The sequence below is a fragment of the Solanum dulcamara genome, chromosome 11, assembly GCF_947179165.1.
Source record: "Solanum dulcamara chromosome 11, daSolDulc1.2, whole genome shotgun sequence".
Taxonomy (NCBI): Eukaryota; Viridiplantae; Streptophyta; class Magnoliopsida; order Solanales; family Solanaceae; genus Solanum; species Solanum dulcamara.
In genome coordinates this window covers 44,840,425-44,912,513 of record NC_077247.1, presented here as the reverse complement: position 1 = coordinate 44,912,513, position 72,089 = coordinate 44,840,425, and the positions used below count along the sequence as shown (strand labels likewise).

The window sequence follows — 72,089 nt, the reverse complement described above, 5'->3', positions numbered from 1 at the left end:
ATGAGTGGATGCACTTACGGTTTCAAGATTTTAAAACCGTAATTGAGTATAATTCTGTTGTATTTAGAATAACTTCCCAATTAAAATTATGTGCGGAAAATATAAATGATGAGGACATGTTAGAAAAGACACTAACTACTTTTCATGCCTCTAATGTAATATTACAGCAGCAATACCGTGAAAAAGGTTTTAAAAAATACTCTGAATTGATATCATGCCTTCTGGTGGCTGAACAACATAATGCCCTTTTAATGAAAAATCATGAAGCCCGTCCCACTGGAACTGCTCCGTTACCGGAGGCAAATATGGTAAAAGCACATGGCCAGTCTGAAAGAAGACATAATAAATATCAAGGTCACAATAATGTGCGTGGGCGTGGCAATGGCAGAGGACGATATAATAATCGTCGTGGTGGTGGTCAACATAAAAGGGAGAACAATATCAGTTCTCAAAATGGCCCTTCAAAAAGTAACTGTCATCGTTACGGTTTCAAGATTTTAAAACCGTAATTGAGTATAATTCTGTTGTATTTAGAATAACTTCCCAATTAAAATTATGTGCGGAAAATATAAATGATGAGGACATGTTAGAAAAGACACTAACTACTTTTCATGCCTCTAATGTAATATTACAGCAGCAATACCGTGAAAAAGATTTTAAAAAATACTCTGAATTGATATCATGCCTTCTGGTGGCTGAACAACATAATGCCTTTTTAATGAAAAATCATGAAGCCCGTCCCACTGGAACTGCTCCGTTACCGGAGGCAAATATGGTAAAAGCACATGGCCAGTCTGAAAGAAGACATAATAAATATCAAGGTCACAATAATGTGCGTGGGCGTGGCAATGGCAGAGGACGATATAATAATCGTCGTGGTGGTGGTCAACATAAAAGGGAGAACAATATCAGTTCTCAAAATGGCCCTTCAAAAAGTAACTGTCATCGTTGTGGCATGAAAGGCCACTGGAAAAATGAATGTCGGACGCCTGAGCATTTTGTAAGACTTTATCAAAATTCTTTTAAAAGAAAGGCAAATAGAGGTGGTGCCTCTTCTTCTAATGCTCGGATAGAGTCACACTTGGCGTTCGAAAATAATGTTGAGGCAAGGCCTTTGAATAATGATAATATTGAAACAAATCTGGCCTTAAGGGATGATGATTTTAATGACCTCAATGATATTACTCATTTGGAGGTTGAAGATTTTTTTAAGGATCTTAATTGATGTTTAATTTCATGTTTTTCAATATGTTATCATGTACTTTGAATTATTGTGTTTTTACGTTTATGTATTTGAAGAAAAAAAAATAATAATCAAGGTCACATTTTTATGATAATTGTATATTGTTTATTAAATTGTGCTATTTTACAATGTTGTAATTAATTATTATTAGTGTGCTATTATTTAATCTTAATATCATATTGTTACTAAAAAATAATATTCGCCTTATTTAATGTCATTATACTAACTGTTTATTCTTGTTAATGTTTTAGACATTAATAATATATAATGATTGTATTATTTTTGTCAATAAATAAATTATCTATACATGATGAATAATATTATATTAATGTTTTATAATATATTTATTTTTAATACTTGTGTATAATATTTATTTAAGGTTAATAAGTATATAATTCCATAAACTAAATTATTGTAACATTCATCATAATTGAATCATATAATTTTTTAAATTCTAAATTACCATAATTTAACTTAAAAAAAAGGGGACTTATGTTTTTCTAGCAAAATTGTTACTTATTTTATTTCTTACAATGCATTTTTATTTTATGAAGATAAATAAATTTATCAGTCTTCAATTGGATTCAAGATGAATAATGGAGATATGTGCATTTTGGATAGTGCCACAACTCATACGATATTAAAAGAAAAGAAATATTTTTGTCATTTGATTATGAAAAAGGACTATGTCAATACAATATCTGGTAGTACAAAATTAATTGAAGGCTCTGAAAAAGCAACCTTATTACTACTGTAATATCCCCTAAAAACGTTGTATACGATGTTTCAATTTTTGCCTAAACATGATACATCCTCTGTATTTTGGTCATAACTTTTCATAGAAATATCCAAATTGACTGATTCAAATTTCTGAGTAACCACAAGATCATTACCTACAACTTTTATGAAGAACATATTTTAAGATTCGGAGGCTAAGTAGGTCAAATAAATTAATCTTTGTAAGGTAGGATGCTGTTACGGAAATGAGTGTTTATAGAAGAAAAATCATATCTCACTGTAGGTTTATCCGAATTGGTTGATTCTTGAACGATATGAAACTAGACTTCCATATCTACAATTCTTATGAAGACACTAAATCATAATAAGGAATTTATCTTATTCAAACGCAGCTCCCAAAAAGAGTATTCTGTCAAAGATAACTCATTTCACCTACCATAGAAAGATCTAGATACATTTGACATCACTCATGACATAAATTGTCCTCCATTTAACATCATCCATGACATCAATATATTCCACTAAATTTTCAGATTTTTATTTATAATTATTTTATTTATTGTTAGGTCATCTTTCCCACCTATAAATACCCACCTTATTTCCTCATTTTATTCATCAAGCTTTCTCAAGCAAATCTTCTCTCTATACACATTCTCAAATATAGTTTTAGTTCTTAGTAGTGAAGAAATACTATTCCGGTGATTCATATATTCTGGGTAGTACACAAAACGTTCCGGCAAGGAGAGAAGCTAGGACTCAAGAGTGTTCATTAAGTCTTCCGGTACCAACTAAAGCTTCGGTTTCCAGGTATGTAAGGTTTCAATGAGAGTATTCCTTCCACTCTCATGTCTAAATTATTTTGATTATATGATAAATTATATTTATTTTCTTTAAGCTTTACTCTAAGTTATGTGGTGTTTATCCATGGGTTCTTCCACCCATGTAGTCCAAAAACTCTTTCAATTAAGTCTCTTGATTTCAAGTAATATTTTCTTATGGTAATTCTTAATTTTACTTAATAGTATGAATCATGGTTAAACTAATGATTATTACTCTATTTTGATGCAACATAATTTCATATATATGAATTGATGATTTACAAGTAATTTCTCTATTTATCTATTTAAAGGCTCTTGAAATTCATGGTGGGTTGTTTAAAGCATGATTTTTAATTAATGGATTTCAAAGTATTTATGAATATTTATTTACATACATATTTGCAAGTTGAAATGATTTGAACCCACCTAGTTTTACTATGTTTTTAATAAAGTTTGACTTGAAAGCTTTGACTCCAAATAAATGTTTATGAAAGCAATATCTATGATAAAAAAAAGAGTCTTATGAAATGAAAGAATGATGAAATGATATGAATGATGGATTCTTTATGCAATAAGGACAATTCTTGCATATTTGAATTATCAAATGTTTTAATGAGCTATTCTACCGAATATGATGTTTGAATTCTCAAGTCATATGCTATGAATATTTTGAAGTATTAAACTATTCCGTGGGATTGACTTAGCACCGAATGAGGCATTGAGGTGGATTCGGTAAGGGAATCCTAGTAGCAACCCCTTGTCTCATTAACTATGTGCCAACATAGGAGCCCTTGTAGGCTTAGGCTAATGGATCCATAAATAGCCCTTAAAGTTAAAGTTAAAGAAATGAATGAAGTTGACGGAGTTCTACCTGGCAAGTAGTCTCCCCGGCCAACGTAGGGGGTTATGTTGGATTCCATGTAATAGCTCGCATGGTCTTAAATGTCGGTTATGGTTAGCTTCCCACAAAATAAATGTTTTAAAGGATATCCATATGAATTATTATGCATGTATTACATTATGTTCCATATTACATAAATGTTATAATATTTTCTCAATGTTCATGCATCCTTACATACTTAGTACATTCAAAGTACTAATGCATACTCTTTTGCCTACATGATATCACCATGTAGGGATCGGTGCTCCTCCTCGTTCTCCTCCACGTGGCTAGTTGATATTCCATTGAAGACTACTTTTGGTGAGTTCCCATGTTCCGGGAACAATACTCCTTTGTCTTTCTAGCTTATGATATGTTAAGATATTTTATTATGTCATTTCTTCTATTATGATTGAGGGTGAGCTAGGAACTTGTCTTAGTCCCATTAAATCTAATAGTTAGAGGTATTGTTGGACATATGTAAGTTGAAGATTTATTATTATGATTTCCGTTTGTCTATTTATCATCATTACCTATGAAAGGCTAAAAGAATGCTAAGAGGCTTGTTTGAGGTACTTTCGGGTTCCTTATTCGCCATGTCACATCTAGGCCCTAGGCTTGGGTCGTGACAACTACCTGGAGGAACGATATTGGTAATTGATAATGCATTATATTGTAGTAAGTCTCAAAGAAACTTGTTAAGTTTCGAGGTTATTCGCCAAAATGGCTATCATATTGAGACTGCAAATGAAGGAAAGGTTGAATACCTTTATATTACTACAATAAATATGGAGAAGAAAATTGTGCACGAAAAATTACTTGCACTTTCTTCTGGGTTGTACCATACAAATATTGGTACTGTTGAATCACATGCCATTGTAAACAAAAGGTTTACTGATTCTGATGATTTTATCATTTGGTATGACCGGTTGGGCCATCCCGGTTATAATATGATGCGCAGAATTATTGAGAATTCACATGGACACACTTTGAAGAAACAGAAAATTCTTCAATCTAAGGAATTCTCTTGTGTTGCTTGTTCCCAAGGAAAACTGATTATCAAACCATCAGCAACTAAGGTTGGGATTGAATCCCCTGCGTTTCTGGAACGTACACAGGGTGATATATGTGGGCCAATTCACCCTTCATGTGGACCTTTTAAATATTATATGGTCTTGATAGATGCATCTACAAGATGGTCACATGTGTGCTTATTATCAACTCGCAACATGGCTTTTGCGAGATTGTTAGCTCAAATTATAAGGTTAAGAGCACAATTTCCAGATTATGCAATAAAGACAATTCGTCTTGATAATGCTGGTGAGTTCACATCTCAATCATTTAATGATTATTGTATGTCGATTGGAATAAAAGTTGAGCATCCGGTCGCTCATGTACATACACAAAATGGTCTAGCGGAATCATTGATTAAACGCCTCCAATGGATAGCTAGACCATTGCTAATGAGGACAAAACTTCCTATTTCAGTATGGGGGCATGCTATTTTGCATGCAGCAGCACTTGTGCGCGTAAGGCCAACAAATTATCATGAATTTTCCCCATTACAGTTGGCGTTTGGAAGGGAGCCAAATATATCCAATCTTAGAATATTTGGGTGTGCGGTATATGTCCCAATTGCTCCACCGCATCGCACAAAGATGGGTCCCCAAAGAAGGTTGGGAATATATGTTGGGTATGAATCTCCTTCTATTATAAAATATCTAGAACCTATGACTGGAGATTTATTTACGGCAAGATTTGCTGATTGTCATTTTGATGAATCAGTATACCCAACATTAGGGGGAGAACATAAGCAGATGAAAAATGAGATAGATTGGAATTCATTGTCACTATCTCATTTAGATCCTCGAACAAATCAATGTGAGCAAGAAGTTCAAAAGATGATTTATTTGCAGAATATTGCAAATCAACTGCCGGATGCATTTACTAACCTTCCACGGGTTACTAAATTGCATATCCCAGCTGCTAATGCTCAAGTTCGAGTTGATGTCCCGGTAGGACAACTTATTCAGGCAAATGAATCTAGACCACGCTTAAAACGTGGAAGACCATTTGGTTCCAAAGATAAAAATCCTCGAAAAAGGAAAGGAATGAATGATCAAGATGATCATAATTTGGAGGCGAGTGCTCAAGAAGAGCCCAGAGACACAACAAATGGTGATACCACCGAGGAGGTCCAAGTACCTGAAAATAATGAGAATGAAGAAATCTCAATAAGTTATGTCTCGACAGGAAAACGGTGGAACCGAAATAATATTGTGGTCGATAATATTTTTGCTTATAATGTTGCCATTGAAATAATGCAACAAGATAAGGATCTTGAACCAAAATCTGTCGATGAATGCAGACAGAGAAATGATTGGCCAAGATGGAAGGATGCAATTCAAGCAGAGTTAACTTCACTTGAAAAACGTGAAGTTTTCGGATCAATAGTTCGAACACCTGAAGGTGTCAAGCCAGTAGGGCACAAATGGGTTTTTGTGCGTAAACGAAATGAAAAGGGTGAAGTCGTAAGATATAAAGCACGACTTGTAGCCCAAGGTTTTTCGCAAAGACCTGGCATTGACTATATGGAAATATATTCTCCTGTGGTGGATGCAATTACTTTCAGGTATCTAATGAATTTGGCAGTTCATGAAAAGCTTGAAATGCACTTAATGGACGTGGTCACTGCCTATTTATATGGCTTATTGGACCACGACATTTTTATAAATATTCCCGAAGGGTTCAAAGTGCCTGAAGCATACAAGGATTCTCGAGAAAATTACTCAATAAAACTTCAAAAATCCTTGTACGGGTTGAAACAATCAGGGCGAATGTGGTACAATCGTCTTAGCGAATATTTGCTAAAAGAAGGATATAAAAATGATCCAATTTGCCCTTGTGTCTTTATGAGAAGGTCTGGATCTGAATTTGTCATAATAGCAGTATATGTTGATGATTTAAATATTATTGGAACTCCAGAAGAACTTTCAAAGGCAGTAAAATGCCTGAAAAAGGAGTTTGAAATGAAAGATCTTGGAAAGATAAAATTTTGTCTTGGTCTACAAATTGAACATTTTACAAATGGGATATTTGTCCATCAGTCAACATATACTGAAAATATTTTAAAAAGATTTTATATGGATAAAGCACACCCATTGAGTACTCCAATGGTTGTGAGATCTCTTGATATTAATACAGATCCGTTTCGGCCTTATGAAAATGATGAAGAACTTATTGGTGCTGAAATACCATACCTTAGTGCAATTGGTGCATTAATGTATCTTGCCAACAATTCTAGACCAGATATAGATTTCTCAGTAAACTTGTTAGCAAGATTTAGTTCTTCACCAACACGCAGACACTGGAATGGAATTAAGCATATATTCAGATACCTTCGAGGTACCATTGATATGGGATTGTTTTACTCAAATGATTCCATGTCACAATTGATCGGTTATGCAGATGCGGGATATTTATCTGATCCCCATAAAGGTCGATCGCAAACAGGCTATTTATTTACATGTGGTGGTACAGCTATATCATGGCGTTCAACAAAGCAAACTATGGTTGCCACTTCCTCAAATCATGCAGAGATAATAGCAATTCATGAAGCAAGTCGAGAATGTGTTTGGTTAAGATCAATAACTGAACACATTCAAGAAACATGTGGTCTTTCTTTGACAAAAGACGCTCCAACAATATTGTATGAAGACAATGCTGCATGTATAGCTCGACTGAAGGGAGGATACATCAAAGGAGACAGAACAAAACATATTTCACCAAAATTCTTTTTCACTCATGATCTTCAAAAGAAGGGTGAAATAGATGTCCAACAAATTCGTTCAAGTGACAATTTGGCGGATATGTTCACCAAAGCATTGCCAACTTCAACCTTTGAGAAAATGAGATACAAAATTGGAATGCGTCGTCTTCGAGATATTAAGTGATATTTTCATCAGGGGGAGCAAAATACGCGCTGTACTCTTTTTCCCTTAGTCAAGGTTTTGTCCCACTGGGTTTTCCTGATAAGGTTTTTAATGAGGCAGCACTCAAGGCGTATTATCAGATATGTGTACTCTTTTTCCTTCATTAGGTTTTTTCCCACTGGGTTTTTCCTAATAAGGTTTTAACGAGGCACATTTCTCGTGGACATCCAAGGGGGAGTATTATCAACCAAGTAATATCAACCAAGTAAAATGGTTGTCCACTTAAAATGGTGGATAGTCCGTTTACTTTTTAAGTGGGTAAAATGCCCATTAATATTTTCCTCCACTTGTAAATATGGCTATAAATATAGCCTTAAACTTCAATGTAAAACACACAAACACATAAAAGAAAGAATTACTATTACTCTCTCTATATTACTACTCTCTCTATTAATACTTTCTATATACATATTCTCTTGTTCTTCTTCCTTTATAAAATTGTCAAGTTAGTTAATTCATAACAATAATAAGGTTAATGCAATGCATATAAGCCATTAATCACCATGATTAATCCATACTTAATTTGCTCTATGAGCACAAATAAAGCAATGAACTTTGTTAGGTGGGTTTAAGGAACTGTTTAAGGGCATTTTCTTGTGTTTCCACTTTGAGTGAAGCATTTAACAACCTTAGCTTATTTTGTCTAAGGCATAAAATGACAAATTGGGATAGTGAAGATATCTAGGAGATTGATTGAAACATATGAACAATATTCTTAAAGGACTCCAGACAATTTGGAAGCAAGCAAATTTATGATATACGTTTCTCTTATGTTTAGTCTGACAAGGCCCAAAATTTTCAACATGTCTATCTGCAGCTATAGAACTATTGTGAAAGAATAATATTGAAAGACTAAATTAATTTCAGACATTTATGCATGAAATTCAAGCATATAAATTACACTATCTTGGGTGCGGGGGGAGGGGGGAATTCCTATTACCTCCTTACCTATTCTTAAGTGGAGTTAATTCTCCCTTAAATGTTAATATGGCTTAGACACTACTTTTTCTATTTCATATTAATTGAATTTTTGACGTTGTTTTAATTGCTCAAAATAATTGAATTGTTCAAAGTTTATGATGGATGTTTGAATTATTTTTATATATATTTGTCATTTTGTTTAATGAAGTTTCATTTTTTTTCTAGAATATTAATTGCACTACTTATAAAGTTATATTTATGATATCATAAAGGATAATAGTAAAAAATAATGGTTTAAACTATGTCCTTGAATATTTTTTCTAATATGTGTTGCCTCACAGTTAATATAGAATAGAGAAATTATATTTCATTCTGTTATGTAGAGTGAAAAACAACAAAAATATTAGAAGTTGTTTTTATAATGTATTTTTAATTTAATATAATTTTCTATAATGCATTTTCTTTTTATTGTTTCTCTCTCTTATTTCCTTATACATTAGGAGTTTCTCACGATTCAAGTTAGGTTTTAGGCGTGACATGGCGATCGAAATTTCGAGAGACTCCAACCAAGCCTCTTAGCATATATCGCATACGTAAGGTAAGTAAAACATCAATGAGATAATAAGCGAAAGATAAGTCTCAAAGTAAAACATCATATAAGGAAGAAACTAACGCAATATGTTCGAATAGTCAGAACCACACACCCATAATAATCTAAACATGTCTCTACTAATTTAGACGGGGGCATATACAAGTCCTAGCTCACCCAAAGAAAGAAGGATAACGTCATAATGAAAGAAAGTAAACTCATATTAGTTGTACCCTCGAAACATGAGGACTCACCAATCAGGTAGTGATAGCAATAAACCAACTCTAGCCACGAGCGGGGGGATGAGCATGATGATCGTCATACCCTATATTATGATACAATGTATGAAAAAATATATGTCAGTATATGAAATGTACTGAGTATGAGAGGAATATGCATAATATAGACATGATAATATGATGAGCATAAAACATGTGATGCAAGACCAATAACCATTTAAAAGCATGAGAGTAGAAATCATAAGTCAAGACATGTGGTCAACGCATCATTTGAGATCATCATAAGGGCTCATAAGAAGAAAACTTAGTTCATTTATGGGATATAGCCTTTAACCGACACTCAAGACCATGCGACTTATAACATGAAATCTGATATAACTCTCACATCGAGAAGAGAAAGGCTACTTGCCAAGGTAGACTCCATGAGAACATCTTTAACTTTGAGCTTTTTGTGGATCCACTAGCTAGACCATAAAGGCAAATCTATAGGGGCAACGTAGTTTGGTACTAGAGGTTGCTACTAGAATTTTCGTGGCCGTTTCTTGAGCTTTCGGACTAAACCCCACCTCAAAGTTCTTTCAATGATTAATCAATATCCCAATGGAAAGTCATAAATCATATTCATTAATATCAGTAGGAAAGGTAATAATAACTATCAATCCACGTCATAAAATAATCATAAGAGTAGCCCCTTAACATGGTGATTCATACAAGAATGAGAAAACCTTTCATCTTTTTGATTCAATGAGTCGGTGAGAAAATATTTCACCTCTTTCATGAATGTGTGAGAAAAACTTTTACAACCTTTATACCTGCTTGAGAATCATCATCATAACTTTTCATAATTACTTCATCAATTCATACTTGAAAATAACATAATGCATGGGTCCATCAAAATTCAATTAAAAACATACAATTTAACTTGAAACATGCATAATTGAATCATTAACATTGAAATAAATCATAATTGAATTGACCTAATATTTGCATCCTCGTGAAAACCCTAAAATAATTAAATTGAAATCAATTGAAAAAGAGAAAAAACATTTGGGCTCCATAGATGGAAATGATCCATAGATTAATTTTTGACATACCTTGACTAAATCAAAGCCCTAAATGCACTTGAATTTGACTTTGAAAAATCCTTAACTTGAACCTTGAATGGGGACTTAAGAGGATCCTTTTAGAGAGAGAATTATTATGATTAGTGATTGGAGAGGAAATGAGGAGATTTCAAAGGGTTTGGGTAGTTATAAGTTTAGATGTAAGCTTAAACATCATAGCTTAGGGATTAACTAGATAAGGAAAGACAGAAATAATTTTAAAATTTTACTGACGGAGACAGTTGGGCAAGATTGGTTGTGCTCGCCAACCCAGTCGGTAAGTCATCAAGCTTCTGTGCTTCCTCGCCTAATCTCCCTTAGTTTTGAGGGAATTTCTCTGAACCTTTTGGTGATTTCAACTTAATCGCTGACCATATCGGCGAGTCGCCAAGCTTGTCCTCCCCCTCGCTCACCTCTTCTTTTTTCCTACCAACTTCTCTGAGAATTTCTACGAGATCAATTAGCTCGTCGTTCCTTTCGGAGAGTCATTGAGCTACACATTTGCTCGCATAATTTCCCTCTTTCTGAGGAAATTTTCTCTGACCTTCTTTGCGAAGACTCACAGCTCGCGAAGCAGATTTGGCGAGTCAACAAATCCTCATTCTTCTCGTCAACTTTCCTTGATCCTTTTTAGCTAAGTTTTCATCCCATTAAGTGAGCTCTTGAACAATTTGGCGAGTCGTCCAAACAGTTTGACAAGCATCAGACTCAATTTTTCACTATTTTGCTTTTCAACTTTAATTTTCTGACTTTGCAACTTTTGGGATCTCACAGAGCTACATGGGTGTCTGCTATAAAAAATTCATCAGGAATTAGTTTTATTTTAAAATAGTTCAAGGGTGATAAAATTTCCGCAATAATAAAGTGTGGTTGAACAAATGATAATAGATTGAGGAGGGAGGGTCATAAGCACGCCCTTCATTCCTAAATTTTTGTCATTTTAAGAAAAACATTAAGAGCCCATTTGGATTGGCTTTAAGTTGGTTTTGACCAACTTAAAGCCCCTTTTCAGCTTTTGGACGTGTTTGCCTAATGCTAACTTTAAGCCAAAAAGTTTTTAAAGTCAGTCAAAAATGAAAAGTTAGGATTCCTAACTTTTTTCTAAGTGCTTAAAGTCATTTTCTTTGACCATAGAAATTACTTTTATATCCTTTATATTTTAACTAAATTCCAAACTACCCTTTTTATTCTTTTAACCATAAAATTCACATAATTTTCCTCATTTAAGCACTTTTATCCAAACACTCAACTGCTTATTTATAAAAATAACTTTCAGCACTTTAAAGTTCTAAAAGTACTTCATACATAAAAGTTATTTTTTTAAGCCCATCCAAACGGGCTCTAAGTAAAGGTATTTAATTAAATTATTCTTATTTAATTTATTATTTCTAATAGTTTAATATATTTTTTACAACATATTTATATCTCTCCATATTTAAAATTAAAGATAAAGATAAAAACAAATGACTTATTATCTCTTGATTTTTTAAAATAATAAATATTATGAAGCATTTATTTTTAATAAGAATGGCAAATATTTGGAAAGTGAGTATGAATTATGCGGCCATGAGCATTTTGGTAGCATTTACAAAATTCAAGTTCTAAAATGAGTGCCTTATTGAATACTTTGATAAGCATGTTTCAAGTTTCAAGTTTCAACTATGACTTAATCTTTTCATTTTAATTTAATTATTTTATTTTGATCTGACATAAAATTTTAAAAAATTGTGATTTAAAACTAAAAGTACGTAGATGTGTCAAAATATTCTTTAAACTTATGGTTTTAAACATATCATGTATAAAGTTGAAATTATAGAAATGTCAAAAAAAAAGAAATACTTTTTTAAACAGAATGAAAAGCAAATTAAGACAAACTAATTAAAATGAATGAAGTATATATTTTCAAATGAGAAAATGACAAAAACAGTCCTTATGTTTGAATATAATTTCAAAATAGTCTTTTAAAAATGCATTGAACATATTTGACCCTTTGAATTTGTCAAAAAGATGACACAAATGGTACTAATGTTTGCGGATGGGTTCAAAACATACTAGTTCTTTAAGTGTGTATCAAACAATTTTGGGCCTTTAAATTTGTAAATAGATAACACTTCTAGAGCGCGTTTGAAAACCAACTTAAAGGCCCTTATTAGTTTTTAGACGTGTTTGTCTAATGCTAAATTTAAGCCATAAAGTTCTTAAAGTCAGTCAAAAATAAAAAGTTAGGATTCCTAACTTTTTTTTCTAAGTGCTTAAAACCATTTTCTTTGACCATGAAAATTACTTTTATATCCCTTATATTTTAACTAAATTCCCCAACTACCATTTTTATTCTTTTAACCCTAAAATTCACATCATTTTCCTCATTTAAGCACTTTTATCCAAACACTCAACTACTTATTTATAAAAATAACTTTCACCACTTCAAAGTTCTAAAATCACTTCATACATAAAAAATGCTTTTTTAATCCATCCAAACGGGCTCCTAGTCTTCATCAAATATTTTTCGAATTATGTCTATTAGAAAATGACAAAGAGCCCATTTGGATTGGCTTTTAAGTTGGTCAAAACCAACTTAAAGCCCCTTTTTAGCTTTTAGACGTGTTTGCCTAATGCTGACTTTAAGCCATAAAGTTCTTAAAGTCAGTCAAAAATGAAAAATTAGGATTCCTAACTTTTTTTTCCAAAGTGCTTAAAGTCATTTTCTTTGACCATGAAAATTACTTTTATATCCCTTATATTTTAACTAAATTCCTAAACTACATTTTTTTATTCTTTTAACCCTAAAATTCACATCATAAGCACTTTTATCCAAACACTCAACTGCTTATTTATAAAAATAACTTTCAGCACTTCAAAGTTCTTAAAGCACTTTATACATAAAAGTTACTTTTTTAAATCCATCCAAACGAGCTCTTAGTGGATCCGCGTTTACAACAGAAGTAAAATTACACTTGGGCCATGGGCATTCAATAATGCAAAATGATGTTCATGGCATCATTAATTAATAGTGATATGACATTTCTAGTCGTTTTATTTGATTTATTTCTCTTCTATATTTTCTTTTCCTATTATATTATTTTCTTTCGTTTTCCCCAATACTAGTGCTAAAATTTCCCTTTTACCGTTAAGATTATCGATATTAAATAAAATTTGGGCTACTACTCTGAAAGAATTTACTATAGAGAAAAATACCGATGATCAATTTGCCTACAACGATTTCCATAGGTACTCACATCATTATAGGATTCTTTTTTAGTGGTGATATATGATATTCACTTTTTTCTCTGTCTCATTCTTTATTTTTTTTCACAAGTTCATTTATCATCTTTTCTATTTTACTAAAAACAATTATCCATATTTGGCTTTTAAAGAACTTGAAAAAGAAAATATTTTTGCATGCTTAATGTAGAAAAGTTAAATATTGTTTTGTATGTTATTAACTGTTAGCATATTGTTTTTGAGTTGTGAATTTATCAGAAATCACATATCTACCTCTGAACTAAGAAATAGGGATATTATAGATATATTTTCCTCTCAATTAAAATTTACTCACAATTTAATTTTTGTATCTTAATTAACCCAATAAACTCAAAAAATTAAAATTTCAATACCCAAACCTACTACTTCTTTTTCATAATATCAATTTATTTTTATTATTGTAATAAAATATTGTTATACCCCATTTTAACTCGAGGTCAAACGGTGTACAACATATTGATGATTCCTAAATTATTTAATTTTAAGGAGTCGCCACCTAATTATTTTAAGGTAAATTAGAATACCTAAATAATTAACTTATTTAATGCTAAAAAATGATCTCCGATTAGTGGTCTACTTAGCTTATGAGATTCTAGATAAGGGTTCTAGTTATCCTAAAGGGAAGGGGTTAGGCATCCTTCAAGATTCGTTAAAAACGATTACCGGCCAAACTTAGGTTTAGATTAAAACTATAAAAACGTTGTTCAAATAACAACAACAATAATAATGAATACAACAATGATAATAATAATAATAATAATAATAATAATAATATGATAAATAATAATAATAATGATAGTAAATAACAACAACAACAACAATAAATACGATAATGATGATAATAATAATAACGATGATAATAATAATAATAATAATAAAAAAAATAATAATAATAATAATAATGATTATAACAATAATACCATAAAAATAAAAACAACAATAATAATAGTTGCCATAAAAATAACAATGATAATAATAACAATAATAATAAAATATAATAATCACAATAATAATAGAAATAAAATATACTAATAATATTAATAATAAAATAGTAAAATAAAAATATATATGCTACTACTACTACTACTACTAATAATAATGATAATAAAGTATACTAATAATAATGATGATGATAATAATAATAATAATAATAATAATAATAATAATAACAGTAAAAAATAAAAATATAATTATAACTACTAATAATATTAATAACGAAAATAACAATACTAATAATAACACAATAATAATAATAGTAATATTAATAATAATAGCAGTAAACAAAATGTACTAATAATAATGATAATAATAATTATGAAAATATTAATAATAGTAATAATAAGAATAATAATAATAATAATGCTAACAGTAAATAAAATACTACTACTAATAATAATAATAATAAAAACGGTAATAATAAAAATATATACTACTACTACTACTACTAATAATAATAATAAAAACGGTAATAATAAAAATATATACTACTACTAATAATAATAATAATAATAATAACAAAAATAATAATAACAATAATAATATTAATAATAATAATAGTAATACTAACAGAAAAATAAACATACTACTACTTCTCTTAATAATATTAATAATGAAAACAATAATGTTAATATGAATAACAAAAATAATAATAATAATAATAATAGTAATACTAACAGAAAAATAAACATACTACTACTTCTATTAATCATATTGACAGTGAAAATAATAATAATAATAGTAATAATAGAAAATAAAATATACTACTAATAATAATAGCAATAATAATTAAAATAACAATAATAACGACATTAAATAAAAAGACACTGATAATAAGAATAATAATAACAATAATAATAAATGCTGAAAAATATAAGCAGCCCGGATTGAAACTGAATATGGCAATCTTGTTCGTTTGCTATTTTAAAAGATCTAAGATATCGATTCCATGTGAGGGTAGGATGATTATATCGAGTCTCAGATCAAGATTCCATTTTTGCTCCAGGAATGTTCATGCAAACAAGAAAATAATGACGAAATTAGCAAGATAATAATTTAGGATAACCTTTTATGATAATAACAATGAAAAAATAAAAGAAGAACGGAGTAAATATTATCTATTGCTGGGGAGTGAACGGAAATGCTTTGGTCACAAATATACCCTCGTTTTTCAAGTAAAATCAAGTTCAAATTGAGAGAAAATTCAAAAATTCTTTTACAAGAAGATACTTAAAATAAGAGTGTAAGATTTATTTATTTTTGTTCTTCCTTATTCTGTCTGTCCGTAAAACCCCCCTTGTCCCGTCTAATCCCTCTATTTATAGAGAGATAGAAATTAAATAAAAATAAAAATAATAACGAATGATTAAAATAATGCGGAGTGGACGAAAATATAAAATAATGCGGAACGGCGGAAAAATAATAATTAATACGAAATGAGAGGAATATTTAAATAATACGGAATGGGCGGATTATTAAAATAATACGGAATGACGGAAAATAATAATTAATACGAAATGGGCGGAATATTTAAATAATGCAAAATGAGCAGAATATTAAAATATTGCGGAATGAATATTATAAAAATGCGAAATGAATATATATATATATATATGTTTTTTTCGGAATGAATATATATGGGATGTGAATATATATATTTTGGAAAAGAGATATAATATTAATATGGGAAGCGTGGAATAAAAAATGGTATAGGGATATGAGAAGGGGACAAAGCATGTGTATAATAATATATATATTTTATTTATATTTTTTATTTTAAAAAATCGGATGAATTATTTATTATATATATGTTTTTATTTTTATTTTTTCTAAAAAAATATTTGGATGAAAGAATGCATATTTTTTATTTTTAATACATATTTTTTTTTAAATAGGAATTCGGTTGAATATATATATATATATATATATTTAAAATGGACAAAGAATGATGGGCGGGGCACGCGTGGATTAAAATAATATTAATGTTTTAATTTTTATTAAAAAAGATAAATAAAAAAAATAAAAAATATAAAATATAAAAAAAAAATCGGATGAATATAATATATATATATATATAAATGGTACAAAAGTGCGGCGGAAAATATATATATATATTATTATATTCATTTTTAAAAATTATTTGGATGAAAAGAAAACAATTATATATTTTATTATTATTTAATGTTTATTATTTATTTTTTAAATAGGGGACAACGGGTGATGGGCATTATTAATATAAGTATGGGTAGGGCACGCGTGGATTAAAATAAATATTTTTTAATTTTTATTAAAAAAGATAAAATAAATAAAATAAAATAAAATCGGATGAATATATATATATATTTGGATATGCAAAATTGTTTGTTTATTTTATTTATTTCGGATGAATATAAATATATATATAGTTTAGAGACAAAGGGTATGGGCGGGGGCACGCGTCAGTTTTTTTATTAGTATAGGGAAACGGGGAGGGGACAAAGTATGGGTAGTAAAATTAAATTATTTTTTTTATAATTTTTTTTATTATTATTATTTTATTATTTTTTTTATTTTACGGAAAATTAACATTATTTAATTAATTATTTATTTATTATTATTTTAAAAAAGGGATAAAAAGGTGTGCAGAATATTATTATTTTATTTTTAATTATTTTTATTTTCGGATGAATAAATAATATATATATATATATATTTTTTAATTTCTTTATTTATTATTATTATTATTATTATTTATTTATTTTTATTTTTTGACGTGGAGATGACATATATATTATTTGCGTGTTGTAGTATTAATGGAAGAATAAAAATAAAAAAATTGTTAATTCAATATTAATTATTTGTTATTTAGGAGAAGTAATGAAAACGTAAAATTAATTAGTGAAATTGGTTATCAAATTAGACGAATTAATTTACGATCTTCTTAATTTTAACAAAAGTAAAATGACTAACCTCATTGTAACTAATTATTAATTTACGAAATAATTAATTATGGTAAATAATAATTTTCTTTTTATAAGTCAAATTTAAATATTACTAAGAGATAATGACTATATAACAAAAAAATGCATATGTTATGAAAATGACAAATTATTTAAAATACACTTGAAAATATGCATGGTTTTATAAAAGCCAATTATTTTAATTTAATTAAAATTGAAGAAGTCTAAAATTAAAATAAGATGAGTATGCATTAATTAATTAACAAACCTCTCATTTTTGACAAAGTAAATAATTAACTTCAGTTTAAATAAATTAACTTGAAATATGAGTCTATTAATTAAATCCAACTAATTAACAGAGCTATTTATTTTAAAAATAAAAATCTTTTGAGACAATTTTTTTGAATAAATAATAAAATATATTATATTCAAGAATTATTTTATAAATATATATATATATATATATATATATATATATATATATATATATATATATATATATAGAGAGAGAGAGAGAGAGAGAGAGAGAGAGAGAGAAAGAGAGAAATTAATTTAAAATGATGATACCATATATGTATATTTCATTTTATTATTATTATTATTTAATTTTATATATATATTTTACTATTATTGTATTATTATTATTATTATTATTATTTGTAAAAATTACGTTGTTGAAGGTAAAAATTGGGTGTCAACAAATATTATTATAAAAAATGATTGTTATGATTTATGAAGATAAAGTTTTACTGATATTATGGGAAAAAAAGTAGTAGGCCAAAGTAAAGAGGGGATTCATAGAATACATGTGATGTGAATGAAGAAAGATAATCTCACAATTTTCTCTTGTTTGCCCCATGTGACTTTATGATGTTTCTTTGTTCCCACTTTTCTGAAAATCTATTTTTTTTCCTTTGCTTACACTCCCATCACTGTGTTAATTGCTCAAAACAGACCATCAAACATGGTGGTTGAGTGATAAATACTTATTTATTTTTAATTAAAATATTTTAGATTCGAGCCTTTTGAGGTATGAAGTTATTTTTATTAGAAAGCGCTTTACTCCTTAATATGGAACTTTTCGGCACAAATTCTAATTCAAAGTAGATATCGAACACCGAAAACTCAAATGAATAAACGTTGCTCAAAACATGAATAGCATTGTGTCTCTCATGCTACATGTTATCTATCGATAAAAAAACGCTTAGTGGAATAGATATAATTCATTTATTTTAAAGTGCTATAGATATCGATTTAAGTTTCGAGCCAAAAAAATATTTTAGTAAAGCAAAATTGTTAGCAGAAATCACATATCTATTTCTGAACTACGAAATAAGGATAAAACTTGTATATATTTTATCTCCCTCCCAAACCAACTTTGTGAGACTTATCTTTCTAAAAATTTTAATATTTCCTTGCTTAGAGGACTATTTCAAATCTACTCTCAAATATTAGGAAACATTTTTGTCATTTTCTCTTTCAAATGACATGAGAGATTTTCATGAATTAATTTACGATTAGGTATCTAATGAAGGAAGAATATGGGTTAATAAAGGAAGGTTCCCGACAAAAGAACCTTAATCAGTTAATAGTAGTACTATATCTTTTCAAAAGGAAAAAAACAACAAAACATCAAGATCAAACGTAATGAGATAAGTCCATACTATTCTATCTCATTTTAAGAGATTTAAAGAACAATAACACAATGATATATATATTTTTAAAAATTAACTGAAAACTTCTTATTTAAACCCTTGATTAACATGATCTTATACCTATAGAAATATCATATCACGACATGTGTCCAAAACCACAAGAGTTAAAGACTACTTTGGTATGTGATGAAAATATATTTTTCTCCATTTAAATTCTATTTCTAATCAAACGAAGGGATTGAATATTTTCCGCTATTCCTAAAATATTATTTTCTTCGTTTTTTTAATTGTCACGTTGCATCTTTTAAAAGTTAATTTGGCTAACTTTTAATATTAAATTATATTATATTAATTTATTAAATGTGATAAATTATAGTTTTTAATTTTTTTAGGGAAAATGCTCAAATATGTCATCGAACTTTGAGAAAAGGCTCATCTATGTCATCCATTAAAAGTCTGGCTCATTTAAGCCATTTTTGTTTGAGAAAATACTCATCCATGCCATTAGTTGTTTACAGAAATAGCATAGATGAGCCAAACTTTTTAACGGATGGCATAGATGAGCCTTTTCTCAAAGTTCGATGACATTGTTGAACTTTTTTCATTTTAAATAATAATTTAGTTAATGATGTAGTCAAATCATAATTAACCACGTATACAAAATGGTTTTGCAAAAAAAACAATATTTTTAGTTACAAATAATGGCATGGATGAACCCAAATATTTTTAGTTACAAATAATGATATGGATGAACTTTTTTCTCGAACAAAAATGGCATAAATAAGCCAAACGTTTAACGGATGACATAAATGAGTTTTTTTTCAAAGTTCGATAACATATTTAAATCTTTTTCCTTTTTTTATCAATATAATAAAATATATTTTAAAATATTAATTAAAAATCATATCAGTTGACTTTAAAAAAAGGTGTAATAATTGAAAATCAAACAGAAAAAGTATAGAACACCAAGACCCATAATGAGAAGTAGATAAGGACCAATAAAAATTTTGATGCAGTTGGCAAATATTCCTTCCTTCGTAACTACTTAAAGGTCTGAAGTTCAAATCCTCCTAAATATGAATTTACTTTGTTAGAAAGTATTTTTTTTTTTTAATGTAAATTTTTTTGATATCAATTCAAATTTAATTAAGTTATAATATGCTTGACAAATTCAAATATAGCACAAACATATTTAGTACGTACCAAGCGGCAAGCTGGATGGATCGCCAAACGAGGCATTCCTACTCATTTGTGAGGGGACACGACGTATACACTATTAACGATGTGTCAAAATCTAGCCACTCCAAAACAATTAATTCTTGACATGATCTTTCCATCCAACCACCAATATCAATAGGCATACACCTACCACTATTAATCGAGATTGTGAGGCTGTAATAAAATTATTTTATATTTAATTAAAAATTTTAAATTTAAATTTTGAATATAAAAAAAATTATGTTGAAAGCGATATCTTTAAATAAACCTTATCGTATATTATAATCTCCAAATAACGGGTAAGAAACCCCAAAAAATAATATCCATCTAATCAGATCTCAAATATTCACTTTGTTTATTTTTAATTTTACACATCGTTTAAAAATATATATTTTAGTCCGTATTAAGTGATTATTGGGATATCTCATATCTTAAGAAAAATATTTAAGAATTTATATAAATTATTATTATGATGATTATTTTTTAAATTATTCTCTTAAAAAATATAAAATAGTTAAGGACTATGAAGGGTAAATATAAAAAAAAACTCTCAATAATTTTTTCGATCTTTAAATAATTTACTTATTTTGAACAATGAAAAATGTCTCAACAATTTCCTTAATATTAATTAGAGAAAATAATGATTAATATGAGTATCTTATTACAATATCTATTTATATTAACTAATGCATAGTTTTTGATTTTGAGAAATAATTTGAACAAATATTGAGGATAAAATATATTTTTTAATCTTTTCTTAATAATATTAAAAGTGATAAATAAAATTAAAAATCTATTTTTATTAAAGTTGATAAGAAAAAATGAACGGTGGGTGTAAATGTACTTGCGACTTATCTGGAGGCAAATGACTAGTATTTAAATCAAAGAAACCCTTTATTGTGCACTATCTTTTGGAAAATTATATAATAATACGAATAAGTTTCTCTGTTGGTTTATTTTCAACAAGGATTCTTTTTCTTTTGATATATATTTTATTTTACCAAGTGTATGAGATGGGGGATTATCCAGCAGTTGTACAATCACAAATACAAGGTGAGTTTTTTTTTTCTTTCTAATTATCAACTAGACCATTTTCTGTATATATATTTGTACAAAATTAGCTGCAGATATAAGATTATGGAAATAATATTTCATTGCAATACAAATTAAAAAGCAAAAGTATAGATCTTACCAAAAAAGTGCTAAATATCACACGTTTAGCTCGACTTTCTTTTATGATTTACCTTAAATTCTTAATAGATTTAACTTCAATTTTTTCTTATCCAAAATCATGTACTACTAATCAACACAATATATTTATCTCTGTGTTGTTTATCTCTTCCTCTTACAACTTTTCGTATTTGGGTTAATTTCAAGTAACTGTACTAGCCCACTCTAAGTTTGCGTTTCCGCTGACCTGTGATATGATGTCATGATTTTAAGTCAGCTCATGGATTTGTAATTTTGATTTATGATTTTAAATTTCAAATTCTTCGAAAACATAATTTGGAAGTTTAAATAATGATTTCAATTTTTTTAAGTGTAAAATTTGACCTATAGTAAGTTTATATTTTGTAAAAAAATATAAAAATCCAATCATTTTAAATTTTGCAAAGAAGACTTATAATCAGCGTGAAGAGATAATTGTTTGTACTACGTAAAATGATTATATTAAAGAATAACTAATTAATATTATTGACTAGTGAATCTTTATAAAATTATGTATATTTAAAAGTTTGTAGTCACAACTTTTATTTATAAAAAGAACATGGAGATATGTGATTTGAATGCGCCGCCTTAGGATATTTCAATATTTTGTTTATGAATTATAATTTGCTCATTTGATAAGACTGTATAAGAATTTGAAAATTTTTAATAGTCTTCATAATTTGTGGGATTTTCAATTTAATAAAAAAAGTTTAAGTTTAATAGTATCAATTTAACTTTATATCATATCATATGTCCAAAGAGGTTCTTAAGTCTATGTTTAACTATAAAATTACAAAATTATATTATTGTTATAGTACTGAAGTTCAATGGTTTGTTTGGACTTGTGAGATAAAATCATGATATGAAATTATATGAGATGAAGTTAAAGTTTTGTTTAGATATGCAAATTAAAATTTTAAGTTTTACTTTTTGCTAATAAACATAAAATCTCATAAGTAGTGCAAACTATCAAAATTGCCTCAATTCCTTATACAACCTTACCAAATAAGTAAAAGTTCATAACAAAAGTATAATATATATACTATTGCACAAAGCCATTCTGAAAACAAAATACAACATTTAATGATTGAGCTTTAATTCAATAAAAAGGTAAAATTGAACTTGATCAGTTGTAGTGTACTATTCTTTAATTTAATTCTCCAACATAGTCTGATGATATCCTCATGTTGAGCATGCATTTTTAAATCACATGAACGAGAAGACGAATCAATATTGTTACTTTGAGTCATTTGTTGGTCAATATCATTAGTAATTAATTATAGCATCATGCATGTTCATATTCCGTGAATATTTTATCACTACTCCGACTAGTAATGAAAAATGAAGAATAAGATGCTATGCAAATAATAGATAGGACTACCGAATAAGGAGGAAAGGAGATTAGCCCTCTGCCTCTCCCACATAAAAACCCTTGGCTATATACTATCCTTTTACACTAATTCTCGATCTTCATAGCCACAGATTATAATAGACAATGTTTATATATAGACCATGCATACATGAAATAAACCACATGCACAAAAGACTAAAATCTGATACTATAGTATTATTAGGACTACTTTTTTTTGTGTGTGATTGGTCATTTATTATAAGATTTTATTGCAGGAGGTGATCATGAAGAAGCTAAAAGGGAAGAAATCACCTCTGAGAATGGAAATGAATTAAAAGCTCCTACTTTGGTACATTACAAATGGTGGATCCAAATGGTCATTTATTCAATATTAGTTCTATCTACCCAAGCTATAGGTACACTCTTAGGTAGAATATATTTTGAAAAAGGAGGAAATAGCAAATGGTTAGCCACATTAGTACAAACTATAGCCTTCCCAATTCTCATCCCTTTCCTCTTTATCAAATCAACAAAAACTAATAAAAATATTGAAATTAAAAAACCATCTTTTATAATTGTTTCTTCACTTTATGCTTTGCTAGGTTTATTTGTAGCTGGAAATTGTATGTTGTACACAATAGGTCTGCAATATCTCCCTGTCACAACTTATACACTTATTTGTGCTAGTCAATTAGGATTCAATGCCCTTTTTTCCTACTTCCTAAACAATCAAAAATTCACCCCTTACATAGTCAACTCATTAGTAATTCTCACTGTCTCCTCTTCCCTCCTCGTTCTCCACAACGACGATTCTGGAGAACTTACCAATAATAAAACGTCTAGACAAAAATATATATTCGGATTTTTGTCCACCGTAGCTGCCTCTGCTGGCTACGCGTTGATGCTCTCTATAACACAACTCGCTCTTCAAAAAATATTTAAGAGGGAGAGTTTTCGTTTAATCATAGAAATGTCAGTTTATCAGTCGATAACTGCGACTATGGCAATATTAATAGGGCTTATCGCTAGCGGAGAGTGGAAAAAATTGGAGAAAGAAATGGAGGAATATGAAGTAGGGAAAATTAGTTATGTTTTAAATTTAATTGGGACATCTATTTCTTGGCAATTTTATACAGTTGGTTCAATAGGGTTGATTTTCAAAGTATCTTCATTATTTTCAAATGTGATAAGTATATTAGGTTTGCCTGTGGCTCCTGTTTTGGCTGTGATGTTTCTTCATGAAAAGTTGACTGGTATCAAAGTGATGTCAATGTTGTTGGCAATTTGGGGTTTTGTGTCATATTTGTATCAACATTATCTTGATGATTTAAAGGACAAGGCTGCTAAAGGGGTCAATTAGTGGAGCTCTCTCAAGCTGGTTAATCTCATTGAAAGAAATTAAATCTGTAAATTAAATAGTATGACATTTTGTATTAATTATTGTACAACTCATAATAATCATAACTTTTATGCACTCTCTTTTTGTTGTTGTTGGATGCATATGTAATTATGTATTACTCCATATGTAGTGTATCATCATGTTCAAATTTTACACATGAATTTTCGACTGGACAAAGTTCAGAATACTTGTAAGCGTGAAGTACTGGCACTAGCCGGAAACAGACCGCAACGCAACGTGTCAGAAGATTTTTGAGAGAGTGAGCTAATATTCATACAGCGGCAAAGAATTGCAACTCACGAAGGAGCCTTGAGAAATAGTGAACAGCACAGAACTTGTTTTAATTAAATGACACTTTATTTCAAGGCATAACATAATGACCTTAGGGTGTTCAAAAATCTAACGCAAATCGAATCAAACTGACGTAAGACATGTTTAAATGTATGGCAAAACAAAATAAATGCTTTAATTGAAGAAAAACTACTAATGCTATAAAAATCCCAAGTATAATTATGTTATGTAATATTTTAAAATTATAGCTATGTATAGTAGATATAATAACTGTTTGCTTAGGTATTGCAAATTTTCTTATTTTTTTTATTTAAGCGTGAACAAGGAGCATTAGAGATCATGTTGGACCGGTGATCAGCACTTGCCTAGGTGCTCAACCGATCAAGATCTTTACTGAATGAATTTTTTTTTTGGTTTCTAACTCGGTAATCGGAGTTCATGATTAAATTGGAATTGTGCACTGTAGGACTCATTTGGAGTGGCTCTCTCAACAGGATTCTCTTCATAACCAGGACTCAAATCTGAGACCTCTGATTAAGGTTTTTACCACTGCACCACAACCCACGTTAGTTTTATTGAATGAATTGGTGAAGACTTGGTGTATTTATTGAGTCAAATATTTTATATTTAGGTCCATCCCCTGTTAAATAAGCAGACTGGTTATGTCATGTAGATCGTAAGTACATATTAATTTATTTACAAGAAAAAACGGAAAATGAAAAATGGATGAAAGATCATGAAAATTACTTTGTGTCCATTTGGACAGCAATTTCTTTAATTATTTTGACACGTGATCTAAGAATTTAAAAATCATATAAAGAGTATTATATTCATATACTCCAAAAAGAAGGATAAAAAAAATAAGCAAAGAAATTGTCTGTTATTCTGAAATATTACGAGAGTCGTTTGGTTGCTAGTTAAAAATGAATTATTTATACATTAAAATCAACATAACTAGTAGGAGTATCATGTTTGATAGTATTTTAGTTGCTACATATAAAATTCAGCATATCAAGTATGATGTTTGGTTACTAGTTCACTGCATAACTAAAACATATATAAGTTGAGAGTCAATTTATCTATTTAATTTTTTTGGAAGAGTAAAATATGAAATAATCAAAACATAAATCAGTGATATAAAATAACTAATTGTAAATTAGGTCTTGGGCTTGACTCACTATAATGACCTAACTCGTCATTATTAAAAATATATGTGGTAAAAATATACAAATCTCATTCTTCATAAGACTAGGATCAATTCGTTGTATGCGAGTGTATTAGTTCTGAATTAAGGTCGTACAATTTCCTTAGCTTATCAAAGTTAAGTTGAAAGTGTCTTTCCGATTTAGTTTCGGACTTGAATCTAAACTAGGGTCAACTTCAAACGATCATAGCTCTCAGCCTATAATGAATTATGTGATCCATAACCTATCAATTAAAGATCTATGAGTCTTCTTTACAACGCCACTAAATTTGCCTCATTTGAAATTCGGAGTAACAAGTTATGCCTATTTTACTGAGCACTGTCTGTGCTGGGCTGTCAGAGCGGGATTCGACAGGCTAGAGGCTAAAAAGAGCGTATTTTTATTATCTCATTCTTCCACTAAGTGCCAAAATAGATGAGGGTTATCCTATAAACCCCCCAAAAGCTGTTATGATGTTGGAGAGAAGAGAAGAAGAGATTCCTAGCTCAAGGAAGGCTACAACCCATAAATTTCAGGCCCATCACCATAGTTTCTCCTTCCGAAAGTCAGGAATCGTTCTATAATCCTTCTACAATTGTTTGGAGCCTAGGTAAGCTAGATTTTCTCAATTAAGTAATTATAAATTCATTCCCATTGCTTAATATAATGTAGATTAACAGGAGATTTCATGCCTAGACCTTCGGACACAGAGTCTAGATGGTTAAATGATTGTCAATTATTGTTTAGAGTGGGAATATATGTTGTGGATCATGATTAATATGTGACGTGATAAAGATCCAATCTTTGAATGATAACCTTGGTGAAACTATTTAGAAGGTTAATGACTCTTATGAGATTAAGTGTAGACAATAGTTGGGTCATAACGGAATCGTGAGGCTTGGGGATTATGGGCTATTGATGTATATAGAGGGATGTGTTTATACAAATAACTATGTGTGTTTATGCTGATTATTCTTTGTGAATTGCTTGAGTAATTCGAATCATGAAATAAAAGGTGAATGTGAATGAATTAGTGTTGATAGATTTCTTGTCATTAACCTATTTGATTACATGTGGCTGTAGGTTATGGTTTAGTCTACATCATAGAGAGACTCTTAATAGTGATTGATAGTCATTGAGTAATTTTGTGATATTTACTCTGCATTAATTATTATGATTGAGTGATTGATATGTTGTTGTGATTGATCTATAAGCCCAAGACCATGAAATTTATAATTTTGAACTTGCTCTACTAAAAGGGATGACTTGAATAAAGAAGAATTGATGAAATATTGTTAAATATTGCTCTACTTCAGACCAATCACAACAACATATCAACCATCCAAACCACAACAATTAAATGCATAGTAAACTTCACACATTACTCAATGACTATCAACCACTATTAAAAGTCTATCTATGATATAGAATAAACTAAAATCTACCTCAGCCGAAGAATTGAAGTAATGCAAGCTAATCCACCAATGCCTTTCCTTTCTTTAATGCCTCGCATTTCCAATCTATCAAATATACAATATCCATAAATACACGAGTCTGTAGACACCCATAATACTATGTATCTAGCCTAGACTCAATAACCCATCCAAATCTATAATCAAATTTCTAAATTTTGATGTCAACTAATACCTCAAGTCTCATATTCCTAAATCTTCAGCAAGGGTTAAGTCTCAATTTCTTTCAAATATTATAAAATTGATGGTATTAATATAATACAATATACCTAATATTCAATTATCTATCTCAATATATCGAAACATAAATTATAATGTGATAATTAAATAAAATAGTTAAAGGCGAGACCATTGCTGGAAAATACTAGCAGTGCACTATTGAACATATACAGAACCACCATTTCTTTCCTATGTTTTCTATTTCATATTCACCCCACATATGCTCATGATGGTCTCCAATGATTAGGTGTAATCATGCTCTCATTATTGGCCATAAACCCATAGTATTATAATAGTCCTACTTTTCCTACTATTCCTCCCAACTATTGCCAAACAAATCTAACAAATATACTTTCACTACCCAAAAAATAAATTGAATCGAGTAATATACTAATATACACTTTGCCTATCCTAGAAAATAATACGCAGAACGAGACTTGATGTTTAGCCCTTACCTAAAGCAGTTTCGGTTGCTCTTCACTAGCGTTGCAGGTAAGTTTTTTGTATCCTCCCTTTCTCTTTTCTTTTCTTAATTAATTATTTACCAAAATCAATAAACCATATCCTTTTTTTTAATAATTGGTATAGAGTATTAAATAAATTATCAATTTAGCCCCCTAATTAAATTAGTTATTTAAATTTACCCTCACCTAAATAACTATGGTTATCGAATAGTCCCAAAATACCCATTAAAATTTGTTGAGATGAGTCTTTTATGAAATAAAAACCTCTAATACTCAAAATGACCTAATGAGTCGTTACACATTGTGTGGCTATCATCTGTGAATTGATCTTGACTATATGGTTGATGATAGAGAAACGAAACCGAATATACAAGTGGAAAACAGTCAATGTGTTGTTAAGTAAATTAGTGACTTAAAGTCAGGTATTGCTGATGTCATGTAGCAGATGTGTTAAAGGGGGCAGTTGGAGAGAATTTAGAGATTTTGTCTTCGAACAGGCTGTTCTGGCGGGAAAAATCTCGTTGTGGCGAGGCCGCCAGAGTGGAATAGGTCCCGCCATGACGGGCCAGTATATTTAGAAGAGGAGTCTTAGTCCACCTTAATGTTATCCTCCTCCAAATGAGATGCTAATTAGCATAGGGCCATGTGTTGGTGTGAAAGCTAAAAATAGTAGACGAGTTAGATAGAGTTAATAGTGACCAGTAGTTTAGAAACTCCTCTATGTGATAGAAGGGCTAAACCTTGATCTGTCTTAGAGTTGACAGAGGGCCAACTAGAAGGGATGAAAGTTAGGTTTGAACGACTTTAATGTGATTAATGGGAATGATAAGAGTTTGTGCATAAAAGTTTGGCGAGTGTATTTCCGTAGGAGTATGTTTTTCTTCTTTTAGATTTTTGTATATTATGCGGTGGGTATCAGGTTGATCGATGATGCCTATTAGTTCGTATTGTTTGTACTGATACTACTTTAAAATATCACTTGGCATAGTCTGATTGCAGGGTCTGTGATGTTTTTTAGGTGAAAATGAAGATGATTCTCCTAATTCTTTTAGACTTGTAATCTACATTTTGTCAAACTTCTGCATGTTCTTTTGTTTAAGGGGTTAAGGGTTCTCCTATTTAGGTGTTAGAGTAGGTACCCGCGCGGCCAGGTAGGTTGTATCGTGACACTCACGCTACAAAAGTTAGCTCAAATAAAAGAAAGATTATTCAAGCTTTATAAGGACTCCAAGATTCTCGTCTTGATTCGATGTCGAATCCTCACCCCACCCCCGCGCCCTCTCATGCCCAAATTCAAAAATTTCTTATCTAGAGGTCTACTGTCAGATTTGAAGTGTTATATTCAAGATTGAAAAATATATTCACACACACCACGATCCAGGGGATTGCGCAAACCTTATAAGGAGCTTGAAATAATATTCGTTCCAGTCTGATGTTGGATTATTCTCATAAACACTAATTTTTAAATTGTAAGTTTACTAATAATTACATAACTCTAACTAGCAATCAAATTAAGGGTGTTATTCTTTTTTTTGGACAACAAAGGAATTCAATTTGGTCATTTTCCTAGAACATTTTTTCCAATATCTTATATGTAGGGGTGTTCATTGTTCGGTTTGGATCAGTAATTGTTTAAAACCAGAACCAAACTAATTTAATCGGTTTTTAAATTTTTAAAATCAAACCAAAAAAATAATAACCGTCGGTTTGGTTATTGTCGGTTTAGTTCGGTTTAGTTCAATTTCTTCATTTTTTTCCGGTTTGAAAATAATAAATTTGTTAAAGTCATCCGCATCTCATAGAACACAAACACCTAGTACATGAACAATCCACGAAAAAACTAATGCAGATTTAATAAAGCAATACTAGAGTTATTATTACACGAAAAAAGTGATTTAGTTAAGTAATACAAAAGTCATTATACATTAAAGACCAAACGATCAAATCTTTATAGCAAGAAAATAACCACAAGCTCAGCAATTGAGGAACCACCCGGCGGAGGAGTACTAGAAACTTATATACCAAAATTTAAGTGTTGGTCTTGAGAAAATGGTATAGCTAGAGATTTAAGTTAATTAAAATTTAATAAAATATTTCTATTTTATTTATGAATAATATATAATAATTATGAAATTTATATATATAATTTCTCGATTAGATTTGGTTAGTTTTGCGGTTCATTTTTAGTAAAATGAAAATCAAACCAAACCAAACCAAACCAAATAATATCAATTTTTTCAAAATTTAAAACCAAATCTAATTAAACCAAATCAAATAAATTGTTAATAAAGTTGATTCAAATTGCATTTTGATTTAATTTTTTAATCATAATCATAACCATAACTATCAACAACCCTACTAATATGTATCAATACATGGAGCTAGCAAGGATTCAACTGTTAATGTTTGTCCTTTGGTCATTGGACAATTTCCTTTCACATTCGTAGTAAAGTGCTCGTCCTCTTTTGTCAAAGTTATTTTTCAAAACCCCACACGTCCCCACCTATTTAATTTCTTTCAATTTAATGAAGATTCTTTAAAGAAAGAAAAGAATCAAAGGAAATTTGCTCTTATTAGTTGTTAATTGATTGAGATACTATGACAATTCTATCCTATCCATGACGATGATTTTCTAACCAAACAATCATATTTATTTAACACAAGTTTATTTATTTATATTAAAAGTAAGGTGATGTTATAAAACACTTCAAACTTTTTAATAATTTAATAAGAGTAATACTAAGGTTAAATTTCGTGGATGTCTTTTCAAACTTTTTTTTACTTCATTGCATTAAAATCACTAAATTAATTTTGTATAAGCTCTCATTTATTTCCTTTTAGTTAGTGGCTTTATATGATACTTAATTAACTTATGAGTTATTTTTTTTTTGCAACAACTTGAAATTAAAATTCTACCTTTAAGGTGAATTTAAAATCAAACTTTAAATTAAAATTGAAATTTTGTCCAAATATCATAAACAAACACATATTTTAAAATAAACTACTAATTCGTCTTAGGTACACTTTTAAGTTTGTGTAAGGTGGAGGAAATGAAAGGATCTAGGGAAGAGCGTGTTATAGAGTCTGTGTGGCTAAACTTTTAGAAATTTTTATTGTGAGAAACAATTTTATCAAAAAGTTGTTTTTATGAGAAGTCTCTCTTTATATATATATATAGTTTGAGATGAACCAATTACTGAAAAGAATTTTCTTTGATATTTGATAAACATATCGTATTAGACCAATCTTTTCAAAAAGTGTTTGAGTATCAATTTACAAAAAAAATAATATTAATATTCATATACTATTAGTATTATTTAAATAAAAAATAATTTTATATATTTTTGTATTTAAAACACTATTTCTATTTGAGAGCTATTTGTAACCTCGCCCTCCAATTTTTGTTATATTTATTTAATGAATTTATTTGTTCTTTTCCAACATTCATATGAATGGTTTACTATCATTTGGTAGTAGTTGAAATATTATTTCTTTTACCCCACCTGTCAATCATGCCCAACTACCTTCTGTCTTTCACTAAATCCATCTATACTATATGCTTTCTATACTAGTGGAAGGATATTCAGGAATTTCGAGTGAAAGGGGTGTACAATTAGGAAAAAGTGTGTCTAAAATATAAATTTAATTGATTTAATTTTTTATTTTTTAGTATTGAACCTATTAAACTTTTAAATTTATAGATTCAAAATTATTTCATACATATACACATATATGACTATTTTCGTATTTAAAATATTGAAATCGGTTAAATTCATTCAAAATTTAAATTTCTAACTTCACTTAAAAAGGTATACCCAATTATCATCACATCATACAATATTGAACGTAAATTCACATATTTATAGCTAAGTATTTTTTTAAAAAAATATATTCTTATTATATATAATATAAAAAATTTTAAAAATATATAAATTCATGCGAAACCGGGGAATACCTTAATACACCACTTTAGATATTCTAACAAACTTTTATATTAAGGATGGACGCGATCCACCCGATGGTGCAAATAAAAGGAATAGAATAAATTAGGGGAGCAAAATGTAGAAAATGAAATATTGATGTACTTGGTGCAAATAAAAGCAATAGAATTAATTAGGGGAGCAAACTGTAGAAAATGAAATATTGATGTACTTGGTGCAAATAAAAGCATTAGAATTAATTAGGGGAGCAAAATGTAGAAAATGAAATGTTGATGTACTTATAAAAAGTTATACTCTGTGCTTCTATAAGTTATAGATCAATAAAAGAAGAAAACGGTTATCCAACTTTTAAGGCGTACGTTACCATGGAGGAAGGAGCGCATGAAAAGCTGCTGCATCTCACTTGTTAGTTTCTCTTCTTCTTCTTCTTCGTCTCAATTTATTGTCATCTGTGTTAAGAGCCGGAGTCGGAAGTGTGCTTGTTTAAAAAAATTATACTATGTAAATCGGGAATGTTTTTTTTTTTCTTCATATATATAAGTTGAAAAATCTTATGGTGGAGTAGCGAATCTGCTCTTATGCAATAACTTGCAAATTATGTAAATTGTACTAGGCAAAACTGATGCAACAAACTCAACAGATCTAGACTTATAAGGTATTGACTAGGTCAATCGATCCCTGAGCTCCCTTATGAAAACAGCCTGTTGCACGGTATTTCTGTTTTCTCCAAATATGACAGAAATGTTCAGTTCTCTACCTCTCCTTCCGAACCTGACTGTTACTGCTTATGGGCGGCTACAAATAAAAATGTGTTTTCTTGTATTATAACTATTTGTTTATCTCTAATTCTAATCCAATTTCTCTAGTATTGGATATGAACTTCTGAATAGATTTCTTTATCTTTATGGATAATCCAACTATTTAATTTATTCATTCAAATAGGCTCTTCATTCCGTGTCATATCCAGAATTAATTTATTATTTTTTGCATTCTCTATTGAATAGAACAGTGTTTATTTTTAAAAAAATGAATTTAGTACTCATAAGTTAGGTAAACAGTACCAAAAAGTTTGATTCTTATTGGTACCACCAAATGCTGATGTAATATATTCAACCTTAGAGTTTTATAGTATTTATTCTTTTCGTTTATTTTAAAGGATTTAATTTTTTATGGATAAATGAAAAAATAATTTACGTGGGAATTTTGAAATAGATCAACAACTGAAAATTTAGTTAGCCAGATCACGAAGCACAATTGCTTATCCACAAGAATTAGAAGTTAATTTTGCTTGAGATCTCTCTGTTTTTATATTTGCCCTGTTTCATGTTTCATTTGACAGTTGAAGAAACAGAGGGAACAGAGTCATCTGAAAATGCAAAAACCAGCTTCCTTCAATCAAGTAAATTCATGCTATGGCTTCAAATATTTATCTTCACATTCTTTACTCTTGGTGGCCAAACAGTTGGCACTCTGTTGGGTAGAGTATACTATGAGCAAGGTGGCCAAACCAGGTGGATTGCTACATTGGCACAAACTGCTGGATTCTCAATTCTCCTGCCTATCATTTGCTATCCTTCACCCAAAAATCCCAACGAACAAGAACTTAGCACTGACCAGCCTTCTATATTTGTTCGCGCTTCGGTTTACATCTTCCTTGGTTTATTTCAAGTAGCAAACTCTCTGTCCTATACAGTTGGAGTACAGTACCTTCCGGCCTCTACTTATTCCCTAATTTCCGGTTCACAATTGGCATTCAATGCGCTGACATCGCTCTTCCTCAATGGACAAAAAATCACTCCAATTATACTAAACTCCATCGTGCTTCTCTCGTTTTCATCCTCTGCTGTTATGTTCCAGAACGAAACGGGTGATAGCGGAGAAATATCTCAGAAATCTCTATTACTCGGATTTGCAGCTACTACTTTCGGGTCTTTAGGTTATGCCTTGCAGTTCTCGTTTACAGAACTAGCGTTCCAAAAAGTATTCAAAAGCGGCACGTTAAAAGAAGTCATGAAAATGTCGTTTTTCGTCGGTTTTTTCGTGACGATTGCTTCGTTAACGGGGCTTTTTGCAAGCGGTAATTGGAGGGACTTGGAGAAGGAAATGGGAGCTTACAGAACAGGGAAATTATCATATGTTATAAACTTGGTTTGTACTGCTATTGCTTGGCAGTTATACGCTGTTGGATCATTTGGATTGGTTTTCAAGGCATCTTCATTGTTCTCTAATGTGATCATCAATTTGGGAACTTCAATTGTGCCAATTTTTGCAATGGTGTTCTTGAAAGATAGAATGACTGGATTGAAGGTGTTGTCATTGTTATTGGGATTATGGGGATACACATCATATATCTATCAACACTATCTTCTTGATTTAGAGGCAAAAGCAAGTGAAATTAAAACCTCAGATGATCAGGATGACGATTTTTAGTAAGCCTATCATTCAAGAAACTTAAATATTAGCCTTTTATTTTAGATTGATAAGTTAATTTATAGCTTATTGTTTAATCATGTAAATTTTAAGATTTCCGTGTTAATTGTACTGCTGTTTATATATTGGATGTATTTGGGTATCTTTTGCTCTTAGATGGGTCAACAAATTTCATAAATATTTTCCTGAAAAATAAATTTCGTTAACACACCCCACCTTCACTTCCCATCTCGACTCGAAGAGTGGGGGGCCGAGGGACGACTTTTGTACACGTTACATGTCAAGATTGGCGTGCCTTATCCTTTATGACACAACTCATGCACAACCAATCAACACAACAAACTTTCACCCACTTAGCCAAAAATGGTACAACTTGTAACCAACTTTGACACGCTATGTCAATTTTTTTTTTAAATATAGAATTATACCTATAAAATTTATATTTTGTAAAAAGAACTCATTTTAAATTCTAGCAAAAAAGACTAGATTATTTCTATTATGCAAAAATATTATATTAAAAAATAAATAGTTATTACTATTGTTGATTAGTGCATCTTTGTGAAATTATATGCATATTTGAAAGTTTATAATTACGAATATTTATTTATAGAAGGAAGGATCATTGAAATATATTATTCATCAATGTGACAATTTATGATATTTAAATATTTTATTTATAAATTATAATTTACTCATTTAATAAAATTATTTTTAAAAAAATTAATAATTTTCACAAACTTTATGAAATTTTCATACAAAAAATAATACTCGTACAAGTTGAATTTCAAAGATTCACCTTTGAATCTTGTTTTAACCAAAAAGCAAAAAGAAACTATAGAATCATTTGAAAGATTCAATTATTTTGTGCATGGGACCCCATTGTACTGTCCTTTTCAGATTTTTTCATTACTTGGACTGCAGCTCCATAGATCCTATTCCAGCCTTATTATATCTTTTCTTTGTTGATATTTGTTGAATCCCAGGCCGTCTCAATGATAAGACTAGTAAAGCAGCCGTTTGTAGACTTTTCTGGGCCCTCATTTTTATATTTTGTAAGAAATATTTCATGTACTACTTTTTTTTATCCCTATTTATTTATCAAATATTTTTTAATTTTATTTTATTTATTTATTTATTATTTTTGACAAAAAAAGATAATTTTTTTCTATTATACTTGTAATCATTTACAATTTATTAAATATAAATTTGTAGAATGGTTCAATTTATATTAAATTTAAGATATATTACTCCGAATAAATATTTTGAATTAATAAAATTGGGTCAATTATTTAAGCCCAATAAATGTGGATTTAATTAAAAATCTAAATCCATTGATTTGGGCTATAAAGATGACCCCACTTTGTTAAGCCTAATATCATCTCATCCTAGAGGCCCATTTTCATGCCACATGTCAAAGTTATGTGGCAATCCAAGTCAAATTAAATAAGCTACTAGAATTATGCCATGTGCCAAAGTTAGGTGGAAATCCAAGTCAAATTAAATAACCCACTAAAATCATGCCACATGTCAAAGTTATGTGGCAATCCAAGTCAAATTAGATAAGCCACTAAAATCATGACACATGTCAAAGTTATGTGGCAATCCAAGTCAAATTAAATAAGCCACTAGAATTATGCCATGTGCCAAAGTTAGGTGGCAATCCAAGTCAAATTAAATAAGCCACTAAAATCATGCCACATGTCAAAGTTAGGTGGCAATCCAAGTCAAATGAGATAAGCCATTAAAATCATGCCACATGTCAAAGTTATGTGGCAATCTAAGTCAAATTATATGAGCCACTAGAACAATGTCACGTGTCTATGTGACATGTTCTGACCAATCAAATTAAAACTCTTCAACAAAGAAATCTGATTGGTCAGTTCAAATCAACCAATCAAATCACACCCTCATACCACTCCCTACAACTATAAATAGGGGTCCTCATTATTCTGAAAAGAGGGAGGTTTTTCAAGAACAAGAAGCAAAAAGAGAGCTCGTGGATCAAAGACCGCAAATTCTCTACAAAGCTACAAAGTTCAAGTAATCAAATTCAAGTTCAAGTTCAAGATCAAGAACGAAGAAGAATATCAAGAAGATTAAGATCAAGTTACTTGTTCATATTTACTGTTCGTCATAACCATACAAGTGTTCGTGACGAATAATTCAAATTCAAATTTGAAGACGAAGATTCAAGATCAAGCTATTCAAGCCCTTGACTCTAAATCAAATTCAAGTTCAACATATTTCATATTATTTGAAGAATCAGAGGATTATCATAAAGATCGTAACCCGCACTACATTTTGAAATCAAATATTACACTTTGTTACTCCAATTTTTCGGTCTTAATTATTTATTTTTCTCGGCTCGAAAATTTGTTGTTTACAATACCCTCAATTTATATTGAGTTAATATCTTTAAAAAAATTAGTGAGTAAATATATTTAAGACTCTATCAATTAATAGGCTAAAATGATAAACTCACTATACCAATCATTATTTTCTTAATAGGTATGTCAAGTTAAAATTTGACAAGTAAAATTAAACGAAGGGAATATTAAATTTGAAAAGAGAAATAGAATAATTTAAAAGTAATTTTAATGTCCTTTTTACTTGGCAATCTATTTTGTTGCCTCATTCATATCTTGACGATTAACATAAAATTATATTATTATTCATACATACCTTTTACATTCCCTTGGACTTGATTTTTTTTTGCGGCGTTTATGTATTCGAAAATTTGAGTCAATCATCAATATAGTGTATCATTATTTAGTTAAATTAGAAGTAATTATAACAAGGGTTCAGGGGTGTACTCACAATATACTATCTAGTATAGTGATATACTTAATTATATATTATATATATACTTACAATCTATATCTAATATACTAACTTTATACTATATATTATAGTGATATAATTAATTATATGTTATATATATACTTACAAAGTATACCAAATATACTCAAAATATACTATCTATTAGTATGTATATACTTATATTATAATATATATACTTACAATGTATATCTAATATACTTACAATATACTATCTATTATAATGATATTACTTACCTTATATATACTTACAATGTATATCTGATATACTCACTATATACTATCTATTATAATAATATACTTATGTTATATATTATATATACTTATAATGTATATATAATATACTCACAATATACTATCTATTATAATAATATACTCACTATATACTCACAATCTACTATTTGTTATAATTATATACTTACATTATATATACTTACAATTATGTCTAATATACTCACAATATACTATCTATTAGTATATATATACTTATATTGTAATATATATACCTACAATGTATATCTAATTGTTAGGATCCAAAATGAGCCGTGAGTGACACTCACACTTAATCTCCTAGGTGGGAGAACCAAAATACAAACCTCAACTTCTAAAATATGACCATAATGTGGAAACTCAACTTATGAAAGTAAGAACTAACAAAATCACTAAAGTCTATTACATATGTTCCCCAAAATTTGAAAGTCATCACTTCAATGACATCTAATTCTAAAATACTAGGTCTGAAAATATCAAATACCAGAATAAAAAAATAACTTAATGCGTCCGAAAACTAAGGACATCATATCATGCCCGAGAGAATCCAACTCGAGCTAGAAGGAATAGCTCACCCTGGAACCTGATGTGTTGCACAATGGCTAGAGCTGAGGTCGAGTTGAAGTCGATTGAACACTCGTTGCACTCCATAAAATAAAATAAAGAAAAATACAAGTAGGGAACAGTACAGGACAACATGTATTGAGTAGGTATCATCGATCGAATCAAAATAGAAATCAATATGCATAAAATAATAGCCGGAAATCAACCAAAACACAATGATTAATTACCTAACCAGTCAACAATATCAAGATCACACATGAGGACTCAGGCTTCCACATCACGCTCTTTTGGTAAATGAGTTATTGGAGATTGAGTATCATTAAGTCATTTTAATTTGTTTTCTCTAATATTACTATATCAAAATGTGACACCCGATTCAAATATACTGTGTCAAAAGGTGACACCCATCCAAACATATCGTGTCGTAACATGACATCCGATCTAAATATACTGTGTCGGAATGTGATACCCGATCCAAATATATCGTGTCGAAACGTGACACCCGATCCAAATATACCATGTCGGAATATGACATCAGATCCAAATGCAATTAATTTATCATTCTTTATTATCACATTCTACTTCATTAACAATATTTTATCAAGCCTTGTTTATTCAAGGTATCACTTTTACTAGGGTAAATTCAAGATTATGGATTTCATGGTCTTAGGATTACAAACCAATCACAACAACATATCAACCATCCAAACACACAATAATTAAATGCATAGTAAACTTCACACATTACTCAATGACTATCAATCACTATTAAGAGTCTATCTATGATATAAAATAGATCATAATCTAGCTCAACCGACGAACCAAAATCAAGCAAGCTAATTCACCAATGCTTTTTCATTCTTCAATGTCTCAAAATGATCTATCAAGTTTATAATATTCGTAAATAAACGAGTCTGTAGACACCATATTACTATAATCAATTCCTTAAATTTCAAGTCTATAGTTAAGACTTTAATGAACTAAAATTGTAACTTAAGATTGAAATAATTGTACTCTATTAATTCCTGTACTATCATTTAAGAGTAAATACATTCAACCAACTACTATAGTATTCTATATTCACCAAGATCAAGCAGAACCAAACACTAAATACTGTCTATTTTTAGAGTCTAAACGATCTAAAAGAAGGAACAATTAAGTTTAAAATGTATATAAAAGATATCAACAGAAAAGAGGGTTTTCATGAAATTATAAATTATTTTTTTTTGTTTAAAACTTGTCCCCAAATACTTTAATTCATATCTGTCATTAGGGCTGTACAAGACAAATCGATAAACCGCACCAAACCGACAAACCGAATCAAACCGGAAAAAAAACCGACTAGTGGTTTGGTTTGACTTGGTTTGATGTTTGAAAAAAAACCCGACCATTATAGGGTTGGTTTGGTTTTAACTAAAAAAAGTCAAACCGAACCCAAACCGACCCGATTATAGATATACTACTTTTAAATTATGTTATATATAAAAATATTTATTAAAATGTAATTTATAAATATTTTTAAAATTTTTTTCATAATTTTTGTTTTCTTTCTTACATTTAGATTTGGACTTGAGAAGCCCATTTAAATAATATACAAAAAAATCCATCTTATAAAGTTATATTATAAAGTTAAACCTTCAAACAGTATTCTGCTTTCATCTTATATGTTGTTATTTTGTACTAGAACTCTTTTTAAGAATCACTGCTCTGTGCTTTTTATTAGATACTATGAAAATCCCAAGAAATCTCAAAAAATCCGAAAAAACCTGAAAAACTCGGAAAAAAATTGATATCGAAAAATTCGACTTTTATTGGCTTGGTTTGGTTTATAGATTTAATAATCCGACGCAAATGATTTGATTTTGTTTGTAAAAAATCTGAACCAACCCGGTTAATTACACCCCTACCTGCCATACTATCACTTAATCCATAACCATTGGCAAATAATTACACCATCATTGATCATCATTATACCAATGATTGACCACTAACACTTGTCCACTTAAAGCCAATTCCCACTTACACAAATTGAATACTTTTTATTTTACTTTCCTCTACTTAGTTTGCAACAGTTATTGAACATCTACACAAACTGAATGGAAATTTTGTGCACGCCGCCACAAGCGAGGCTTCCTTTCTCTTTTCAGTTAGGCATAGCAGTGGACCAAAAGGAATATTAAACCCTATTTCACTTTATTTTAATACTTAAGAGATAAGTGGTATAGGGTAAATAATAAATTATCAATTTGGCCCACTAATTAAATTAATTATCTAAGCTTACTCCTCAACTATATAACATAGTTATCAAATAATCCAAAATATCATTAATATTTTACGAGATGAGTCTTTTATGAAATAAAAAGCTCTAGTACTCAAAACGACTTAATGGGTCGTTGCACTAATATACTCACAATGTATAATCTATTACTTACATTATATATTATATATATACTTACAAAGTATACCAAATATACTGACAATATACTATCTATTATAATAATATACTTACAATATATTATATATACTTACAATATATATCTAATATACCACAATATACAATCTATTACTTACATTATATATTATATATATACTTATAATGTATATCTAACATACTCACAATATACTATCTATTACTTACATTATGTATTATACATAGTTACAACGTATAACAAATATACTCATAATATACTATTTATTATAATAATATTTTTTCAAGTATTGAAATCTTATAATGACTACAAATTTAATTTTTCTTAGATGATTATGTAAAGTAAAAATAATTATTTAATTAAATCATACAAAATTTGTAAGAAAAAAAATAAAGAAATGCAAAGACTTAATGAGTTTTTGACTTTATTAATATATTGATAAAATTCAAAACATACAAGTTACAAACTTATAATTAGTTGTATATAATAAATTATAATTTCTACGTATTTCGAATTATTTTTCTCCAACTCATCTGTATTAACATTAACAAGAATTGACTCATAATTTTCAAAATCAACAAATCCGTAATTTGAACTAGCTTGTGTCGAAGGATCTCTAATTGTCATTATTTCTTCACGTTCTTCGTCTTTTTCCGTATCTTCTTTTCTTCCTTTATTTCTACGCTTTGATTTAATCCAATCTTTGAGGGAAACTAAAATATTTATGGCATTGCTCACCAAAGAGTGTCGATTGTCTCTGATCTACTGACTTTCTTGACTAAATGCGCTCTCCAATGCAACAGTTGACAGTGGAATATTTTGCACATCCCTAGCCATTGTTGTTAATACTGGATATTGTTTTTTATTGTTCTTCCACCATTGCAGTGTAGTGACACTATTTTCATTATAGATCTATAGAGTCTGTCTCAAATAATAATTAAACTCATCCTGATTTATGCTTCATTGTGATGTAGGTTATATTCTATTCTAAATAAATAAATTAGAAAAACCATGGGCAGGCATACCATTTGTCTTCTTTTAGAAGATGATGGATCGTCAGAAGGACGAAATAGAGGAACAGTACGCCTGGGAGTAACATTATAAGGTAAATCGATATAATGATTATATAGTGTTTGAAAATAATCATTTGTATCACTCATCGCCTTAAACATACTAGGATCTTCATCTTTTTCAATTTCTATAGAAGTATATATAAGGCGAACACATTCAGACATAGTATTAAATTTCATATACAGATTTAAAATAACACCAATTAAATAAATATGAGGAATAAGAAAAAAAATTTTTAAAATTTTTCTATCATTTCAGCAACATCATCTTTGTAATCAACTTTTTTTTTATATTCCATAAGCAATACAGAAATTTCGGCTAAATAAGCTAAAATATTAAAAACAGTAGGATAATAAGCAGCAAAAAATTCAAGAGTAGCCAAATAATTTTTTTCTAAAAATATAACAACATCATTAATTTTAGTCCAATCTGATTCTTCCAACATGACTTCGGAAAATTTATATGCATATTGATTAAAAGTTGTAGTTATAGGGGTTTTATAAATATTACAAAAATCTTTAAAAATTCATACGTCGAATTCCACCTAGTCTCAATATCTTCGAATATTAATCTAGGTCTAGGATTATTTTCCTCGCATTTTCTTTTAAATTTTTTAAGTCTAGCTTTTCTATTATTTTCTTGAATAAAATCAACTGCATGCCTAAAATTTTCAATTGTTGGCTCAAAAAAATTAATAGCAGCGGTGTTGTTAGAATTAATAGGGGGAAAACTCAATTTTTGAAGAATTAATAGCAGCGGTGTTCTTAGATGCATTATCAAAAAAAATTATGTTCAAGACCATAATCTTTTGCAACCATTGATATGGAATCAAAAATAAATTATGCATTATGTCTTCGGTCTTCATCATATTGAAATGCTAAAATACGTTTTTGCATAAGAAAATCACTATATATCCAATGACAAGTAACAGTTAAATAATCATTTTTATTTATAACACGATCAAGATCAGAATTAAGTGAAACTCTACATGAAAGATTTGTTAATAATCAACGTAAATAATATGCATATTGTCCATGAAGTCTAAAAATATCTGATCTACAAATATTTCTAAGAATACCGTTAAACATGAGATTATAAATTGATTGTATATAATGAATAAAAGCATCAGAATAAGTAAATGAAAAAGGTAGACAACCCACGGCTATCATTTTCGCTATCTCTTCACGGTCTCTCATTTTATTATACGTCCCTGTTAATTTTTTTGTCTGTGGGTTTATTCTACCTTGAACTGGCCCAGCAGCACCCCTATTCGTTCTTTCAAAATAGGATGCTCATTGTCTAGATGTCTAGTCAATTGACCTGTTCCACCTCAATTACCTCCGGTCTTATGCTCGAATTTTTTTTGACACTCTTTACATTGAACTTTAGTTGTTCCGGCTATGCGTTCAAAATAATGTCATACTAAATTAATTTTTTTCTTTTTTTTTTACAGGTCGTGGAGGAAGATTAACAATTCTAAATTGAGCATTACCTAAATCTACATTAGGACTAGTTGGTATAACATCCACATCATCATTATCATCTTGTTTTATTTCTACTTCAAATTCATTTGGTTTTTCTATACCGTAAGTTTTTTCATATTCATTTTCATTCACATCATGTACACCTACACCTATTTCTCCAAATTCAGTAGGTGGTGCTTCAGGCATACAAGAATAATTTCTACTTGTACTACTTTTATCGGAAGCACTTTTTTCTTACTATCATTACATCTGTCGGGATACACTTTTACCTATATTTTTTAATCTATCCATTATGTAAATTAAACTGATAAAAATTATAAATATAAAAATTATATATTTGAATATACTATAATTAATTTACTATATAAAAGCAAGAGAAGAAACGATTATACCAAATTGCCACAATCAAATAAAGAATCGTAAAATTGATGAAATGTTGAAAATTTGAAAGTTGAAAACTTCCACTTGATGTTGTTAATTGTAAAAAATAATAAAAAATTGATATCACTTTAAGAGAGAATTGAAAAATTGAGAGAGAATTAAATGATTGTTGGTGGAAAAAAATGATTAAATGTTGTAGGTCTTTATAGAAAAAAAAGGGCAAATTTCAAATTTGGCCGTTAGGCCAACTGCTATTTTTTAAAATATGGCCCAAAATTAATTTTAGGAAAAAAAATTGTGAACCGGGCCGGTGAACTGATGGGTCGGTACCGGTCCCTTATCGGACCTGTATTACCGGTTCAAGACCAAAAAATGACCGGCCGGCCCATTTTTTTGTGTTGGGTCCGTACCCGATCCGATCTCCCCCGTGTCGGGCCCTTAATGGGCCGATCTTAGGGGGCCAGTTAGGGGGTCAACCGGCCCAGTTGACAGGTTTAGGCGTTTCTATGACATTTAACTTTAAGCCCCAATCTAGTTATGACGGTCCTGGTTGAACCAATTAATTTTACGAATGACCATTTATTTTTTATTGTATGTATTATTCAACTTTATCTAAGTATCATAGAAAATCATTAGAAGAAAATAAGCTACGATACCTGTGTACAGTTGAGTAATTTTTTTTGTTACAGCAAGTTATTTAGTGACTTTGTATGATTTTTACTAAGATGTTGACACATATTTTGCATCATTTTAATACTAGCTTTAAAGCACTACTCTAAATATATTTTTGAACTATTTTAGAGTTTTTACACTGTAGAATATTAATTAATTATACATAAACGTGTATATTATACAATTAATATACCTTTTTTATGATTTAAATATTTTTAATTAAATTTTTAATATACTAAAATTATTTCATGATTTTTTTGTAATATTGATATATATCCCATGCATCTTTATCTATTCGGAATGTATACAAAGGGTATTTTCAACATAAAATGCATAAATAAACACACACATATATATTATACCATTATTATATTTGTATAGCTTAATATTCTCAATTAAATTTACGATATACAATAATTATTTCATTAGTATTATATTACATTATTATATTTTTATATAATAAAATATTTACAAAAATGTACCAAAAGTCACAACTTGTGACCACTCATTTCTTAGATATTTTAGACGATTGTCCTTCTCAATAATAATTGTTTAGTAAATATTTTTTTTAATCTTTAATGGATTTTTAGACAATAATTAAAGAATATTTTTGAATAAATTGAATTTTATGAGAAAATATTAGAATTAAAATTGAAAATTTGTAAGTACGTAATTGCAAATGTTAGACAATAATTTAATATTGTGTTTGTAAAATTAAAATTAATATATGAGCAAACATCTTTCTTTTTTTTAATTTATAATATGAGCAAACATCAAGTTCCAAAAAGATAATTTTTTTAGTACTATATTCACAGTAATTTCAAATAATAATTTTAAAAAGTGATATTACGTTAATCAACCATATTTCTTGGATTCTTCTCCTATTTCAAACAATTTTATGCTACATTGGATTGCCAGTTGAACAATCCACTCAAAGGATTTTTTCTGTATCATAATTTAAATTTAAAATCTCTAATTAAAAATAAAGAAATTTTATTTATCAAACCACAAAATAAAAGTAATAGAATTTATCAGGGGAGCAAAGTTTAGAGAAAAAGATATGTTAGTGTACTTATAATAAGGGAAAAGGGAGAAATATACGCTTCAAGTTTGCAATTCAACGTGGATAACCATTCGTTCAAAAAATGGTGTATTTACATCTTTGTTATTTAACAAATGATGCATATTTATAATTTTCGTTAACAAGTTTATATTTATTAAATTAAAAATAATAATTTTAAATCTGATTTTTTAATAATGTCGTGTGGCTCTAGGAAATTACCTCACCTTTTTATTTACCTCTCCATACTTCATTCATAAAATTGATTTGAATCAGATCTGAATTAAAGAGAAATTTAATTTTTTTAAAATTGGTTTAGGATTGGAGCCCGGAGAAGTAACAAAATTGGTGAAGTCATTTTTTAAAGGGAATTTTTTTGCATATAGTCACTCAAAAATATCTTAATTATGCTCTATAGCTATAGTTTTCTAATTACAATTTGTAGCTATAGTCATAGCAGGATTTGTATAATTCGCGCAATATTTGGATACGTTTGTATAATTTGTTATACAATTCACAGTTTTTGTATAACATTTGTATATTTCCATAGACAATTTATGCACAACGTTTGTATAATTCGCTATTAATTTCACTACACAATTTGATTCGCGCACAACGTTTGTATAAATCGCACGAATTATACAAAACTCAACTAGATATTTGACGCGAGCCATAATTAATTCAAACTATAGCTATGTTAGCTAATTAACTAGTATATATTTGCTTATATGCGTAATTTATTTTTTAAAGTCATGTAATATTTTTGAAATTTTAAAAAATAATTTTAAAATTTTATTAATTCACAAGTAATAAAACAAACTTTTGTCTTTATCCTTGTATAAGTTACAATCTGGTGTCCATAGACCATAGCTCACAGAATAAAAGAAAATAGTGGTTTCTCCGACTTGGAAGGCGTACGTTTTCATGGAAGGAGCTCATCAATAACTATATTGTTAACCATAACTAATATTGGCAAGCAGTCATGATTAAGAAGTTGTTAGAATCAGTTGGAAGTTAGTTATAATTTGTTAGATATAGTTAGAAAGTTGTTAGTAGCTGTTAATTAGTTACTGTGTATAATTGTACAAATACATAATACACTACCATGTACAAGAGGTAGTATATAAGGGTGCAATACCCCTTGGATGAAATACACAACTTTGGTCTACTGATATTTCTCTCTCTCTCTCTACACATTACTCTTCCTTCTTCTCTCTACACTCTTCTCTTCTTCTCTTCATCTTCTCCGCTGCAATCTCTCTGTAACTCATCTCCTTTCTTCCCCTTTCTTCTATTTGTTGCTAGTAAAGACTCCATTGATGGAGTCATCATGATATCAGAGCCTACAAGAACTATAGGGCAGAAAAAGAACGCGTGAAGTTCTCGTTCAACCTAGAAGAGACAGTCAGCCAGCGATCCAGTCTCTAAACCTTCAACAAAGATGTACACTGCTGAAGAAACCTCTGGATCACTGGAAACTGGCAATATGAACCTGAACACACCTCATGCAACCACTGAACCATTGGAGATGGCTAGGGCACTCAGGTTCCAATCATTTGTCCCTTTAAAATTCTGGGGTGAATGTGTCACCACTGCAGTCTATCTCCTTAACAAAGTACCCTCCAAGTTACTCTAGTATAAGACTCCATTTGAACTACTCCACTCACATCCCCCCTCCTTATCCCACATTAGAGTCTTTGGGTGTCTCTGCTATGCCTCTTGCCCACATATTCCTGACAAATTTTCTCCAAGTGTTATCCCAGTTATTCTTATGGGCTACTCCTCTTCACAAAAGGGATATCTGTTGTATGATCTGCACTCTAAGTCCTTCTTTGTTAGTAGGTATGTTGTCTTCAAAGAAGACATGTTTCCCTTCAAGGATGTACAAGTCTCCTCTAATCCCATATTCCATGTTCTCACCCTCCTAGAGTCTCCTTCCCCTCCTACACAACTTCCCCCCAACTCCCATCCCTCCTTCTCCTGCAATAACTCCCTCTCTACCATCTCTCCCTCCCAGTACCTCCCCTAATATATCCCTGCCTCAACCTGCTCCTATTCCACCCAGAAAATCCTCCAGACATAGTAGACCTCCCTCTTGGCTTCAAGACTTCATCACCACCCCTGCAGGCTACTACTGTTCTTTTCCCATTGCTGCTAACATCTCCTATGCTCATCTCTCTCCCTCTTACAGCTCTTGCCTAGCTGCTTATTCAGCTATCTTTGAGCCCACCTCCTACAGAGTTGCCTCCTTTGACCCTCAATGGGTCCAAGCCATGCAGTTAGAGATTGATGCCTTAAAGGCTAATCATACATAGTCCTTGGTTGACTTGCCACCTGGCAAGAAACCTATTGGCTGTAAGTGGGTTTACAAGATTAAATACAAATCTACAGGTGAGGTTGAAAGATTGAAAGCTAAACTGGTAGCCAAAGAATTCAATCAACAGGCTGGCCTGGACTACAATAAAACCTTTAGCCCAATTGCAAAGATGGTCACTGTGAGGGCAGTGGTAGCCCTTGCTGCTTCTAGGGGTTGGTTTATCCATCAGATGGATGTCCATAATGCTTTTCTCAATGGGGACTTGGTAGAGGAAGTGTACATGACTATCCCTGATGGGTTTGCCAGACAAGGGGAGTCCTCTACTAAGGTCTCCAAACTCTATAAATCTCTGTATGGGCTCAAACAAGCCCTCAGACAGTGGAACTTGAAACTGACTGAATCCTTGTTGAAGCTGGGCTTTTACCAAATTCATCATGACTACTCCCTGTTCACCAGGCAAGTTGACAGTGATATACTTATGTTACTAGTCTATGTAGATGATCTACTAGTCACTGGGAGCAACACAGGGTTAGTAGAGGCCACAAAAAGAGATCCACAAAACCAATACAAAATAAAAGACTTAGGTGAGCTGAAGTTCTTTTTAGGCATTGAATGTGCCAGATCCAATCAAGGAATTCATATGTCCCAGAGGAAATATGCTTTGGAACTGATTGCTGAATGTGGCCTAGGAGGAGCTAAACCTGCAGGAATACCATTAGAGCAGAATAAGAAGCTTACATTAGTGAAATATGATGAACTCATTCCATCTGTGAGCAGTGCTGATGATCACTTACTACAGCAACCTGAAAGATATCAAAGACTTGTGGGCAGACTCCTGTACCTCACTATGACCGGACCTGATATAGCCTTTCCAGTCCAGGTACTGACCAAGTACATGCATAATCCCAAAGAATCACACATGGAGTCAGCACTTAGAGTTGTCAGATACTTTAAGGAAGCTCCAGGTCTTGGACTACTAATGCCATCTGATAATACAAATGCACTAACTGCCTACTGTGATTCAGACTGGGGAGTTTGTCTTGAAACAAAAAGATCAGTTACTGGATATCTGGTAAAGTTTGGTGGAGCACTGATGTCTTGGAAATCAAAGAAACAAGAGACAGTATCCAGGAGCTCAGCAGAGGCTGAGTTTAGAAGCATGGCCAACTGTGCAGCTGAAGTCACCTGGCTGATAAGCTTGTTCAAAAAATTGGGAGTTCCCATTGAACTTCCTATGAATATGATATGTGACAGCAAAACAGCAATCCAAATTGCTGCAAATCCCATCTTTCATGAAAGGACCAAACACATTGATATAGACTGTCATTTTGTAAGAGAAAGGATATGTCAAGGAATGCTGAAAACTAGCTTCATTCATACCAAGGACCAACTAGCTGATATTCTCACAAAAAGCTTAGGTAAAACTCAGCACCAACAACTGCTGAACAATTTTGAAGTGCTGAATCTCTTCAAACCATGAGCTTGAGGAGGAGTGTTAACCATAGCTAATATTGGCAAGCAGTCATGGTTAAGAAGTTGTTAGAATCAGTTGGAAGTTAGTTATAATTTGTTAGATATAGTTAGAAAGTTGTTAGTAGCTGTTAATTAGTTACTGTGTATAATTGTACAAATACATAATACACTACCATGTATAAGAGGTAGTATATAAGGGTGCAATACCCCTTGGATGAAATACACAACTTTGGTCTACTGATATTTCTCTCTCTCTCTCTACACTTTACTCTTCCTTCTTCTCTCTACACTCTTCTCTTCTTCTCTTCATCTTCTCCGCTGCAATCTCTCTGTAACTCATCTCCTTTCTTCCCCTTTCTTCTATTTGTTGCTAGTAAAGACTCCATTGATGGAGTCATCATATATATCCATGGGCTTTTTTTTTTGGAGTATAAAATGTTAGCAGATAATATTATATATATATATATATATATTAAGAAATATGTATATAAAATATTTTGTTTGGTGGAGAAGTTATGGATTCACGAACCCCACAAAATGCGCTATAAATCCGCCCACAAGCTGAAATGTCTAGATTGAAATTATTTTTTTAATTTGATGTCTGATACTCATATTGGATTCCGACTAGTTCGAATTCGCACTATATAAAATCTCATTTAGTGGAAAGTGCTCTCTATCTAGAATTTTTTTATATCCAAATTTCAAATTCAAGAACTTTAGTTAAATAAGAGATATTTCTGTTTCTCGAAATTCGTCTGAGAAAGAATCTATTCAGTCAAATATGCGCAATATTCTGGTTTCCCCAAAATTAAATTATTAATTCCCAACACTGTATATCTAAAAGAGATTATTATTATATTTAAAAAAAGGGAATTTAGCGCTTTAGCTAAATAGCACCAAAAGTTTTATTCTTCGTGTACCAATTGCTGATGAAATATATTTAAAAGATTTTAGCTTTTTCATAGATGACAAAATAACATTACGTGGGGATTTTTGTAATGGATTGATGTTTAGAGAGCACCATTTGCAATATGGACAGAAATTTGAGTTTTTGAAGTTGTGTTTGGATATAGAAATTATATGTAAAAAATAATAATTTAAAGTCTTATGAATAGAGTCAGTTTTTAAAAACTTAAAAATATTTGAAGATCATATTTTGAAATTTGATAAAATTTTATGGTGAAATATATATTTGAAGGTAATTTTTTAAAATCTATGTCAAAATGTTGACTTGTTACACCGATTGAATCTTTAAATTCAAATGGTTATTAGCCGAATAAAGTAAGCTTCCATTAGATTGTCCTTTTTTGAATAATGATTAAGGAAATAAGGTATGTGTAAGACGTGTAGGTTTATTTGTTTAATTTTATATAAGTTTAACTGTTTGTTTATGCATATTCAAAGTTGGAAGACATAAATGCAAGTTGTGATTAATTTAAAGGGCATTATGGCGAATACTAAACCATTCAATTGTTCAATTTTTTTGTTTATACAAGTTTAAGAGTATATTTATGCACAATTAAAATTGAAAGTCATAGATGCAAGTTGTAATCAATTTACACTCTGTTTGGATGGTGGTTTCCTATGATTTCATAATATAAGGTACTGTACGGTATGGTATGGTACAATACAGTACAGCACGGTAATTTAGTTGTTTGGTTTGACTGTATCGTAACTGATAAATTTATGAAAATATCTTTAATTATTATAAATATTATGTTAGTGTGAACATTTTAACATTTTATTAAATTGCAATTTTAGCAATTGTCCATTGATGACATTTAATGTCATCTTTATTATTCTTTCTTTTGTGCATAAAAATGTCTTTCATTATCATCTTTATTTAGTGCAAGACTAAATCATTCCATTATGTATTTTTAATCTAATTATCACTAATAAGTGGTGCACTAAATCATATTATTATGTATTCTTAATCTAATTATCACTAATAAGTGGTGCACTAAATCATAATGGTACACTAAATGATGATAATGATGGCATTCTATTATTTTTTCATCTTTGTATGATTTTCTCTCCTATAAATAGAGAGATCTTCTTTGTTTTGAGTAGAAAATAAGAGAAGAAAAAATTAAGAGAGTTAAGTTTATATAAAAAAGAGAGTTCTTATTAGTTGAAGGGAGGTATTCTTTGTGAAGAGCTTTAAACTCAACTCTTGTCCAGAGTTTGTTGAGTTACATTTTTGTGATAAGGCTGTTGTATCCTGGAGGGGACAAGTCAAGAGGACTACTGCTGGACCAGTGAAATAATTTACTGCAGTGGGCTTGAATCTCCTTAAAGAAAGCGAGATATCCGCGCCTCAGCCAAGAAGTGAAGTTAATTTCTTCATTTTATTTTTCAATTGTAATTTATAATCTTGTAATTTCACCAATAATTTTAAGAAGATTCTTTATGGCTACAATTGAAAAATCCGCGGATATCAAGATGGGAGATCTAAACAAACCATTTCGGTTTAATGGTAATCATTTCAAGAGATGAAAGGGTAAAGTACTTTTCTACTTAAGTCTTCTCAATGTTTCATATTTGTTAACTCAAAAAAATCCTAATAAAGTTGACATCCTCTCCATGGATAACGATGAACTAATTTCTCATCAAGAGAAAGTGGAAAAGTACAATAATGATTCCTACAAGTGTCGGTATTATATTCTTAATTGTTTATCTGATAATTTTTATGATTATTATGATAGAACTTACTCTAGTGCAAAGAAAATATGGAAAGCATTGCAGAGTAATATGATACCGAAGAAGCTGGAGCGAAAAAATATGCTGCTAGTTGATTTTTTCGTTTTCAAATGGTAGATGATAAATCAGTGATAGACCAATCTCAAGATTTTATAATGATCATTGGAGAGCTCAGGTCTGAGGAAGTCAAAATTGGAGACAATCTTATTGTTTGTGGCATAATAGACAAACTTCCACCTTCATGGAAGGAGTTTCAAAAAACTATACGCCACAAACAAAAGGAAACCTCTCTTGAGACTTTGATCATGAAAATCCGCATGGAAGAGGAGGCAAGGAGCCAAGATGCACTTTTACAAAATGAAGAGAGCAACATCACAACGAAGGTAAATTTAGTTACTTCAAAATATATTACTCCTGAATCTAACAAAAATACCTCTTTAAAGCCTAAGAAGAAAAAGTTCAAGAAAAATAATGGTAGACTTCCCAAGAAAAATAATGGTGAAAATAGCCAAGCACAAAATCAACAAGTTTATGATAAAGGACCGTGCTTTGTCTGTGGCAAGAGTGGGCATATTGCTCGATTTTGCAGATACCAGAAACGTGGTCCTATACCTCAGGCAAACGTTACCGAAGAGCCTTGATTACAGACATAAACATGGTTGAGAATGTTGATGGATGGTGGGCTGATTCTGGTGCAAACCGTCATATCTGTTATGACAAAGATTGGTTTAAAAAATATACTCCTTTTGGAGAGCCCAAAACCATCATGCTCAGTGATTCTTATACTACCCAAGTGCTTGGAACGGGAGATGTCGAATTGTGTTTTACCTCTGGAAGGATATTAACTTTGAAAGATGTACTTTATACTCCTTTCATGAGAAAAAACTTGATGTCTAGTTTTTTTTCTTAATAAAGCAGGCTTTAAACAAATTATTGAATCTGATCAATATGTAATTGTAAAAAAAGGTATTTTTGTGGGAAAGGGGTATGCTTGTGATGGGATGTTTAAACAGAATGTTGAAATGAATAAAATTTCTACTTCTGTTTACATGCTTTCTTCTACTAATTTTTGGCATGCTCGTTTGTGTCATATTAATGATCGTTATGTTGGAATCATGAGTAATTTAGGATTAATCCCAGTGATTAAAAAGAATTTTGAAAAGTGTGAAGCTTGTAGTAAATCAAAAATCACTAAAAGGCCTCATTTTAAAGTTGAAAGAAAAACTGATTTATTAGAATTAGTTCACACTGATATTTGTGAACTTGGAGGAATTTTAACTCGTGGAGAAAATAGATATTTTATCACTTTCATTGATGATTTTTCTAAGTTTACATATGTTTACTTAATGAAAAATAAAAGTGATGCTTTTGAAAATTTTAAATTTTTTCTCCATGAGGTTGAAAATCAGTTAGGAAAGAAAATAAAAAGAATTAGAAGTGATAGAGGCCGTGAATATGAGTCAAATGAGTTTAATTCTTTTGTTAGATCATTGGGAATAATTCATGAAACTACTCCTCCTTATTCTCCTTCATCTAATGGTGTAGCGGAAAGAAAAAATAGAACTTTGGTTGAATTGACTAATGCCATGCTTATTGAGTCAAATGCACCTTTGAATTTTTGGGGTGAAGCTATTTTGACTGCGCGTTATGTGTTAAATCGAGTGGCTCATAAAAAAACTACACTAACACCTTTTGAGTTGTGGAAAGGTCACAAGCCAAATTTGGGATATCTAAGAGTTTGGGGTTGTCTAGCCTTTGTGAGGCTAATGGATCCCAAAGTTACAAAATTGGGTAAGAAAGTTACTACTTGTGCTTTTCTTGGTTATGCTTCAAATAGTACAGCCTATAGATTTTTTAATTTTGAAGATAATATTGTAATAGAATCAGGTGATGCTATTTTTCATGAAAATAAATTTCCTTTTGATTCTAAAAATAGTGGAGGTCAAAGAATTGAACAAAATATTTTATCACTATCTAGTTCTTCTTCTTCCATTTTTAAAAATAAAGAAATTGATGATTTTGAGTTAAGAAGAAGTAAAAGAGCTAGAGTAGAAAAAGATTTTGTTCCTGATTTTTATGTTTTTAATGTTGGAGATGACCCTTTCACTTTACAAGAAGCTTTATCTTCGCATGATTCTATTTTTTGAAAAGAGGCTGTAAATGATGAAATGGAATCACTAATTTCTAATAAAACTTGGAAGTTAGTTGATTTATCATCAGGTTGTAAAACAATTGGTTGCAAATAGGTCTTACGAAAAAAGTTAAAACCAGATGGATCAATCGATAAATATAAGGCTAGACTAGTTGCTAAAGGGTTTAAGCTACTAGAAGGCCTAGAGTTTTTTGATACTTTTTCTCCGGTTACAAGAATTACATACATTAGATTTTTAATTGCTATGGCTGCAATTTTTGATTTGCATATTCATCAAATGGATGTAAAAACTGCTTTTTTAAATGGAGAACTTAATGAAGAAATTTATATGTAACAACCTGAAGGTTTTGTTGAAGCAGGCCAAGAAAGCAAAGTATGTAAACTTACTAAATCCCTATATGGCTTAAAACAGGCACCAAAGCAATGGCATGAAAAATTTGATTCCTGCATGATTGAAAATGATTTTAAAACAAATGAGTGTGATAAGTGCATATATCATAAGTCTTGGAATAATACACATGTTATTATTTGCCCATATATTGATGATTTATTGATCTTTGGCTCGAATATGAATGTTATAGATGATACTAAGAACATTCTTAGAAGCCATTTTGATATGAAAGATCTTGGTGAGACAAATTTTATTCTGGGAATAAAAATTACTAGAACATGTGATGGAATTTTCCTTGACCAATCACATTATATTGAGAAAATTTTAAAAAAATATAACTTCCTTGATTGCAAGTATGTTTTAACTCCTTTTGATTCAAGTGTACACTTATTTCCTGTTCAAAGTGAAATTGATGTGATAAATCAAAAGGAATATGCTAGCGTAATTGGATGTTTGAGATATGTAGCTGATTGCACTAGGCCTGATATTGCATATGCAGTAGGAGTACTTAGCAGGTTTACTTGCAAGCTAGGTAATGAACATTGGCATGCTATAACAAGAGTTATGAGATATTTAATTGTAACAAAAACTTGTGGTTTGTTTTATAAAAAATATCCTGTTGTACTTGAAGACTTTTCTGATGCAGATTGGAACACTCTAGCAGGTGATTCCTGTTCTACCACTGGTTACATTTTTACATTGGGTGGTGGTGCTGTTTGTTGGAAATCAAAAAAACAAACTATAATTGCTAACTCTACCATGGAGGCTGAACTAATTGCTTTAGCTTCAGCTAGTGAGGAAGCGAATTGGTTAAGAGATTTATTATTTCAAATACCTTATTTTGAAAAACCAATTTCTCCAATTTTAATTCATTGTGATAGCACTGCAGCAATTGGTAAAGTTCAAAATCGTTATTACAACGATAAATCCAGACCTATAAGGAAGAAACACAATAATGTAAGATCATGTTTGACAAGTGATACCATTAATATTGATTATGTCAAATCTTGTGAAAATCTTGCAGATCCTCTTACTAAGGCCTTAACAAGAGAAAAGGTCTGGAGCATATCGAGGGGATGGGATTGAAGCCTATAAATCCATGAGTCATATATGAGGAAACCCAACTTGGAGACTAGAGATCCTATAACCAGGTTCAATGGGAAAAACGAATCATATGATGACTTGTAGTAAAAAAAAATGCACTATTTTATTCCCTCCCTATGATGTGAGTGCATTGTTTCCTGTAGTGAATTGTGGAGGTTGAGTTTAAAAAACTCTTAATGAAAATCTGTAGCCCGTATGGGTGGAGTGTTAAATTTACAGGAGCACTCTCGACAGATTTCACCTATGTGAGTATGGAAGTAGGCCGCTTCCTATGAGAATTAGGCTTATTCTCAAAAGCACTCATAAAACCGGGATAGCACAAGGCCGTAATGTGCTGGCTTATAAAGCTCGTGACAATACCTTGATTACTATGTGTGAGCAGTAATATTTTATGTCCCTTAAGCAGTCATAGTTCAAGTCTGAGACCACTACGACTCTGGAGTAAAAGTTATTGTTTCACTAAGTGGAGGTTCAATGCAGAGCACACCTTCATTATGTATAGTAATCTTCCTTCAGCTGATAAACTCTCTTATACAATATTAAAATGAGTGGGAGATTGTTAGTGTGAACATTTTAACATTTTATTAAATTGCAATTTTAGCAATTGTCCATTGATGACATTTAATGTCATCTTTATTATTCTTTCTTTTGTGCATAAAAATGTCTTTCATTATCATCTTTATTTAGTGCAAGACTAAATCATTCCATTATGTATTTTTAATCTAATTATCACTAATAAGTGGTGCACTAAATCATATTATTATGTATTCTTAATCTAATTATCACTAATAAGTGGTGCACTAAATCATAATGGTACACTAAATGATGATAATGATGGCATTCTATTATTTTTTCATCTTTGTATGATTTTCTCTCCTATAAATAGAGAGGTCTTCTTTGTTTTGAGTAGAAAATAAGAGAAGAAAAAATTAAGAGAGTTAAGTTTATATAAAAAAGAGAGTTCTTATTAGTTGAAGGGAGGTATTCTTTGTGAAGAGCTTTAAACTCAACTCTTGTCCAGAGTTTGTTGAGTTACATTTTTGTGATAAGGCTGTTGTATCCTGGAGGGGACAAGTCAAGAGGACTACTGCTGGACCAGTGAAATAATTTACTGCAGTGGGCTTGAATCTCCTTAAAGAAAGCGAGATATCCGCGCCTCAGCCAAGAAGTGAAGTTAATTTCTTCATTTTATTTTTCAATTGTAATTTGTAATCTTGTAATTTCACCAACATATTAATAATAATTGAAGAGGGAATTTCAATTTAAAATTCCTAGAACCATCAATTGAAGAGATAACAAGCACAATTGAAGGGAAAATTTCAATTTACAATCTCTAGAAGCTTCAAAAATTATTGCGGAGGAGAATGAGTAATATGACAGTGAAAACAGTAGATATATTAGGATAATGTTTAATAAAGAATAAATGGTAAATTAGAATTATTTAAAATTGAGTAAGGATATAATTGGAAAATTTTTTTAGTAAATCATGGAATACCACCAAATTGCTAGTTTCAAAAAGTGAGGATTTTCATAGTTACAAAACCATGAAATCAAACCATACCATACCATATAATTAAAAAAACAATCAAAACAAATATGATTCTCTTACTAATCATACTATACTATACCACGAAAAATCACCATCTAAACAAGCTGTTAAAGGGCATTATGACGAATACTTAACCATACCATGACTGCTTGCCATGTGTATTAATAAATAATTATTACTCAATCATAGTTATAAATTACATCAGTGTAAACATTTGATATGAATAAATATTTATCATAATAAGTTCAATTAATAATTTTAAAAATCTTCATATTTTTTAATATAATACAAATAGATTAAAGACACAATAAAATATTTTCTTTAAGGAGATTACTTAAATTAGATTTATTTTATGAATAGAAGGGCATTACGTGTGATTTTATTTATTTTGTGAATAATAAGAAACTAATGTCATTCTTAAATTAATAAATTATCGAGATTCATAATGCTGAAGAAGTCAACGAGGTGAATTTGGAGATGTCAGAAAAGATACTCCATGATTTCGCATACCGTATATGGGGAATACAAAACCATTAGTTTCTTATTATTTACCAAACAAATTGAAATAAAGAGAATATTTATTTTGTGTTTTCGATAAATTCAAATTTAGTTTATATAAGATTTATTAAAATCATCGCATATTTTAAAATTTTCTGTGGTTGAACTCACCAACTGTCCTTATGCTTGTATAAGTTATAGTAGAATGGGGTTGGGGTGCCATAGTTCACCCAATAAAAGAAGAAAACGGTTATCCAACGTTTAAGGCGTACGTTGCCATGGAAGAAGGAGCACATGAAAAACTGCTGCATCTAACTTGTTAGTTACTCTTCTTCTTCATCTCAATTTATTGTCATCTGTGTTCAAAGGCGGTTTCAAAGGTGCCTAAGAAGGGTCAATTAAATCTTGATCGTTGAAAAATTATACTATATAAATAGGAATTTTTTTCTTCAAAGAAAAATTCTATCGCGGAGTAGCCGAAAAGTCTAGGTTGTAATTCTTTTGTGAAATCCACTCCTGTGCAATAATTTGCCAATTATATTGAAGATGTAAAGTGAGATAAACTTAACAGATCTAGACATACAAGGCATTGATAGGAGGAATCAATCCCGGACCTCTCTTATAAGATACCACTTGCCGCACCAAATGATCAACCACCCCACTCTTTAGAAAATGAAGGAATTTTAACCGTTTCACCACACCTTACATCATACTATTTCTGTTTTCTCCAATACTTTGTTTTATACTCTTATTATAACTATTTGTTAATCTCTAAATCTAATCCAATTTCTGAAATATTAGATAAGAACCTTTGAATCTAATCCAATTTAGTTAGTTAACCAACGAGACGCCACAATTGTTTAATTCACAAGAATTAGAAGCCAATGCTGATTGAAATCTCTCTGTTTTTATGTAAGAAAAAGTCTCCTACTTAAAAGTAGAAGCACTCCTTCATATTGCTAAAGGGTCAAGAAGAGGGTCTCCCTCGCGCCGTTGTTGTCGTCACTCGCTCGGCTCGGCTTCGACTACCTACGGATTCGGATTCGGTCAATTGATATGATTGATTGATAATCTTTTTTCTTTCTTTCTCGGATTAATTTAAAAAGGATTTCCCTCCGTTTTTCCAACAGAATTTGCAAACCTTGTAGTACCTCTATTTTGATGAGTAAATTGTTCTATACTGGGAGGAAATATTCCAAAACCTAAGGACACACTGTGTATTCAGTGGACTCGATTTTTTTTCTGACATTAATTTTTCCAGATACTATTATTATTTTCAGTTTCAATCAAGATTCTGTCTTTTATTACTTTCAGAAGTTTTTGTTGATGTTTCATCATTTGTTTACAACACAGTTTGCTAACACCCTGTTTCACTGGACAGTTGATGAAGCACAAGGAGCAGAGTCATCAACAAATGCAAAAAACAGCATCCTTCAATCATGTAAATTCATACTATGGCTCCAAATATTTATCTTCACATTTTTTACTCTTGGTGGCCAAGCAGCTGGCACTCTGTTGGGCAGAGTATACTATGAGCAAGGTGGCCAAAGCAGATGGATTGCTACATTGGCACAAACTGCTGGATTCCCATTTGTTCTGCCTTTTATTTGCTATCCTTCACCCAAAAATCACAATGAACAGCCTGTTAGCGCCTCTATATTTGTTCGCTCTTCGGTTTACATCTTCCTTGGTTTATTTCAAGTAGCAAACTCTATGTTATTTACAGCTGGATTACAGTACCTTCCCGTCTCAACTTACTCCCTCATTTCCGGTTCTCAATTGGCATTCACTGCGCTCACATCGTTCTTCCTCAATGGACAAAAAATCACTCCAATTATACTCAACTCCGTCGTGCTACTCTCCTTTTCATCCTCTGCTATTATTTTCCAGAATGAGACGGGTGATAGCGGAGAAATATCTCAGAAATCTCTGCTAATAGGATTTGCAGCTACCACTTTCGGGTCTCTCGGCTTTGCCTTGCAGTTCTCTCTAACAGAACTTGCGTTCCAAAAGGTATTCAAAAGTGGCACGTTAAAAGTAGTCATGAAAATGTCGTTTTTCATCGGTCTTTTCGTGACTCTTACTTCTACCATAGGGCTTTTTGCAAGCGGTAATTGGAATGATTTAGAGAAGGAAATAGGAGAATACAGAACAGGGAAATTGTCATATGTTATAAACTTGGTTTGTACTGCCATTTCTTGGCAATTGTACGCTGTTGGTTCATTTGGATTGTGTTACAAGGCCTCTGCTTTATTCTCTAATGTGATCATCAATTTGGGATCTTCAGTTGTGCCAATTTTTGCTATGGTGTTCTTGAAAGATAAGATGAGTGGATTGAAGGTGTTTTCATTGTTATTGGGGTTATGGGGATATGCATCATATATCTATCAACATTATCTGGATGATTTAGAGGCAAAAGCAAGTGAATTTAAATCCCCAGATGATCAGGATGATAATTTGAATGATGGTTTAGCTTATGATTTGGATTGATAGTGTTAGTGTGACATTTTAATATTAATAAAAATATATCATATGTCACATTATGTATCATGTTATGTCCGTTGGTGGACATTACATTTGCGCCTCTTTACTTTCATTGATTGTGGTAGAACGTGGTCATTAGTTATTAGTAAATTTTGTAACCACCAACTCTTCATATTGCTCATTATTCTACTTCATTATGTTTTGTAACTTACGTAACCTTTTGACTATTTATTTACCTACATTATTTATTATCCACATTATTTCTATTCAATACAAGGAAAAATTATTCACCTATAAATAATGATGTTTCTTCCTTTGTGAAGTGTATGTCAAAAAAGATGATATGAAATATGTTAAGTGTAATAAAATATTGTAGTGTGTAGTAGTGAACGAGAGAGTAAAGACAAAGTAAATATTCTAATTCTTCAACTATATTCACTATATAAAAGAGAGTATTTATATGTTGAAGGAAGATATTCTTATGTGGAGCTTTGGACTCTTCAACTAATCCGGAGTCGTTTGAGTTGTACGATGTTGTTGGGCTGTTGTATCATGGAGGGACCAAATTAAGAGATTTACTATTGGATCAGGATAGATTATGCCGCAGTGAACTTAAATCTCTTTAAAGAGAGCGAGTTATCCGCGCATCAAACTAAATATATTTTTTATTCATTTTTATCATTCTATTTTTCAACTGTAATTTATTGATCTGTGCTATATTACACCAACAGATAGCTTAAATGATATGTAAATGTGAAGATTTCTATGTTATAATAAGTTCAATATTAATGTTGTTAAGGTTCAAGGCTAAATATATAAACGTTTTTTTAATTTTTGAATTGACTTAGGTTCAAGATTAATGTAAAATGGTATCAGAATCAGACATATCTCAATCGTTATTTATTGATAGACCAAATTCATCGGTGACCTTTTAAAGTTGGCATCAAGTTTCACTTAAACACCTTAAGTGGGCGATGTTCAATTTAGACACCTCATGTAGGGTCCCGCTGTATCATTTTGACACTTTTTGCTGACATGACAAAGTGAGTGTGATGCACTCAACAATAGCGCGCGAAAGGCGTTATTTAGCCTTTTTTTTTCTTCTTCTTCTCAATTTCTCAAGCCACCATCTCCTACTTTTTTTTCAAGCTTAAACTCCTTCAATGGAGGTCGAATTTTTTATTCAAATTTGTTTTTAAGCCATTTTTTTTCTTCATTGTATTGCTTTTCTAAATCTACCATCACCTCCCTCCATTTTTTTTCGCCGAAGAAATAGATACCAACACCCATATTTTATATTTCTTCTCTCTTTATTTCTTCTTCTCACTCTTTTATTCTCACCATCGCCATTAATTTTATCACTATCGTAAGAATTTTCTAATTTTAATATTTTTTTCAGATTTGAAAATTGCACCAACCATCATCTTCTTCTCCTTTCTTTTCTTTAGATCCAACAATTATAATTATGAAAAAAAAAGTGAAAATCTAAATCTAATGAAAATCCTAAAATGAAAAAAAAGCAGAGAAGAAATTGGGGGTTCAGGGAGGCGCTGGAAAAGTTTAGAAAGGAAGGAGGAAGGAGGGGTGGGGTAGTTATGGTGGGGTTTAGAAATATGTATTTTTTTTTAATTATTATTTATGGCTGAAATTTAGTTTTTTCCCTCTAATGTATTTTTTAAATGTTATTTGGCACTCAAATGTCACGTGTTCTTTTTTAATTACTGGTAGTGCCACGTCATTCGCGAGTGTGTTACATACACTGTGTAATTTTAGCTGATTGTTAAAAAGGTGTCAAAATGACACAACAGGACCCTACATAAGATGTTTAAAGTGAACATCGCTTAGTTAAGACGTCTAAGTGAAACTTGGTACTAATTTTAAGGGGTTACCGATAGATTTGACCTTATTGATATTGAGCCCCATCTTATATTGTCCACAATCCAGATCTCCAATAATTGGCATGTGGAGTGGGTTAGGGGGTGTTTGTTGAGTCCCACTTTGTTCACCTATGAATGAAGCAACTTTTTATATTGTTTTGAATAATTCTCTTATTTTAAGCTACCTTTTGAGGTTGAATTAAATCAACGCTCATCAAACATATTATTCTTTCAATGTATGTATCTATAAAAATAAAGTTCTAAGCTTTTCATATGGCATTATTTGACTGAGCTGCAGTATTAGTTTTAAAATTAATTATCATCACAAGGATAAAAAGAGATTTTTTTAAATAGATATAAAAAGGTAATATTTTAATAAAAGTATGTCACAGAAATAGGGTCAAATACAATATAAACGTCTTTTCCTATCTTTCTTTATTATTAATACTTATTTTTATTACATTTAATTATATAGCCACATAATAAGGAGAACGAATCCTAAAATAATTAAATACTAAAATTGTCTATGTTAAAGAAAAGGAATCCTCAGATAATTAGGGCAGAACTGAAAAAAGTTAGCGTTCCAAATTACTTTAATAAGTTAGTTAATAAGGAGGATTAGGCACTAAGATTGTCTATATTAAGACTACACTAAAAAAATTAGCGTCTTTTAAAAAAAATTATATATGGACAATATTGCATGGCTAAACCTGCGGGTTTATTTTAAATTTATAGATGAAAAATATTGCATGTCTATAACTAAACTTCATAAAAAATTAATTAATATCCTTTTTGATTTATTACTCCTCTGCTTGTATAAAATGATTTATATATGATTCCAATAACGTATTCATGTCCGTTGTTTTTTGTTGTTAATTGATATAATTTCAATAATTTATTCATCGTTGTAGCTTTTTGTCGTCAATTGACATCTTATTCTCAATTTTGTCGCATCGTTCAACTTTTTGTTGATGTTTTGTTCTCAATTTTATCGCAATTTTGATTCAATTTTCAGGTTTTCTTTATCTTAAAATCTCTATTTTTCCTTTTTGTTTCATATATATTGTCGCAACTTTGTAAAGTAATCTTCTCATCTCATAAAATTACTTTTGTTATAAAATTATATATTAATATTACTAAAAAAATTGTGAACAATTTATTTTAGATAATCTTGCAATGGATTCTGAAAAGGATTTGATCAGCAAAATTGTGTCAATTAACATTTTAAGAAAATCCTATTCTTATTGAATAATAAAAGTCTTAGTCATTGAAAGTAGAGCAATAAAAAGGGAACAAATGAAGGTACATTAGTTGATCAAGAGGTAACAATTCTTTTTTATTCATATTATATTTTATATTTTTACCTATTGCATATATATTTTAACTATTACAATTTAATTTGTTTCATAGGGCACAAAAGTTAATTCTATACTTTCCAAAAATCATGTTGTAAAGTGGAAAAAATATTTACAACAAGCCAAGATTTGTTACATCATAAACAGACGAATTAATGGTTCTAATCCTAATTTTCTATAGATAAATAAGGAGTTTGAAGTTGGATTTTATTTAAATAGATATAACATTTATTTTAACGTCAATTGTTATGTTTTAATAATTTTATTCTTCATGCGTTTAATTTAATTGATTTATATGATACACACGTGCAAAACACGTACATTAAACTAGTTTAAATAAAAGCATCAACTTTTCTCATTGACATCTGATTAATGGAATCGATGAACGACGAAATTATTGAACTCCTTATAAAATTTGAGAACTTTTTCTTTCTTTGAGTTAGCTTTTGAAATGAGCTAAACTCGAAATTCATCTGACAATTTCTTTTATATCCGCTCGCTTTGTTTTTGGTGTGTGCTTGTAGTCATTTACCTTATTACTTTATTATTCTTACTAGCTTACTTTTTTACATCTAAATCTAGTAAATAAGAAATTTAGATCTAGGAAAAAAGTAATTAAAATTAGATGAATGTTTATACTTGTATTATTTATTGTATAATTTGTTGAAATTTAAAGAAAAAAGATGTTGTCTAAGGCATTGTGTGGGCCATTTGCTGCCTGAGCCCAGTCCGAGTTGAACTAGATTTGTAAGTGTGTAATACATTAGACCCATGATTAGAATTTTGTTGATCTTTTCTCAAATTTCATACATCAGCCCAACTTTACTTCTAGTTATTCTCAATCTATATTGCAGTATAATCAAAACTTTCGGACATTAATATAAGTGCTAATTATTTAATACATAGATAATTTCAATAATTACGTATTTTGTTCAAGTTATCTTTAGATACACTATATCTATCAAATGTAACTTGTCTCTATCCTCTCCCCCTCTCTCGTCCGCTACTTCTCTGTAGCTGAATTTCATAATGTATTTTTATTTTACATTGTATCTGTATATCTGGAAGGGAGCCTTGAAGCAACTGGTAAAGTTGCTGTCATGTAACCAGGATGTCATGGGTTCAAGCCTTGGAAACAGCCTCTGTCAGAAATACAAGGTAAGGCTGCGTACAATAGACCCTTGTGGTCGGGCCCTTCCCCTGACCCTGCGCATAGCGATATAACATATCTAGTATATTTGTGCAAAGATATATATAGTGAGATTTAGTAGACAGTCTATTAAAGTAGTTTTTCCCCCAAATCAATCAATTAAGCAAAAATATCTCCTATGAATTTCTTACTTATCTTGTAGTGTTTGGTAAGTAAGCAAAAATATTATCCTAAAATTATATATATGTAATTTAATAAAACATTATGAGGTTTGGATGAGAAAGTGCGGTTCAGGGACTACAAAATGGGACTAATGTTCAGTCTTGATTGGTCCACTTCTTTGTAGAGTTTTGACATCAGTAGTTGTAAAGAGGTGCATCTTATCCGACGGACTCCATAATTTCTATATAGAAGTTGCATAATAGTTTGTCTTGACAATCCACATTTCATGTTATCTTGAGAATCAAAGAGCTGGTGAGGTGGGATGGTCGAGGAATGTGGGTGCTTTGACTGGTAAGTGATAAGAAGAAGATGATAAACTTTGAATGTGGCCTCACTTATGATCAACTTGTTTTTTCTTATTTTTTTAAAAATATTTTCCTAAAAAAAAATATTTTGCATAATATTTTGACTGATCAAATATAAAAAAATAGAAGTTATTGTCCTCTACACCAAACACACTTAGTATCATCTCTTATTCTAACTTTTATTTCGAAAAAAACTAAAAGAAATGATTTGCTTTTAAAAGGCAGCCCAATAGTTGGGCTAGATTCAGCAGCCTAAACTAGCATTCTGCACTAGTTTATTCACACAGAATATCAATTAATTCTGATGTCATCCATTATTTGCATATTTGTCAGTTGTCACTGACGCATAGCTCAATAATCAAGTGATTATATAGTTTTAAATCCCAATATTAATACTTGGTATTAGTCGACCCTGAATTTTCTTTTAGCCAAATTTGTACACCTAATTTTAATTATTAGATTTACTAAATCTAGTCATTCTTTGCTTACAGAGGTTGTAATCACTCTTTCAATAGACAATTAGTTAACCATCATTATCCTTTAATTATGCCTATTTTGAAGGTTTTATGTCAATATTAGTCGGTTGAAGATATTAGAAATTAATACAGCACATTGTAAGCCACGTGTTAATGATAGAAATTATTGATGTAATACTTTTAAAATAAACACTTATTCATCAAATATTGAATTTGTCAATGACCTTGTAGTCCGATCAAATATTTGCTTAGGGAAAATTACACGGTATGACAAGCATTACTATTATATTTTGCGTTTAGGATATAGTTTTAAAATAATTACAACTCGCATCAAATATAACTATTTATTTACGCGGTATGAAAAATCTTGTTTGCCAGATATACAAATATATATGTATATAAGTTATCATTATATAATTTTTCTGACAAATATACATATACAATTCGGCAGATATACATATACAATTCGCCTCTCTCCTTTCTCTCTCGATCTCGCTCGCCTCTCTCCTCCTCTCTCTCTCAATCTCACTTTCACTCTTCTTTTTATATTGCTGATCATTTCTCAGTGTCAGCCGAGTATCATAATTATAATTTCTTTTTCGACCACGACCACAATCACGATCACAACTGGGGCCATAACCTTTTTCTCGTTGGTTATAGTTTGTTTGATTTACTTCAGGGAGTGACAAAGAACCAAATGACCGAATATCACGATTTTTCATTAACAGTTTGTTATGACGTTCAGCAATAAGAAGATGAGAAAGTAATTCAGAATATTTTTTTAATTTTTTTTCGTGATATTTCTGCTGTACGAGTATATTCGCGGGTGGATATGTGGAGTATGTTTTTTAAAGTTTGTCTTGCTCAGTGATTTTTTCTCCGCATAAATCTAACTGTGCTATAATTCTAAACAAGGCAGAATTATATTCAATTATATTTTTAAAATCAATTAATCTCAAATTGAGTCAATCTCGGTGTTAACCGAGCATTATAATTATAATTTCTTCTTCGACCACGACTGGGGCCATGACCTCTTTCTCGTTGGTTATAATTTGCCTGATTCACTTTAGGGAGTGGCAAAGAACCAATGAGCCGAATATCATGATTTTTTATTAACAATTCATTGTGGCGTTCAGCAATAAGAAGGTGAAAAAGTAATTCAGAATATTTTTTAAACCCCTTTTCGCGATATTGCTGTTGCAGGAGCATATTCGCGGGTGAAAATGTGGAGTATGTTTTTTCAAGTTTGTCTTGCTCAGTGATTTCTTCTCCGCATAAATTTAACTGAGCTATAGTTCTAAACAAGGCAGAATTATATTCAGTTATATTTTTAAAATCCATTAATCTCAGATTGAGCCAATCATGATGTGCCTGTGGAAGGATGGCCAACTTTATGTGGTCATATCTTTCTTTTAGATTCTTCCATAGTTTAAGGAGGTCTTTTAATGTAAGGTACTGTAATTTAAACCCCTCGTCAAGATGGTGATGGAGAAATATCATGACTTTCGCACGATCTTTGTAAGCTTATTTATAGCCTAAAATGCTATGAAGATAAGGAAGCACAATATATATTTTTTAAATGAATCTCACAAAGTGAAACATCCAATGCCTTACTTTACTTTCATAGCAGTAAGCATATTATTGGTGCTCAAATATATAATATATAATGTGTGGACTTTGTCTCCATTATTGGGCTTTGTTAAAAGTTTACACTATATATGACCTATTGGTTGGGTAATCTATATTAAAGATAATAATCATATGATATGTGCTAGCTAAGTACTATTGTTATCAAAAAGTGTTTGGATTCAAAGTATACAATAAGGTGGAACTTAAAAAGGGCCTTATTTTTTATTTGTTATGATCATGGTGTTTGGGTTAGATTTCGCTGTAACTTAATTAATTTCATGGAATATTTATTATTTTTCATCAACAAGTACTAGATAACTTTGTCCATTAAAACTAAAATAGATAGGTAATACCTCACGACTCTCAACTATTTCATCGATCATTAGGCCACATATCCTGAGTGCTAAAAGGGACTAAATTGTAACGAGTTACTCACAAATAACTTTTAATTTTTTTCTCTCAAAAAAGTCAACTTAACGTAACTATATTTATAATGAAAGCAAAAAAAAAAAAAAACTGTATGCCTCTTCACCATTATAAATAACACAATAATGGATTGGTGGTGTTCTCATTACAGATTTCTTGCTTTCACCATATGATTTTATATGACGTGATTCAGGTAATACTTATTAGCAATAATTTGTGTTATTATAATTTTGAAAATGAAACTTGATCAACTAAGGTCATTTGTTTTACATAATATTGAATCCATTAAATTTACTTTTCTACACGTAATTAAAGAATGACAACAACAACTAAAGATTAATCCAAAGCCAGTTGAAGTATATATGATGAATTAATTCTTACTATCCATTTCATTCGATTTAAATCTTTTATTTTTTACTTTTGCAATTTCCAATAATTTGGGTTTCGTCTAACAGTAGAGGAGCTTTATATTTTCTACACACATACAAATCTCTTAATAAAATTTAAAGTCTATAGCAAATACTGAATTAATCTAATATATAAGCTTACAATCATGACTCAACCTTAACACCAATAGACTGTCTACATATGTGGATTACCACTTCTATTCTTTCATATTATTTTGGTTAGGTTGTCTACATGAATATAAGTCTGAATGATTGTATGTCTTTTATGAACACTAGTTTGGTAGGGTGTATAAAAATAATATTAAACAGAATGTACTAATAATAATGGTATAAGTTATGCTAACATTAGTTATGCATAGATTATTTCTTATGTAGTATTTTGTTTGATGTATTAGAAATTACATACATTTCATAACTTTTAAAAAAATATTTATTTACAAAAATATCTTCACAAGTGCTGTGAAAAGGATGTAGAGAAAGCTTTTGAAGGACAATTGCATCTTTAACCATAATATATGCATTAAAATCTTTTGCATTAATAATACGAGGGGCGGAGCTACCCTTTTCCGAGGGGGGTAAGCGACATCATTTGCTGAAAAATTACACTGTATATATAGGTCAAATTTGCTTATATATATATAAGTGCTAACACCACTTAACACAAGATGAAGATTCAGTGCAATGGTTAAGGGGTTGCAAAAATCTGATACATACCTTAATATCAAATAAAGTGTATAACTAATGCACATAGATTAAAAAGATGTATCAAACAAGGCACTAATAACATACAAAATTAATACACAACATTTTTTTTTTAATGTACTCTATCAACCGATCCCTTGCTTTCATGTCGTTCTAAACTTCTAATAGTAAGGCCAACCAAATTTGTATATACTCCGTTTTCTCAAATTATTAGCTAGTACTAGTATTTTGACAACTATATATTAAGAAAAAAACTTAAAACTAATATAGTACTAGTTGTTTGTGAAATATGAGTTGACTTTATTACTTAACATAAATCAATGTAGCTGATTGCATTTATTCATTAAGGTACAACCATTCCTTTTAAGGAAAGTAAGATTATCTTGCAGTGAAGGAAAATTTCCTACTTTTGTTAGACAAAGGATATAGGCATTAATTCTGAGGAGCATCATATGATCAAAACATATTCTTTTTCGAAAAAAAAAATAGTTGAGAATATTATGCATGGAAGCACTAAATCCTGAATGGAATTCTTTCTGATTATACCCTTTGATCAGTTACATTGCCTCAAATTACATAAATGATAAGTAAAAAAGAACTTTTAATTAATTTGAATATATATGCTTTACGTTACAACAATCCCACCCAGGAATAAACGATCTAGAGGAAATAAGGAACATATGTACATAAATAACTTTCTGTTATTTGGTTAATACCTTATTTACCACTCTTTGCAAGAAAAATTAAATTTCAGTTTCTTCTTCATCATCATCATCATCTCCTTTTGCTGAATCTCCAACCCTTGATGAATCTCCAACCCTCAAAGACCTAAGTGATTCTTGAGGCAACTCGCTTCGATATTTCTGTACAACTAATACTGATGCCGTTGTTGAAATTTCACCGGAAATCAACAAATTTCCCAATGGCCCTAATTCTGGACAATCATGACTCTTTGTATCAAATGCCGAAACCAATTGTCCCTCCGACATCCTCCCAACTATAAACAAATTACACTTTTTATACGCGCGAATAGCTTCTATAGTTTCCGTGACATCCTTCACAATACTTTCCTCGAAAACAATAGAATCGTCACCGCTTGATTTTTGCTTTAGGTCCGCCAGAAAATTCTCGTCCTCTTCTGACTCCGGTCCTGGACCGGAGTTTTCCACAATGTCCACGTGGACACTCGCTCCAACGATCTCCGGGTCGATTACGAAACGGACCACATTTAATGTAATGCCAGGGTGTTCTGCGACGCGCATGCCGTAAGCGAGCGCTTCGCGGTCATCATGGCCGCCGAAAAACAAGACAAGGACCGTATAGTCAACTTCACTAGCGGACACATGAGATGCACCACCTAGCCCTCGGTCAATCAGAATGGCAACTGAACACGGTGCGTGTTCAAGGACTCTTCGATTTATGTTTCTGAGATTGCCACGTGTCGTTTCAAAATGTCCGTCGAGTCTTTGATGTTTGTGGAAGGGTAGGATTATCATCGAAACTCTTTTTCTCTCCGCGCTAGCAATTATGTCTTCGTGCATGCTTGTCATAGCGGAGATTGCTGTGGTTGGTCTTATCGACACCTTACTAAGTTGTCCGAATGTCTCAAAAGCGACAATGACTTGGTTCGATTCGCCTACTTTATCTTTATTCAATAAGGGGAGTCCGTTTTTTCGGGCCTTGTGGACCATTAGAATTGCTGAGGGTCTTTCAGTGAGTTCCAAGAGATGCATCGCGTAGACGCGGAGTCCTTCTTTCTTCTCCGTTCCTCGAGACGCTTCGATGAGATTTATGAGTGTGGGAATGTTTCTTGTGCCGTGGAAACATGTCAAGATTCGGAGTTGCTTGCTTGTGTCTTTCCTCATTATTGTTCTGTGTTTGTACTCTGTTACGGCCATTTTGGCTGGCTTATAGGTGGCTATAACTAGTGGTGTTGTCATGAATGTTGTGAAGAGTGCCATCAACACCATTATCGCAAATACTTGATCGTTCAATACCTACAAAATTAATCCAACGAAATACATAAGTTGATTGGAAATTATGTTTAAAAAAGAACGAAAAACTTTTAAGAGTGTTATCATGACATTTTATAGCTGTAAGAGCATGTCAATAAGGTGTTTTTTTTTAAAGATGTTATTTTTGAAAAGAAAAAATATCACGTAAAATGAAACAGATGATATAGTTGAAATGAAGCTTACCCCTTTATCCTTGCCAATGTTGAGAACAATGAGTTCCACTAGACCTTTAGTATTCATCAAGAAACCTAGAGCTAAGGATTCTTGAACAGACATCTTGCACCAGAGAGATACACAAACAGTACCAACAATTTTCCCAAAACATGACGTAGCTATAACTAGAACAAGAAGACCCCAAGATTGAGCTCCTTGAATTGTAGCTACATTTGTTTTCAATCCACTAGACACAAAGTATAATGGAAGGAATAACCCCGTGACTAAATCCTCTACTTTTTCCACTAGAGCACAGGCAAATGGCCCTTCTTTTGGTACCAGAACCCCAACCACAAAAGCCCCAAATAAAGCATGAATTCCAATAGCATCAGTGACAAATCCCGCGGCCAAAACAATTGCCAATGTAGCACACACATATAACTCATTCACTGGCTCTCCCTCGGGACATTGCTTTGCCATCCAATTGAATATAATTGGTGCAATTAATATGCTAAGCAGGATAAAACCTGTCCCACACAATAGGACCCACAAAGAAACAATTGGAGAGCCTGAACCTGCAACATAACAGAAGAGAATTCAAAATTTAACTATTTATATTTACAAAACTATACACTATCAAAAAAAAAAAATGTTACACCCCGTCTCTGACCTGAAAGTGCAATAGCAAGAGCTAATAGAATCCATGCTGCCACGTCATTAACCGCTGCGGCGGACATAGCCATTCGACCAACATCAGTTGTCAATAGCTTGAGTTCAGCTAAAATACGAGCTAAGACAGGGAAGGCAGTGATAGAAAGGGCAACTCCCATGAAGACTAGAAAAGGAGCTTTGTTAACCCCTGGGGCAATTGTGGATCTTAGAGCAAAAGATGTCCCAATTCCTAATACAAAAGGGAGAGTGATTCCAGCAAAGGCAATACATAGAGCTTTCTTTCCGGTTCGACGAAGAGATCTTGGGTCTAACTCAGTTCCAACGAGAAAAAGAAAAAATAGGAGGCCAAGGTTAGCCAATGTGTCCAATACTGTGAGGCTACTTGGTGGAAATATCGCGTGTAGATACTTTTCGTTGCGTCCAAGTGCGGATGGACCTAGTAAAATACCTCCCTACCAAAACAAAATAAAATTAAAAAGAGACGGATTTAGGACAGGTACAATGAAGTCACTTGATTAGCATGCATGTTGGTTTAATTGGTTTGAATTGTGCACATGTACAATACTAATTTAAAATGTATACTTATGTTAAGACGTCACTCATTTTAAATTCAATAGCTTTAAATTTTGAATTTACCTCTGACACTAAAAAATAATGATGAACTAACTAAATTATGTACCATGAATCAATAAAAGTTCTTTCATGAAACCA

At 30.6% G+C, this 72,089-nt stretch overlaps 4 protein-coding genes across 5 annotated transcripts in view; 3 read left to right on the top strand and 1 right to left on the bottom strand.

Moving 5' to 3' along the window:
- Positions 1–21,490: 21,490 nt before the first annotated feature.
- LOC129874909 (probable purine permease 10) lies at positions 21,491–24,685 on the top strand. 2 transcript variants are annotated; one of them, XM_055950295.1, is made up of 2 exons: positions 21,491–21,645; positions 23,428–24,684. In XM_055950295.1, the coding sequence occupies exons 1-2, from the start codon at positions 21,606–21,608 to the stop codon at positions 24,510–24,512; spliced, it is 1,125 nt and encodes a 374-aa protein (XP_055806270.1). In that variant the 5' UTR covers positions 21,491–21,605; the 3' UTR covers positions 24,513–24,684. The 2 variants fall into 2 exon arrangements, with proteins under 2 accessions (XP_055806270.1, XP_055806271.1); XM_055950296.1 differs by having other exon boundaries at positions 21,495–21,645; positions 23,431–24,685.
- Positions 24,686–32,417: 7,732 nt separating this feature from the next.
- Positions 32,418–34,707, top strand: LOC129874408 (probable purine permease 10). Its single transcript, XM_055949693.1, has 2 exons — positions 32,418–32,527; positions 33,462–34,707. The coding sequence occupies exons 1-2, from the start codon at positions 32,488–32,490 to the stop codon at positions 34,550–34,552; spliced, it is 1,131 nt and encodes a 376-aa protein (XP_055805668.1). The 5' UTR covers positions 32,418–32,487; the 3' UTR covers positions 34,553–34,707.
- Positions 34,708–57,655: 22,948 nt separating this feature from the next.
- On the top strand, positions 57,656–60,170 carry LOC129873939 (purine permease 21-like). Its single transcript, XM_055949135.1, has 2 exons — positions 57,656–57,823; positions 58,887–60,170. The coding sequence occupies exons 1-2, from the start codon at positions 57,784–57,786 to the stop codon at positions 59,993–59,995; spliced, it is 1,149 nt and encodes a 382-aa protein (XP_055805110.1). The 5' UTR covers positions 57,656–57,783; the 3' UTR covers positions 59,996–60,170.
- Positions 60,171–69,089: 8,919 nt separating this feature from the next.
- LOC129873801 (cation/H(+) antiporter 18-like) overlaps positions 69,090–72,089 on the bottom strand; it is a 4,026-nt gene continuing 1,026 nt past the window's right edge. Inside the window, exons 2-4 of the mRNA XM_055948986.1 lie at positions 71,377–71,830; positions 70,737–71,281; positions 69,090–70,535 (exon numbers count right to left, since the gene is read on the bottom strand). Coding sequence (XP_055804961.1) covers positions 69,282–70,535; positions 70,737–71,281; positions 71,377–71,830 — 2,253 coding nt within the window. The 3' untranslated portion in view covers positions 69,090–69,281. The remainder of the gene's footprint in view (positions 70,536–70,736; positions 71,282–71,376; positions 71,831–72,089) is intronic.

What these genes read in the sequence shown, in the direction of transcription:
- LOC129874408 (XM_055949693.1), top strand. Translation starts at nt 32,488, where the DNA reads ATGGAGGAAGGAGCGCATGAAAAGCTGCTGCATCTCACTT. An exon ending in AAAGCTGCTGCATCTCACTT is followed by an intron (nt 32,528 to 33,461) that starts GTTAGTTTCTCT and finishes TTCATTTGACAG; the next exon opens with TTGAAGAAACAGAGGGAACA.
- LOC129873939 (XM_055949135.1), top strand. Translation starts at nt 57,784, where the DNA reads ATGGAAGAAGGAGCACATGAAAAACTGCTGCATCTAACTT. An exon ending in AAAACTGCTGCATCTAACTT is followed by an intron (nt 57,824 to 58,886) that starts GTTAGTTACTCT and finishes TTCACTGGACAG; the next exon opens with TTGATGAAGCACAAGGAGCA.
- LOC129874909 (XM_055950295.1), top strand. Translation starts at nt 21,606, where the DNA reads ATGGGGGATTATCCAGCAGTTGTACAATCACAAATACAAG. An exon ending in TGTACAATCACAAATACAAG is followed by an intron (nt 21,646 to 23,427) that starts GTGAGTTTTTTT and finishes ATTTTATTGCAG; the next exon opens with GAGGTGATCATGAAGAAGCT.